Raw genomic sequence first — 51,302 nt, forward strand, 5'->3', positions numbered from 1 at the left:
CAGCGTTCATTATAGAACATATTGCTCCAGTCCTCGCTTCTTCCTCACAATAGAAGACTTTGTAAAATACCCAATAAAGTAACGAGTGGAGTAACGAAGATATTTCTGGAAAGAAAAGTAGTTGTTGAATTGTGCTCAAACACTGAAAAGGTAAGTTATTGATTGTTTAAGCACCACAAAATAAATTTGATTAGCCTACATTGGGGTGTGGGTGGCAGCAGAAATCTCTCTGTCATATAAAACCATAACTTTCTGGGTGGCCTGTTACTACTAAGACAAAATAGCAAAATATGTCCTTTAGTATTTGAGTAGTTTGAGTGAACTGATCCTTAAATTTAGCTCACTAACATCTTGTTTATTCATCTGATTCATCTTATATCATTGCTATTAGCTAACGAATGCTCGCTAATAGCAATAAAAACACACATTTATAGATTTGTTAGCCATGTAATCAATGTGACGATTAACCATACATAGTGCTTATTCTCTCTATGATAGTTCCCAACATTTCTAATCAGCCTCCTGGATCTAAGACTTGATTTGAAAAGAAGTTGGCAGGTTACAGCAATAAACTGTCAAAGTAATTCATACAACTGTGTTATACAGCCCAAAAGTCATAGAGCCATCCTCAATTAAAATCTTCTTTCCACTGGGTCTTTAGTCGTGGTTGTAAATTTAACTTGGCATTCCTTTGTGCAGCAGGTGTGAGGGATTAGGCTGGGGGGGATGGAAGAGGGGGAGGGGAGGGGGGGGGGGTGTTGAGTATTCACAAACTGTACATGTTGTGAGACATCTGAACTTGAACTCTTCCACACACACAGATTGATTCACACACTTGATGTGTGTGAACAGCAGAAGAGGCTATACATACATTGCTTCATGCAGACATTAAAAGACATTTACAGAGTAATCGACAGTCGGGGAGCAAGAAGACGAAAGGAGTTGTTTTTTCTGCAGAAGAAGAGTGGGAATGATAGACAGAAGTCATGCATACAAATGGTTAGATACTCAAAAGATGTGTATCGAAATGTATTCAACTTGCTCCCTCACCAGCTGTTGTCTATAATGAGAAGTGCTGCTGGTGAAGACCTCCTGCCTGTTGAAACCTTTACAGTTTCCTTTAAAAGTCCTATGACCATGAGGGGAAAACTGCAGATGGATGCTGGGCACCCGCCCGTCTGAGCATCCACATAATGAACACCTGAAAAGCAGGGATCACAGCTGGGTTGGCTCTATAATGTCAGCTTTGACTTCCATTAATTGTCCATAAGAACTGACTACATCCGTATGGTCGACATGGTGGGAGAGTCTCGCAAAACCAGGCCAGCTGTGTAGGAAGAAACGGTTGAAAATGCTTGAGATTATGCAAATAATTAGATAATAATGTTTTCATAGTCGTGGTGTGAATGTGCTTTATCGAATTAAGTACTCATAAAAGATAGAGAATTGTTAAAATATAGAGAATTCTTTGGATAAGCTGCACACCATTCATCCTCCATAACCTCTACTGTCTCTTTTAAATAGTGATTGGTGCAGCAATGAAATGTGAGTCAGCAGAGATTTGCTAATAGCATGATTAATATATACACGAATACAGTTTATTATTAATAAGGACAAAAGAAGTAACTTTGGAAAGCAATGCAAGTGAGAGATCATCGGTCCTGTGACAGAAGTTGCTACTACACCTGCTCTCCGGTCAGCTTGCAACAATAAACTTGCAGACATGTGCGTTTTTATTTTATTTTTAGGCCAAATGAATTCAAGACTATGAATGTGAAAGTATCCATAAGTATATACTGACCCCAGGAAAAACTCCCAGGAAACACCCACAAGAAATAAATCCTGATCAAGTAAGTGAAGAGGCCCTCTTGATTTACACTCTGCTACACACATTCAACTCCTATGATTCACTCTTACTATGTTACTATGTTCTGTTTCTGTTTGTCTACTGAAGCGTTGTAACTCACACTCACATCAGCAGCCTGCCTTTGTCTTCCAGCTGTGCATTTCAGGGACTTAAAAGAGGTTTTTGGCAGAGTTCAAGCAGTTGGTCAGTGTGTGTTTTGACACAGGTTTTAGGAGCTTGCTGAACATGTGCAGCCACTACAAATTCCACCAGGGGAAAGACAGAGGAGCTCGGCTTCCTGTTTTCCCCTCTCAGCGCACGTCGCAATGCGACCCCAGCCAAGCTGCTGGGCAGCACAATGAGCGCGGGTGTGATTCAGCTTTCACCAGGCCTGTTACCGGGGATTACCCCAATGTTGTTTAATAGTGTTATCCGGACCACAATAGAATGTTGTTTTATCAGAGTAGTAAGTCAGATACTTCGCTCACTGACGGCTTCAGAAATGTCACCGTGAAATTTGTTCGAAATCTGTCCCTGGCCTCTGCCCAGCCAGTGCAGGTGAGGTCCATGGGAGAATGCAGCTGCCACTCTCAAACTTGCATTCAGACACGCACCAGCAGGCATGTATGGCCCCCATAGATAGATTGATGGAGGCGGGAGGGGGGACCGAGGGGCTGCGTGGCTGTCCTGAAATCGGGCCAACTTTAACACAGTGGACACGCTCTCAAGCCCACAGTCGTAGTAACATTTTATGTGACAAGCATTATAAAAGGTGATTTATAGAACGCATGTGTGTTGGACTGAATATTTTCCAGAATATTTAGTCGGGGGTATTAGGTCTGCATTTTCAAATCTGTCTGGTTGTTCGCATCGTCCCTACATTGACCGTTAAACAAACTTCCTGTGAACGTAATGACCGTAGCAAATGGAAAACTCTGAATCTCCCTCTCAGAAGGCCTGGCAAGGACGAGGGAAGCACACTGTTGGAAGCACACACTTAGTAGCATTGTTACCTTTTTATGTATGGCACCGACCTCTGGCTTGTTCTCGTTTGTACCCTTTCATTTAGAGCAGACCTGGACTACATAGTGCCTGCAAACAGTTGATAGCCTTGATGCCTGGAGAACCAGTGAGCGGAGATGGCCTGAGCTGTCATTCAAAGTGATGTTTACTCAAATAACCCTAACCCAGACACTTTCTGTCATTTCTCATGTCAGACTGTGAATAAAGTACATTTTCTAGGTACAAACTCCAATTCTACACCATTACATTACTTTTACACAGTGAAAGTTCAGCTTGGTAGATCCTTTTGAGGAATATTTAGAAAGGACACCACTTGAATTAAAACTGCAGCGCTTATAAACTTATTGTAAATGATTGTAAAGTGACAACCTGTACCTGTGTGTCAAGGTACATATTAAGTTCTTAAACCTATACATCAATCAGATTACAAAGTGGTACTAAAATTGTTCCTTCTACAAAATGATATAAAATGTTGCTACGTACTGTATAGATGCAGTGTAACAGGATAGCTTCCTACTCAACAATGCATCAACAATGTCCATTTCATTTTACTATTTGTTTTCTTCCCAAATATTCAAAGTCCAGGATTCAAACCAGCAGCCATCAAAAGCAGTGGTGGAAGAAGAATACAGTAAAAGTACACAAGCATTATGAGCTCGATGTAGTCAAAGTATTACAGTAAAAGTACTGCAGTATTATGAGCGATGTAGTATGCAGTATTACAGTAAAAGTACTGCAGTATTATGAGCGATGTAGTATGCAGTATTACAGTAAAAGTACTGCAGTATTATGAGTGATGTAGTATGCAGTATTACAGTAAAAGTACTGCAGTATTATGAGCGATGTAGTATGCAGTATTACAGTAAAAGTACTGCAGTATTATGAGCGATGTAGTATGCAGTATTACAGTAAAAGTACTGCAGTATTATGAGCGATGTAGTATGCAGTATTACAGTAAAAGTACTGCAGTATTATGAGCGATGTAGTATGCAGTATTACAGTAAAAGTACTGCAGTATCATGAGCGATGTAGTATGTAGTATTACAGTAAAAGTACTGCAGTATTATGAGCGATGTAGTATGCAGTATTACAGTAAAAGTACTGCAGTATTATGAGTGAAGTAGTATGCAGTATTACAGTAAAAGTACTGCAGTATTATGAGTGATGTAGTATGCAGTATTACGGTAAAAGTACTGCAGTATTATGAGCGATGTAGTATGCAGTATTATAGTAAAAGTACTGCAGTATTATGAGCGATGTAGTATGCAGTATTACAGTAAAAGTGCTGCAGTATTATGAGTGATGTAGTATGCAGTATTACAGTAAAAGTACTGCAGTATTATGAGTGATGTAGTATGCAGTAAAAGTAGTGGTTTGGTTCCTCTGACTGATATATTATTATTATGACATCATTAGATTATTAATAGTGAAGCATCAGTGTTAGAGCAGCATGTTACTGTTGTAGCTGCTGGAGGTGGAGCTAGTTTACACTACTTTATATACAGTTAGCTAGTTTAGTCCAGTGGTTCCCAACCTAGGGGTGGGGCCCCTCCAAAGGATCAGCAGATAAATGTGAGGGGTGGTGAGATGATTAATGGGAGAGGGAAGAAGAAAAAACTAAGTTCTGATACACAAATGTGTTTTCAGTTTTTAGACTTTTTCTCTAATCTTTGATTTTTGGTCAACATTTGAACATTTATTGAAATGAAACCATGTGAGAAGTTTAGAGGGAAAAATCAGTATTTGGTGGAGCTGTTAACAACTCATAGACATCTGAAATGTGAGCCTAACTACACACTGCTTTTAGATGGATAAATGGACTGCATTTGTATAGCCCTTTTCTCATCTTCCAACCACTCAAAGTGCTTTTACGCTACAAACCGCATTCATCCTTTCACACACACATTCATACACTGATGGCAGGCTGCCATGCAAGGTTCCTGCTCATCAAGAGGAGCTAATCATTCACACACCGATGGCACAGCCTTCAAGAGCAATTTGGGGGTTCAGTATCTTGCCCAAGGAAACTTCGACATGTGGACCGGAGGAGCCGGGAATCAAACGCTTGATCTTCCAATTAGTGGACGATCCACTCTATCTCCTGAGCCAACAGACTTTTTGGCTTTTGGAAGACGTCAATAGCCAAAAAAGTTTGGCTATTGCGTCTTCAAAAGCTTGTTATATTATCCATTGTGTCAAGTCTCCATCTAAAAATTAACCAAAGCTGTCAAATGAATGTAGTGGAGTAGAAAGTACAATATTTTCCAACATAGTAACATCAAATCTAAATACTCAAGTAAAGTACAAGTACCTCAAAACTGTACTTAAGTGCGGTACTTGAGTAAATGTACATAGTAACTTTCCACCACTGACCACCATTTATCGAGGTCCCTGGATCTGAGAAATGGCATGTAATCTCTAGCTGTAACTGTAACTAGTTTCAGTGTTGGTAAAGCTTTTTTTTCAGTGACTGGAACTGATCATGCTAACTAGTGAGCTCTTTTAATTATTACAGACCAGAACAAATAAAACATGACTTCCTGTGAAACGGCTGATTGGAACAAAGAGTCAAGAGTTTTCCCTCACTACAACTTTTCAAAGGTTGTCAGAAAACTACAACAAAATAAGTAACAGCGTATATCACACATATAGACTCAGAGTTAGACGTCACGTTGAAGAAGTGGGAAATCCAAAGCTCTCATATTTTATTACTACCAGTCATCAGAGTCAGATAAAGTCAGACTGGAGAAAACGAGCCGCCGTTCCTAATTTTCATTCCTCCTGCTCGAGGCCTGCGTGAGGACACCTGTTTCACTGTATCTGAGCCCACAACCCGACCAGCTCTCTCTCTCTCTCTCTCTCTTCCCCCATCTCCCCACCACAGCCACCCACCCAGCACACCACATCTGTGTGCTGTTCCACCTCCTCTCCTTCCATTCCCTGCCAGCACGCACCCCCTCCTCCTGATGTCGGTCTCACTCCCAACTTCGGGCCCCCCTGATACTCAAGTGCAGGTTTCCTCAAAGCCAATCACGCAAACGTACTCAACAAAAGGAATGGTGTGTTTACGTGTCATATTATAGAAGATAACGTGATGTAATACCAGTCACAGCTGTGTTTTCGATGATGGAGAGCAGGGAGACCGATGTTTATTTGCATTAAAATGTCTTACACTTTACATCATTAGCTTTTACTCTACCCACAGTAAAACTAGTCTATTAGAAAGGGGAAAAAAGACAACTTAATGTCCTTTAAGATGCTCTTGATGATGAAAAAACTGGTTACAGAAAAGAAAAGGGTGTAAGGCAAAGCGTAGAGAGGACTTTAAAAATCTTTATTTACCTTTATTTAGTCAGGCATCTTGGTTAAAACGCAGACCGGTTTGGTGCTCGGTTAGGGTTAGGGTTAGGGTTAGAGTTAGGGTTAGCGTTAGGGTTAGCATTAGGGTTAGGATTAGGGTTAGGGTTAGCGTTAGGGTTAGCGTTAGGGTTAGGGTTAGGGTTAGCGTTATGGTTAGGGTTAGCGTTAGGGTTAGCATTAGGGTTAGCGTTATGGTTAGGGTTAGGGTTAGCGTTAGGGTTATCAGGACTCATCAGGGCTGAAAAAGGGTTAGGGTTAGGGTTAGGGTTAGCGTTAGGGTTAGGGTTATCAGGACTCATCATTGCTGAAAAAGGGTTAGCGTTAGGGTTAGGGTTAGGGTTAGGATTAGGGTTAGCGTTAGGGTTAGGGTTAGGGTTAGCGTTATGTTTAGGGTTAGCGTTAGGGTTAGCATTAGGGTTAGGGTTAGCGTTATGGTTAGGGTTAGGGTTAGCGTTAGGGTTAGGATTATCAGGACTCATCAGGGCTGAAAAAGTAACAATTAAAAACTGATTGTTATGTGATGCAATAAACGATATTGCATCACATAACTAAGTAACCAACTGATACAGATAACATGGCTTTCACAATTACATCAAGGTAGCACTATAAGCAGTATATAAACAGTTTTTTCAATAAATGTTTTATAACACACTATAATTCACTTGTAAGCAGATGTAGTTGTCAACAACTACACCTCCTCCTGTGGGCACCCATTAGTGGTGGGTGGTGTGTAAACAGATAATGAATTGCAATGTAGTAAAACTCAGTTGCAACAATATAAAATACCACAATTATTAATTCTTCATGGAGAAGTTATTATAACTGTTGACAAATATTGTACATTAATAAGCATGTAAATATATGCTTATATCTGCATTATAGTGTTATTATATGTTTTTTTTTTACAGTGCTTGAATAGGGAGACTTGAGGTCAATTATAAGACATGTAATATTAATAAAAAATTAAAAAAACTAAAACAACTAATTACTATAAAAATCCCATCACTCAAAATGATGCAGCCTCATCAATAAGAGCAATTAAGATGATTGTTTATCGAAAAGGATTTAAAGGATTGTTGCCTCTATTTTAAGGATGCAACTAACAATTCTTCTTATTATCCAGTTTTGTTTTCTATGTCTTTCTGTTAAATTTCATAACATAATAAACAATTGCTGTAATTGTATTAATTGCTAAGTTTATATGAAGTTTAGATGGAAGCTGAATGTTTTAGATGTGTAGGTTAACTTATTACCATTGTTCCAACAGCATTAATATTATACTATTGTATTACTATTTTTTCATGTGTCATATGTAACTTAGACGCCTCATAAACTTTCTGCTAATTCAGCTTAGTTTTAATCAGACAATTAAGTATATTTTGATATGCAGATAACTAAATTAAAGCTTACTGTAATGTTCTTTACAGTTTGGCAAAGCCCAAGTTATGGTTTTCAAATTGCTGAATTCAAAATATTTTTCAGTTTTTAATCGTATAAAAAGAAAAATAGAAATGGAACTAGTAAATGTTTGTGCATCAAAAATCCCTTCAACAATGAATCCAGTATTAAAATGCTTGCTGATTCATTTTATGTCAATCCAGTAATAATTTCAGCACTGCTCCACTCAGCCTACCTTTACAACTGCACACCCTTCTCACATGCCACCACTCCAGTTCTCACACTTTAAAATCAACCCTCGACGGGGGTTTCAATATCCGGGTCACCTTCCCCGGTCAGTCACACTATCCGCTGGATCTCTGAGGACCTGACTGCAAACTGCCATACAGCACCGGACCTCTCTCATTTAGACACGGCGGCTTCCCAGCGGGGCGTCTTTGTACTCAGCAGGCACGGCTCCATGGGACAGCCTGGGCCGGGTCTGTCTCCATCTGGGCCCGGGGTTTTATCAGAACCACCTGCCTGTTGGGGGTTGACCATATCTCTAACATCTCTTTTCCCTCCTGAGGAAGAAGAAAAATCATTTAGACTGTTTCCTGTTGACCTGCATGCCATTACTGAGGCCGTTCTCTGAGTGTGAGAATATGTGTGTTTTATTACTCCTGGTGTGTGTGTGTGTGTGTGAGTGTGAGTGACTGTGTATACGTGTCTCTAAAGTAAAGGAAAATTGTACCCCAGCAGGCATTGTAGCCAGTCATTTGTTCTTAGATCTGTTTTAGGTTTTGGTTTGGTGTTAGTTTAAATTTAGGCTTGAGGTCGGTTTAAAGTTTGACTTCAGGGTTAAATCTAGATTTAAACTGAGCATACAGGTTGAGGTTTACCGTGTACAAGGTAAAATTATGGTCAGGTGTAAATGAAAAAAACATGTCTCTGGAGCCAGTGATACAGGAGGCTATATAGCCTGAAAATGCATCTATTTATTAGCTTTTGTTAAATACACTTATAGCTCCAATATTACAAATGCATGCACTGAGACCAAACACCGCTTTAAGTCAAGTTAGGATTTTAAATTCTACTCAAAATAGAGAGAAAAGTAGATAATATGTAACATGCGTAAAATGATGCAAAGACATTCAGAATATTTACATTTAAGGTAATGTTGCAGCATAAGAAACATCTCAGTCTATGGAGTTTGAATATTTGAATCAGCATCAGCATCATATAGCTTTTTTCATTTGATCTCATTTCATTTACTATTTTATTGTCACTAGATAAATTGTAAATTAATTTTTTTTAAAGCATTTTCAATCCTTAGGTTAAACTAATATACACATAACACATTATATCATGATCAATCAGTCTCGATTAGGTCATAGCTACCTACAGTAATGACACACCTGTAACTATAACTGTAGGGGCAGAAAAACGTCCACACACTGTCACACCCAATGCAGGTATGTTTTAAGTCTGAAGAAAAGCAAGAAGCTCAAATTGTCACTCTTGATATCCCCTTAAATGATACCTGCATTGGGAGCTACAGTGTGCAGATGTTTTTGGGGTCCAGCGCCTGTTTTTTTTTTTTCATTCCAGATGTGCACGTCTACCACACAACTTTTTCACACCTTTAACTATAAAGAATAATATTTCACAGCTTGTTCATCTTGTAGCTCAGAATTGTGTTATTTTGTTTTTGTAAGGATAAGAATGAATGTATATTGAAACTGATGTTATAACCATATTCATAAGCAAGTGATTCTCTTCTTTATTTTTCATGTGTACATGTGTTTTACACAGTTTATCACAGACTGATAAGATTGTGTATATCCTGGAATCTGTTCATCTCTTTCCAGATCTCCCAATCTGTCCACTTCATATCTGTTCTACATCTACTGTCCATATTTCTTCCATCCCGAGAGGGAAGAAAAATAATGTACGAAGAGATGAACTAAAGTTTTACTCTTGGCAACGGTTTGATTTTTCTTTTTTTTTTTATGGTTTCAAATGTTTTGATCTGCAGGGAGAATATCTGACTTGGACTGGAACGTATTTTTAACTTCTTCTTGCTCTAAGTGTAAATAAAGTGTGTCAGGGAGGATGTAGAGGTTCACTGGTTAATGCTTTGTTTGCTGACAACATCAACAGCAGCTCAGTAGTTTATTGGTTCATTCAAAGTGGGGGAAATGCAACATGATCTCTGACATATCATTGCAGACATCACTATGGAGCAAAATGCATTCTTGTATTTTAAGTCAATGCATCTATATTTTAAAATGTGCCAAAATCTCTGACACTTCTGTGATGGTTATTAGATTTCAATGCAAAACAGGACGCAGGATGTTACTAACAGTGGTCCTGCTCCAACTCATAGTGCACTGAAGTAAAGATCTTGTCTTTCTTAAGTTGTCTTCATTGCTTTAGACATATTTAGACTTTAAGACTGCAATTAAAAGCCAAGTTTCTAGAGGATTTGTGAAAAGCTGGAGACCGTGAGTGTGATTTTTCTCCTAATCGCAGAATAATACAACTTTTTTCTTGTCTTGTGACCATGAAATATTTATGTAATGACCAAAAAAAATAGTTATTTTGTGATCTTTTTGGGATCATACGATTAAAACAACATGATTCTGATGTTGAAATGTTGTCTATAATCAGCAGGCAGAGAACAGTCACTGACAGACTCCCTCATGAAATCCGCTTTTCACTCACAAAAACATTGTTGTCATGTCATTGTGAGACATTTTCAACTTGTATTTCATCAAAAATAAAAAAAATAAAGTTATGATATTGGGAGTTGTAATCTTGACTGCAGGCATGAATATGTACTGCGCTGTAGCACATCAGAGCGGGTCATAAACTTTTTACTTTCTGAGTCATTACGATGAACCGACACAACCTTGTTTTAGACATCCGTCGTCTGTGACTGTAAAAACATTGGCCACATCAACAGAGCCTGCATGTTTCTTTTTTTAAGCTTGACATCTGTATCATGACTTTATCAATCCTAAAATAGTTTCAAGATGTTCCTTGAGGGAGAGGAGCACTGGCGTAAGGCGGCTGAAGGTATGCAAAAGCCCTTTGTGAAAGAGCAATGATTTAGTGGTTCAATACACATGTCAGGCGCACTGTAACACCTCAAAGAAGTGGATCCACGTCTCCTGTCAGCAGTGATTTACATTGGAGATGAGTCAAGCTGAGGAATCTCAAGCATAAGAGTGGAATAAACACAAGAGGGCAACAGTTTACCAGGAATTTCTGATTGTGATGCACTCTGTATCAAAACCAGACCCACACAGCTCCCAGAAATTAAAGAGATGTTTTTTTTCCCTCTCTTCTGCATATGGCCGCTGACCCCCCCCCCCCTCGGCCGGACTCGCATCCAGTAGAATTCCCCGGAGAGCAATTCTGACCCTGTTAAAACGTCTGAAACGTGGTTGGAGGGAAAGATCAATGGCTGCAACGGTGGGGATTATGGGATACCCTCCAGTCAGCGTGCTGTCACTCAAGATTGGCTCAAAGCAGCAGATTAGGCACCAGATCCCTCTCATCTCTGTCAGTGGACCTCGTTAAAATACCCCCGGTCCCGTATCTACAGTTGTTGCAGTTTTATGTTTTACGGCTAGCTTGGCTAGCACTCTGCCATCAATCAATCAATGAGATCATTTGCATATTTCGTTCCTAATGAAAGACGGCACGATGAAAGGCTGAGAGTGGCTGTTACTCAAGCCCGGCCATTCTTTTCCACTTAAAGACCTGATGGATATTTTACAGTATAAAAACAGACCTGCTGCGCATTATGTCATGCCGCTGCTTTTTAGGCCCATGTGCACTACCCCTCTTTACAAATGCATCTCCTAATTTAAGAGGCCCTGAGGTAAATTTGCGGTGAAGGCGGTTGGGAGCATAAGTGAGTGGAGGGGTTATATATATATATATTTATATATCAGACAAATAATGTGCATAATTATTGGAAATAATGTCCAGATAGATGGAGCGGAGCCAAATTATGAAATCATGCGCTTCTCTCCAGTACATCACTCTGCTCATTATTTGAAGTCATGCTTTGGAAAAACAGGTGTTTCCAATACTGGCTCGCTGTCTCCACGGTCCTGCAACCCCTTCATTTTCTGATGATGGTTCAGATATGATATTTCATGGCCGGAGCCGTACACTTGATAGGAAGTGATTGGGGAGAGCCGTTCTGAAGACATCCGTGTAATGGATGCTGATTGGCCTCGTCTAACTCCCCGGGGTCTGTGCCTGCATGTGTAACGAGAGGGGTGGGGGGGGGGCACAAAGCTAGAGTAGGAATTATCCTAAATGCTGCATGTTTTCCCCCCCCTGTCTTGGAGGTTCGAATGATTACAAGGGGATTTCTCTGTCTCTTTAAACAGGTGCCATATTTATGTGCATCAAGCACAACAGCAGTGCAGCTGAGTGCAGTTGGCACAACAGCTTTTATTCTTCATTCTCGTAATAAACAGAACCAGCAGGGAGAAAATTTGTCTCTTTTTTTTTTTGGGGTCTTTTTCTTCCAGTTCGGTTTATGATCGATGCATTGCGTCAGCGTTTGAAGCCCGCGCCTGTGATGTGGAGGAGAGCAGATGTGTGTTTTTATAAGCAGAGAACACTCTCTTGTGTGATTAATATTCATGTCATTCGTAGTTATTGTAGCCTAGAGGATGTGACTGACTCCACTCCCACAGTTATAAGCTCCAACTCTGCTCCAAAAGACCACATCATTTGTCAATAAATAAGCGAATCTGTAAATAGTTGTGTAATGTGGACCATCAAGCGTGTGAAAGCATCACTCTTTTGTTGATTATCTTCTGTAAACACCATAATCCGCTTTTTGTGCATATGCTGCAAATTATTTTCTGTGTCCAACTCCTGTTTCATAGTGTTTTTTTTTGGGGGGGGGATAATTCCTCCGTGGCGTATCACCAATAACAAAACATATTTTCCTGGTGATCTGAGTTGGAAAACGCAGTATGTCGTTACCTTTTCTAGAATAACTGCTCTTTAATATCAAATTTATTTTTTTTAAAAATCACGTAACAAAGAGAAAAAAATCAAAACCATGTACATGAATTAAAACGTTTATTGAGCTTTTTTATGTGCTTGGCACCTGTATTTACATTTTTTTTTTTTTTAAATGCCTCCAAAAAAAAAAGAAGAATTATTTTGCTATTTCCCTTTTTTTCCACACATTTTTTAATAACAGATTGGCCTGTAAAATTGTTATATTGCTCAGCACTTAAATACACATCTCTACAACACACCAAAACTTACTTTAATTACTCTGTTTTGCTATTGCTTCTTTTATAACTTTTCACACAACAACTTTTAAGCTTATGTTATTGAATTGCATTCTCCATCTTATATATATATGCTTAAAAACATAATCCACTCAAAAATAGTGAAGCCATTCCAGTCTATGAGGAAAAAACGGATGATGATGATGGTGATGATGATGATGATGATGATGATGATGAACGTTGTGTGGTGGTTTCCTGAATTCTCCAGGAAGCGTGTAAGCCTGCCGGGATTTTTCAGGATGAAGAGTTTCTCAGTTAACCTGACCTCCAAATGATTTAAGCTTTACTGCATTGGTGTGTTGTGTTCACCCTGTTTGACACATCCGCCGGCCACTGCAGCATCCAGATACTTCATCTCCTGCATGTATGTGGAGCAGTGAGTCATTCAGTGCTCTTGTCCAGTTGTCCCTTTCATTCCAGCCAGAAAAAAACTTCAGACCCTGATGGCGAACCGCTGACCCCCCCACCCCCACCCCCCCTCGACATTTCTAAAATGACACGGCACAAGTGCTTTGTGAAGTTTTAAAAAAAACAACTTCTGGCTCAAAGTGAAGATTCTTTGGTTACATGATGTCATGTCCGGACGGCCTTTGAGTCCCGAAAAAAATCAAGAATGAGTCACTCAAAGAGGGCTGTTGCTACTATTGCACCATAACAGATTCTCAGGTTGATAAGCCCTTTTGAACCAGAGCATGTGGACTCCTTAACCTTCTTACACTGATCTGAGAGTCAGTTAGAGAATCAGGTTGCTTTATTAATAAAAGAAAATTAAATAATAGTTTTGACTCCTTCTATAATGCTTTTTTAAGTGGAGGAGTGTCTTGAAAAACTAAAACATGAGATGATATCCTTTTTCTGAAAGGGTTTGCTTTGTACCTCAGTTCTGTAACACTTCATGTAAAAACTCCGGTTCAACATCAACACTGTAAAACATTGTTGTCTTCGCACCGGGCTCGTCGTTTTTTTTTTTTTTAGATTTGCTTTTCAGCTGAAAGACTTTGGACATGGAGAACTGTGAGGGCTCGCTCCCTGTTTTTTTTACACCATGTGCATTGACATCTGAGAGGTGGAACTATACTGACGGCCGTCGCAGGAGCCGCCGCCTTGCTGACCGCCGCTGGTGTTGCCGATCATGTGCATAGTGTCCATGCCTCCGTTGGACAGGTACTGGCGTTCGGCGAAAGCCCCCGCGGGAGAGGAGGAGCACAGCAACCCTCCCTGGGGCTTCTCGGGGCTGGCGGCCAGGCGAGGAGAGGTGGGGAAGTTGTATCCGTACAGGTTGTAAGGGTTGTGCAGGGAGAAAGCATTATAGGAGCCCTGCTGCACGTGGTGGTGGCTCCCGCTGAACATGTGAGCGGAGGAAGGTGAGGATCCAGATGAAGAGGATGAAGCGGTGCCGGAGCTGCCCCCCGCCTGCATCACATACTGAAGCTGCGAGGCTGGGAAGGAGCCCAGCTGACCGCTGTAGGCATCCATCTTGCCTCCGGCGCTGCCGCCGCCACCGCCGCCGCCGGTCAGTGAGGCGTGCGGGCCACCCTGCATGCCGGCGGCAATCAAGGAGGAAGTCCTCTGTGGTAGGAAGGATTCAGAGGGTTGAGAAGAAGCCACAGCACCCCCTGCAGCCTGGAGGCGTCCGTAGGAACTGTCGGCCAGGCCGCCGTAACCCTGCAGGGCCGCCATGTTGCTGCGGGCGCAGGCTGGGTACTCAGACAGCCCCAGGTTGCAGAGCTGGCTCTCCCTGCAGCCTACATTAAAGGTGTTGGGGGCAAGGTGGAAGGTTGGAGGGGAGCAGGAGGGGGACAGGAGGTGTGCCGCACCAGATGGGGACGGGGTTCCTGTGCTGGAGGTCGTGGGAGAAGTTCCTGTGCTTCCACCTGGAAAACACACAAACAAAGACAGTGACAAATAGAGTTCTATTTGACAGGTGCTTTTATCTTCTTATCACTCTCACTCTCTGTTGGTTGACAGAGAAGTTGGTCTGGAAGTTGGTCACCTGTTCCATGTATCACAATTCTTTAATCTGTTAAAAATGATTCTTTGCTTAAGCAGTGATGAGCAGGGCTGTGGTGCTCAGGTCATAATCTTATTTAAACAATATGTAAGCATCCAAATGTTCATAATGAAAGTTCATACATTGAATTGTACTAAATGTTCTTCAATTTTTGTTCTTGTTTTCCCCTCAAATTGCTAAGAAGAGTCATTTGCCATGTTTGTTTTGGTGTTTTTTTTTCTAAAATTTGATATGATGGGAAAGTGACATGAATCCCTGAATGCCCACCTCTGACCTCTGATCTTTGACATTTCTGTGGAGGGCTGCAAGAAACAGAAACAGTTTCCTGTGGGGAACTATTAATCTGTCAGTGCTAGACCTCCACATCCTCTCTACACAGTGACAGTGTGGGTGAAAACAGTTTAAACATATTCTCGTATGTTTCACCATCAGCATGTTGTAGCTCCAGAAGGAGGCAGAACACTATTTCCCAGCGGTCCACATGCACTGAGTAGTAGCAAAATTAGGGAATTCACCTGTCACCGAATTTAATATACAACGACTCCCACCCTCAGACTAATTGGCACTCTTTGAAACCGTGCTGGAATACGAGATTATGAACCGTATCGTAAAATACGACCATGTCTGGTCAACAGAGCTGCCCCCACATCCGCAGTTCTTCCTTCAATAAAAAGCCACCAGCTCTGAGTTTAGACATGTAGTGTAATGATTCAGATGAAGAGGGAAGGGGAAGGAAAGGAAATATATATACTATATGACCAAAAAAAAAAAAAAGGATGTTGGCACCGAGTGTGTCCACTAAGCCAAACCTTTCAGAGTGAAATGATAGCTGTGGGATATCAATCGCATATTTCTCTATTAATGAGAATTTGGCGTGGGTTCATCTTGCTGCTGGAGAAATTCGGTTTGAAATCAGAATGAGGAGGAGGCATAACTAAATGATCCAGGACTCGCTTGGCTGGGGTTCTGATTTTGCACCATATGCCTTCGATAATATCACTACAGCGCTGTGCTCAAGGAGACGAGGAAAAGGGGGTTGGGGGGGGGGCTTGCAGGGAGGGAAATAAAGAAAAGGGGGGGAAAGAGAAGAGAAAGCAAGGTAAAGTAGAGAAGAGAAAAAAGAAAAGAAAAGAAAAGAAGAGAGGAGGATAGTTTGGTGATGTCATGTTTTCCTTTAGTTGGAAGGGCTCGAGGTGCTTCAATGCCGAGGGGGAATAGCTGATTACTTGAAGGGGAAAAGGGGTGTCTGGTGCCTTAAGGGCAAGTCCACACACACATACACACACACACACACACACACACACACACACACACACACACACACACACACACACACACACACACACATAGCCGTGTCCTCTCAGGGTGACACAGGGTTCATTGGCGGCGCAAGGACTTTAATTAAATCCTAATCACTTTGGAGGAGTTTAATGATAACAAACACATGTCCACCGGCTCAGACAAAATACGGAGCGTCACGTCATGCCGACCTCCAGAGGTAACAGAGATAGGGGTCAGGGAGGAAAAAAATGGCACGTTGCTTTATAACAGCGGCGAGGCCCTTGATAAGAGCCATGACTAAGATCTTGTGCCGACGCTGGAGCGGAGACAAAGGGAGGTGGCCCGACCGACGCTGACTCATGTCGTGAAGTCGTCCAAGAGCCACAGGGATTGTTTAACGATTTTTTTTTTATATTTTCGAGGGGCTGTGCGCGATGTGAAAAGTTCAACAGACACAAAGCCGACCTGCCAGGAGCAGCGTATGGCCAAGCTCAAATGAAGGACAACCATAGCGGATGCTAGTGCGTGGTGATATATGCAGGGAAAATATGCATCAGGAGAGTTCAGGTTGGGACAGCACATGCACCAGGGTCATCTAATTAACTCTGTACAATGGAGAAAGTCCATTGTAGAGTTTTGTACTGATAACAATTGTTACTTAACTTTTTTTTCTTCAATCACTATTTATGATGTAAAGTCAGTCCTTTCTGAGAATTAGCAGGGATATTGGATTAGAAATGTTCTTAAAGCAGATTGACTCAAAGAGATGTAATAATAACTTAGAATAATTACCATAATTTAAGCACAAACCTATGATCTGAGTATTAAGTGTTAAAAAAGGACATTAATACCAAAATGGTTCTTGAAGTGGTCTCTGATTCACAGTGTGTGTAAAAAAAGAGGAATAGTCTAATCTCACTATTATCCAATTTAGTGGAAGAGATCCTGATCGGTGACTATTCTAATCATGGGTTTCAGTTTCATTTCTTCGTGTTGAGAGCAGACAGTGCTACAACTCACGCACAAAGATTTTTATCATGTGAGGCTTATTTGGAATGATAAAGATCAGAGGGGTTCAATGAGCTCTAATGTGTCTGTTTGAGGTCTGAAAAGTCTTCTGACGTCAGGTGACTGACTGTAACACTGAGGATTGTGCACAAATAATTCTAGTATGATCAATATTTATAATATAATAAATAACAAGTACTTCAAGATGTTGTATAGGAGTCATGTGGTAGCCTATAGACTGGAATTGCAATGCTCCCTGAATATCTGGGATTTTTTTTTTTTTTTTGGTTTGCTGGTGGATTTAATGTTTTTCCTCCAATGGGTAAAAACCTGAAGGCATGTGGTCATGTGGTCAAACAGCGGTGTTGTCAGGTTCAACCTTTAAATACTGTTCAGGGTCAAATTTGACCCATTTTTACATTTGGGAGCTGTAAAAACACCATAAAAACATTTATTTTAGCTGGACTTTTCCTAACCCTAACCCTAACCCTAATCCTAACCCTAATCCTAACCCTAACCCTAATCCTAACCTTAACCCTAACCATTACCGTAACACTAATCCTAACCCTAACCCTAACCCTAACCCTAACCCTAATCCTAACCTTAACCCTAATCCTAACCCTAATCCTAACCCTAACCCTAACCCTTACCCTAACCCTTACCCTAACCCTTATCCTAACCCTAACCCTAACCCTTACCCTAACCCTAACCCTAACTCTTACCCTAACCCTTATCCTAACCCTAACACTAACCCATGGACACACAGTATACAAACATGGAAATAATTGTTTTTTTTTTGTGTGCAGCTGATACACATGTTTATATCTGAAAATGTACAAATGTGACAAAATTAAAAATCAACATTCAAACATGTTGCTGTATTCTTCATATTCTATAATACGTTCACCTGGACCATAAAATAGTCATAGTGTTTTAATCAAACATGGAATAATGACTGATGGGGAATTAATGAATGTGAATTGGTGTAGAGACTAATTATGAGTCAGAATATGATCAGTATGTAAGGATTAAGCTGTCAGTCCTCCATGTAGACATACATCACACATGACACACACAGATGAATTTCTACTTTCAGAACTACTGGATGTTTTTTCACCTTAACTATCCTGCTCTAAATCTCTATATCCACAAATAAAGTCTTATAGAAAAATGAGCATATCATCAGAGATAATATGCATTTTACACACCTTGCTGTTTCTGCATATTGGTGAAATCTTCAAACGTGAGCGTCCTCACAGGAGGTCTCCAGAAAGCATAGGTCTCCATGATCGCCTCCAGGCCGGTCCTAGTCGAGGGGGGAAAAAAGGCAGAGAGACAGAGAGAAGAGAGAGAGAGAGAGATTTATTTTAACATAAGCAATACAGAACAGAAACAGAAACAGCAGGAGAGAAGAAGAAAGAAAAGAGACAGATGACATGAACAGAGACAAGAGCGGGACCGAGACCGATCCATTTTATTTGTCTTAAAATTGATTTTAAGATTGTATTGCATGTTGGCGTTGTCATGCTCCTACTTTTATATATGTGATAAGCTTATTCATTGTGAGCTTGAGATCTCCTGGCAGGGATCTACTACTGCTTCCCTCAACCCGCCTGTCAACAATCCAGCCTCAAAACACATCTTAATCTCATGGCTACGTAAATAAAAGTTAAAAATAAAAATCTCGAGAATTTCAACAATGACTACAGATTGTATATCGGTGTGTGTGTGTGTGTGTGTGGAGATGTGTGTGTGTGGAGATGTGGAGAAAGAGGGATGCTGGTGTGACACTAACAGAGAATATAAGTGAGAAAAAGCACACGATATATAGGCTGCAGAAAAAAAAAGGAAGTGTGCTGCTTTATATTTTTTTGGTGTGTATTGAGAGAGGTTAACGGTGAATGAGCCAGACTGAGAGAGAGAGAGAGAGACGGAGAGACACAGAGAGAGAGAGAGAGAGAGAGGGAGAGGGGGAGAAACTGGAGTCCTGCTCAGAGGAAACTGGAGCCATTAAAAAGGGGCAGGTTTTTACTGTGCACATAAATCTGGGTGACGTTTCATCTTGAATCTGTACATGGCTCTCCTTCCTGCTTGATTTACTTCCCCATGCGGCACTCTCAGCCCCCCGTCCCATGAAACCCCCCCCCCCAAGCCTCCACCCTCCACCCACCATCACCGCCGCTTCTCGCCATGTTATTTTAGGGCCACTAATTCCCTGGCCGTGGCAGCTCGTTAGTGCACCACGCTAATCGGGGACCCGGCCCCTCGCCATCACTGCATTCATTCATACTCTTTCGACACTGCCGCGGGACCAAAACCCAACAAATGAGCTGTATCCCTCCGCTACAGGCCATAAAGACAGGTCACCAGACACAAGTGACGACACCACCGCAAACTTAAAAACTTGGGAGGGTTTTTTTATATTAAGAGGGCCACTATAAAAAAATCTGAAAAAGGAAAACACGTCGGTGCTTAATTTGAGAATTAGCAGCGCAGACTTGCCCTTTCTGTTAATTTTAAATTTCCTCTTTATGTGGAACTAGCTGGTCAGGTCATACAGCAAACAGGCTGCAGTCACTTTACGGCTAAAATCCAAACCATACTGCAAGTGGGTTTTTTTTATTATTTTTATGGTTGTTAATGTCACTCAAATACAGCAGTAATATAAAAGACATGATTGACAGAGTAATGATAACAAAAGATGTCACACCTGTTCTTTTAGTCGCACTACGTGAAGTAAAAAGTCACTTATTAAAGGATTCTTACGTCAAATATTTCCTTTAGATTACTAAACTTCTTCATTTTTGTTTTTTTTGGTGTATTCAGATTTTTTTGTTTCTGCAACAGGCGACAAGAAATAAGTCTTAAACTTTGACTCAATGGTTGTCACACACACACACATATCTCTCATATCTTATATATCTACTAAGAGAAAACAACTTTTTCTTATTTCAAGACTTGGACCAAACCTATAACTAATACAAACTAAATAAAAACTGCAAATATCTTCTTTCTTTTTCTTTTTTTACATCAAATTATTTAAAGGTGCAGTTCATTTGCTGTGGAAACTAAATCTAAATAAGTGGTATAATCTCATAATGTGGTGTGCTGGTGTTAAAAATTGCAAAAGTACAGTATTAATATATATTACACACTTTTTCCCATTGTGTAAAAAAGGGATGTTTTACCGTTTTGAGTCATTTACCAAAACTTAAATGGCACCAAAGTGTTAACAGGTGTTAAATAATAAGATGTATTTGTTGTCATGGCGACAGGACATTAATAAGGGAAGGGGTTACAAGCTGCTTATCTCTTACTTTATTTAATTTCTTTTAACTGATAATTTACTTTATTTATTCATGTGTATTTGAGTTGTATACATTTAATGACCTGAATTAAACTAAACTAAACGACCTGTGCTCTCTCTTATTACGTGATATGCATCTTGTGTGTGTTTCTTTGTAATGTGGTGCTTTAATGAGACTAAAGCAGCAGAAAGAAGAGGATACAGAACGATGCGGTCTGACAGGGTGGAACACTTTTATTCAGCTCACTTTTTAACCTCACTTAAAGGAAAAGTGAAGGAAATAGTTAAAAATAGCCGGTGTGTGTGTGTTGGTGTGTGTGTGTGTGTGTGTGTGATTAAAACCAAAGTGGTTGGAGCACAGACAGCACAGATCATAAACGGAGCTCAGAGAGAGTTGAGTCACACGAAGATGACATTCTTTCTCCGTCATTCATTCGCTCGCTCTCAGCCACAGCTCTTGGCTCCACCGTCCATCACATATCTTCATGTTTCACACAATAACCCTACGAGGTTAGAATCGGTCGGATTCGTAATATTGACGCGCACCAAAACTCACCAGGGTAGCTGGAGCGAGCTCAACGCGTTAAAAAAAAAAACAGCACTCGACCAGGTGAGACCTCGCTGCCAAAAAAACAGCACAGACTCAAGAAGAAGAAAAAAAAAAGGAAGCAAATAAAAGCAGAAGCAAAGACACCACTCTGTCATGTCTCTCACATGAACATTTGGTGCAAAATTAAGGTTTTCATTTTCATTTCCCCCCCCCCCCCCCCCCCCCCCAACTTTTCTACTCTATCTGTTCAAGTGTGGCAGTCATCCATGTGAGTGACAGTTATCCAGTAAGCAACCAGGACCCCCGAAACTGAAGCAGCCGTCATTCATTTGATTGTTTACATCTGGGTTTTTCTTTTTGTGACATGTCAGAATGTCTTCTGTGGAGAAGGGCGTACGAGAAGAAAAAAGGGGGGAGCGAGCGAATGGATGGCTTTGGAAGCCAATCACAAAACACACAGATCCCCCCCTTTATTAAAGCAGCTGCACCTGGATACCAACAACAATGAGATGGAGGCATCCACATCAATGATTATAGTAGTTTTTGAATTGTCTCTTTTATTCGTTAGTTATCTTTGTTTTAATCTGTTTTTATTCTTTCCGCCTGTTTTTATTAACTGTAAAACATCTTATATTGCATTTTTTTTGCATGCAATGTGTGATGTAATTACATTATGATTGTGCTTGAATGTATTATGATTATTATTATTGCCAAATGTAATTGTCATTTATATCCACAAAATTGTTTTTTTCTGAGTAAATATGTGAAAATATGAGAGAGAAATAAGATAAATTCCAGCTGTGGTGTTAAAAACAAATAAATTGGGAGAAAGAACTTAAAAAACAATCTGTCTTTATATTTGATGTTTAACAGACACTCAGTGGTCACTTCCAGTGTGCGAGCGATTAAACTCCTAAATCACTAAAATTATGCAAATGCAGCAGTACAGAGGTCAAGGGTCAGAGCTGCAGCTCATTAGCAATATTCATGACTGACTGAAGTTAAAAAAGCAGCTCTAGACATGAAAGTGTGAATCTGGGAATAACTCGAAAAGGGTTTTTTAAGGTGACAGAAGCCAATTTAGAAATGATCCGAGGCCTCCCCGCTCGAAATCCGAACAAAACAAACCCCACAAGGGAAGAGGAGTAGGAATCAACGAGCGGTACGTGAGGATAAATTCATTGTCTCTCTCTCTCCCTGGACAAATATCTCATTCGCCGTTATCTTTTCATCTGTAGCTTTTCTGCAATGAAATTCTAATGCCAGTTCATAAATCAAACAGTCTATTGTTTGAAAAACGAAAAAAGATGTCTCAAATATCTGTGTGCCAAGAAATGCGGACCAGATGAGGGGGCTGCTTTCATGTGCGGAGGGGTCTGGTGGTTCAGTGCAACCGCCCCCCCCTCCCCCTCCTCCCACACCCACCTCCCCACCCATCCCCTCCTCCACAAATGTTATATATGATAATTCAAAGACTGGGAGAGACAGAGAGAGAGTGAGAGCGCGAGTGAGACGGCGCAGAAAGAGGAAGGAAAAGGAAGAAGAAGGAGAAGGAAACTTAAGGAAAGGAAGAGAAGGCGAGGGAGCGTCATTACTCACAGAACCTAACTTGTTTAATAAGATTTAGCCGCGTCACAAAAAAAAAAAAGGTGTGTGACGATCGGTAAAATGATTCATGATCCTACAGCGGCAGTGACCAATAGGAGCCCTCTGTCTGGCTGACATCACAGCACGCGATGACAACACAGCTGATGCAACAGCTGAAAGAGCAAGCAGGAGGATCAGACCGGTCGGGTGTAGTTTTTAAAAAAAATCTGTGTCACACATTTTGACCGTCACAGAAAATAGCTTTACACCCTTTATTTCTCTCTCTCTCTCTGTCTTCATACATGTTGTGTTTCCGTGCTGTGTGTATGTTGCTTCCTGTCTTTGTGATCTTTTCAAATCCCCCCCCCACCCCCCCTAAAAAAAACCTTTTATAGTCCTATAATGATTGATGATGCATGACTCGCAGTCCTCACTGAATCTCATGCTGTGTTGGAGTGAGGAATGAAAGAATGCGTGTTAATAATCCAGTAAGAATTCATATGGTGATTTTCAGGTCCGAAGATGCGTTGACGTCTAGACTGATGTTGACTTTAGATGTTTTTTGAAAGACCATATAACCATTGTTTCAACCGCATTTTAATATATGTATAATAATATAGAGAAGGTGCAATAATGGCGCTCGCTGAGGCTGAGGTGCACACCCTTAAAGAAGCAACTAGAAGCTGTGGCTACAGTAGCTATGGAGATACCGTGTGGAGAAGGCAAAGGACTGTGATTGGTTAGTTTTCTCCTAAAAGTCTGGTTAAAAAAAAAAAAACTGTTAACGGTGAAAACAACATCAAGCAAGCTGACTGTAAACCTGCTGCCTGCCTGCCACTATCATCCTATTACAGCATAGTAAATGCAAGAATGTACACACTGTTACTCTGCGGTGATCTAATTAGAGCACAAAATAGCCTGATAATGTACAACACATCTGTAACACATCTGTCCGGTGCTGTAAACAACAGATCAACAGGTGAAATCTGACACTGATTCCTACGGTGAAGGCATCTCAAAGCAGGATCACCGTACGACTTGTAGCATGAATCCATTTGTAAAGCAGCTAAGACACTGAGGTACTGAGGTTAAATAGTGAAACTGAGCTGAGATGAACTCTTTTTATCTTTCTTTCCCCCGCTTCTACGTTTTCACGCTCGAGTGAATTTCGAGACCTCACGAGCATTTCTATTTCTCGAGATGAACGAGACAATGATAGAGATAGGACAGATAGGTGGGGCGTACAAGTGACCACATCTACCAATGACTCCCTCTTTGTGCCTCAGATCTGAAGTGTTCCTCTTGGCAGCAGATATAGCAGCTGTTTTTATATGGAGCAACATATGGTACTAAGTGTTATCTACAGAGGATTATTTCCATATTAAAGGCCACAGATTTAGGAAAAAAAAAAAAAAAAAAGACAATGGGTTTTTTGTGGGGCGCATTACCAACACCCCAACGGACTGGACTGTGCGGCTGAACACTCAATGAGTAAACAGATGTTGTGCTGTCGTACCTGTTTCTGCCTGAGTCTCGGAAACCTTTGGCAAACGGGTTTCGGTCGATCTTTAGTCTGGTGATCTGCAAAGAAGAAAAGAGAAAAAATTGCAACTATTTCTGAGCCATTTTTTAAATAAAGAGTAGTAATATTTAAAAAACTGTTTGTTTTTTCACCCCTAAACTAATTGATAAAGAAACTTTACAGTGTTTACCACGCTATAAAAAATTGCCAAGTTAAGTCATCAAAAAGGTTTGCTCTAAGAATTCAATTAGAAACTGCCCACTTTTTTAAATTTTAATAAATAGTGATGCTCTGTCAGAGTCACACACAGCCTGGAGACAAACACCAATACACTCAAAACTGTAGTTATAAGCAAATAAACGTATAATGAAGTTTTGGATTTTCTAAAAAAAATACAGGTGTTCTTTCCATTTTACTATTTCTTGCAAAAACAATTGGGAAAAAAATGAGAGATGCCCAAAATGTTTAAAAGAATGGTTGAATTTGTGAAAGGATGTGAACTCAAAATGAATGCATGAATGTGATGATGTAGTAGAATAATCATACCTGCTGGTTCTGGTAAGCGGTGACAGTAGTGAAGACTGTCTCAGGGAAGCTGAAGGTCTTGACTCCCTCCCCGCTGGGCACCGGCTTGTTGGGCGACAGTTCGCTGCTGAAGTCCTTCCTGATGACATGAACGCGAGGCTGGTACTTGTGCATGGAGTGGAGGATGATCTGAAAATGTGGAGGGGAAAGAAAGAAGATGAGATGCAGCCAATAGCGGTAGAATTTTTATTAAAAAACAAAAAAAAAACGTAGAAGCTTACATGCTGCATATATACTGCAGTGACTATACAGCTTGTGTGCACGCCTGTGACTAAGTGTGTTAGTCATTGTTTTCTGTCTTTGTGAGAACATTTGGAAAATAAAAAGGGAAAAATTTGAGGGAAATCGTCCAAATTGAAAACATTTTACAAGTCCAGTTGTCGTTACTGGAGGCAAAACCAAACACCCCATTTTCAATTTATATGATTCTCCTTTTTGTTTTCTAATGCATCATTTTCTGTGAGGTTTATGCGAGTAGCTGTGAAAGATTAAGAAGTGAACTTGGTGACTGACGGCCCTCACAAGTTTAGTAGGATATCACAAACCTGTGTGTGTGTGTGTGTGTGTGTGCGTGTGCAAAAAAATGTGAACTCTCAGCCTTTATTTGTCCTCTCCACAAGCTCACAACACACACACGCGCCTCCTTCCATAACAGCAATTAGCTCGGCCGAATCTCTATCGCAGCGACACGACGCCGAGCGGAAACCGAGCTCACACTGCAGTGACGCTTGCGGGAGGGCCGAGGATTATTTCACAGCAGAGCGGAGGCGTCAGACGGTGTCGGCCCCAGCCTAGCCTCAGGGCCTCAGTCTGCTCTTGATTAATCTGAGGGTGAGAAAACCTCCCCAGAGCCAAACAGCCCCAGCGCCCCTCCTCTACACTACAACAGAGGGGGTCATTTCAAACCAGGGCCGTGGGGGGAAACCGGCACAGTTTCAGAAACACTAGATTCAATATCCCAGGCATCAAATCTCAAACACAGACACACACACACACACACACACACACACAAATTAGGACTGGGTTTCTGCATATACACACACACACATACACACACACGCACATGAATGATCTAATCTGCAATCCTCATTTCTAAAATTTTGTCTCCATCTGTGTCGCTCAGCGTTTATTTCTGTGGTTTTTTTCCCGGCACGCTCAGCCCAGAGAACACCTGTCAATCAAACGGCGTGGGCGGTGCTGTGGTGTCTATTTCCTCTGGTGCTCAGTAGATGTTGCGCAAAGTTGTGTTTTTGCAATGAAAGACTTAAAAAAATATATACATATATCTCTCGACTCGTCTGTATGAGTTTCACATTAGAAAAGAAGTACTTTAAAAAATATAAGTGGGTTGTTTGTCAAATGGTTAAAAGAGCATTTGGAAAAATTGAAAGCAGCCAATCAAATGTAAGAGTTTTGTTAGTTTTCAGTTTGGAAAGTATGAGGATAGTGTATTTTTTTTTTAAAAGGATAGAGATCTTGACAACACATTTGTATTATCTGGTCAGCCAAGGTAGCTAAACTTCAATTTATTTAAATCTTTTCACACACACAGGTACACACACACAGGTACACACACACACACACACACACACACACACACACACACACACACACACACACACACACACACACACACACACATTCTCTCACAGCTGCCTTACTGCCCAGAGGAGTCATGCTTCTAGTCCCCAGCCAGCCTGAGGTGATGTAAAGTCAGAGCGGATCACACATCGACACGCTGAACTCAGAACAAACGACAGAGGGAGCAGCCAGAGGACATCAGCTGACAGTTGTTCACGCTCAAATACAATTAAGCTAAATAAGTAATGTTTTCAGTTTCACGGTAGATAATGACGTCCTTTGAAAAAATCCTCCTGGAAATTCACACCAGGAAAAAAACACAGGCGACACATCTTTCACATAACAGATGTTTCGAAAAAAGTCGATTACATTTTGTTTATGAAGCTTTTTTTTACACAACATCGTGGCCTAAATTGATTTTTTTAAACATAGCTGATTGAAAGAGTGTGATCCAACTGATGATTTAGTCTTTAGATCGGTGTCAATGCTTCATCTGTGGAATCACAAGCACAAGTCCAATAGGAGTGTCCTGCTTTATGTCATCAGTAGTAACAGTGTTGAAGGTATATAAGCAGAGCTACAACGCATCACATATAAAACCGCTGTTCTGTTCTGTTCTATGAAAAACTCGCAGCTCTGAAAGATCCGCTTCATCGGATTGAATAAAAAACAGACGGGTTTTCCGAAGCACGCTGTGAAGTCACAAGATGTCTTCAGTGGAGTTTTAAAAGTTACGGACTCACACAACAGCATTGATACATTATAGTGCGATGGATCATTAACAACAAAGCAACTATAAAACAAAAGAAAAAGTTAAAGAAAGAAAGAAAAAAAAAAAAAAAAAAAAAGCTTTTGGCCAGTCCAGGCCAGCTTCAGCATTTTTATTAGCTTTTCCCATAGACCGGAGAGGACAGACAGGAAATAGACGACAGGCGAGAGTGACAGCATGAGGCGGATCTGAGGATGAAGCCCGAGGCTAACGAGTCCAGCCGGGCACCGAGGAGTCCCAGAGACAGAAACGGGTTTTGAAAAAAAAAAAAAAAAAAAAAAAAGCTCTTACTGTATAACTTATGGTACAGTAATGTCCTCTCTGTACTGGCCTGTGTGCAGGCTGGAAAAGCTTTGGCCATGATGCGATGATAACTTCAAATCCCTGACAGAAAAAAGTTTGGTGTTGCTGAAGTGCGGTGCTGCTGATTGTTTTTCTGTAGAACAAAAGGTCATACTGTAAATGTTGTAGGAAGCCAAAAAAAAAAAAGTCCTATTTTCCATCTGCTTGTGAACTTTTTCCCCGTTTTTTATACTGAATTCATACTGTGTCTGCTATATGTTAAACTCATCTACATGTCAGAGGTAAACACTGTACTATATATATAGTAGTTAGTTATATATAAAGCTATTTTGCAGATAAAGATTTACTTAATATTATTATGAATAATTCATATTAGCTCCAGCTTAACCAGCTACAATATTAAAATGAAACTTACAAAGTTAAGCATCAGTAATAACAACCCATGTATTATAATAGAAGATATAAACAGCTACAGGGAGCATTTGTCTGCATAATGGATACTTTAATTTTGATACTTGAAGTACATTTGTTGATAATACTTCCATCCTTCTTCTGTAAAATATTAAAATAACTTGTTGCAATGCTACTTAAACGTAAGTGATTCTGATACTTATTTCAAAAATGACTACAATGGAAATAAGAGATTAGACATGATAGTGTATTATAATGAATCAGTAATGAAATAAGTTAAGAATAAGTATAAATAAATATAAATAAAGCTTTTTTACCTAGAGTTAAATATACAATATGTCTCTCTGAAATGTAGCAGAATGGGAGCATAAAGTAGCATTAGTTAGAGTACAGTAGTAGTAGTAGTAGTAGTAAATGTATCTCTCCACTTTTATTCGTTTTTTTTAAATAGGAGAGAGTAAAAAAAACAATTATCCTCTTGTAGAGAAATGCGTCATTAGACCTGCTGTTCAACTAGTAAAATTGTCACTCTTGTCTTTGTTGGCTTTTTTAAGGTTTTATTATAGTATAAATGCAACTATCAGTCAAACCTGCAAATCTCATCTCAAATGACAAAGTCATAGGAGCACTGTTTGTCTGCGTGAGACATAATAAATGTGTTTTTTTTTTTTTTTTTTCACAGACTCTGCTTCTGTTGTGCTCTGTGACGTCTGGTGATTCATGACGGTGTCTGTTTCTGATGAGGCAGACGTTTCGCGACACCGCAAGTCGATAGGATGAGCGAGAAGCGGTGAGGTTTTCCCACACAGGAAGCTCCGAAAATGAATTTCCTTTGGCCTCTAAACTCCTTCAGGGGAAACAAAGCCCTTAAACTAAGCAGCGGGAGAGGAAAGACAAGCTCTCCTCGCTCTGAGACGGCGCTTGCATGTGAATCCTCGCCCACTATCACCCATATGTTATTACATTTGTCACCACGGAGATGATGTGATCATCTGCGGAGCGTTTGACAGAGCGGGAAACCTGCCGGCGACGGGCCGCTTTCTAAAAACGTGCAAACCGGAACGCCGCCATTTTGTCGTAGCGCTCGGAAAAGCTCTCGCGGTCGCGGCGGTGTATCCGTGCTGCTTTTCTAATCATCGTATCACCTGGCATCTCAGCGCCCAACGCTAAGCCGAAGCAGAAATTGATTTATAGCAGCTCCTCACCCCGTTTTCAACAGTATATCAGAGCGCAGCAGTCGTAGCCGTCTGCTAGATCGTCACTACGGGAGTCGCTTCATGCAAACTTCACGCACTCTTTTCACATTGAGGTCGGGTTAGAGCACAGAGAGCAGATCCTCTCCTGTTTGCACCATTCTCCATCATTTACTAACTACACAAACAGCTGAATCCCTCCTGGATGTGCTATTAATTAAACCCACCTTTGTTTCCACAGACGAGTATGACACTGGAATTGATGCTCTAGAGTAGTTATGCACCTTTTGCAGAAAAGATTATATATAAAGTCGGACTTCAAGTTTCCATTATTCAGATTTTTATGATCTTAAAGCGTTTTTTTTTCTTCTTCTTCTCTTTTAAGGGCCATTCAGGATTCATTATTTAGAGACACTTGCAGCCTCTTACTTTCCAGTTGTATTTTCTTTGCATTCCTTTCAGATTGAAACATAAGGGGCCAATCAAAGCTAATAATGAGAAGCTAACCTAGTTTCCTTTCACCTTATATTTGTCCCTTTCCAAGGAAACCCCTTTCCTAACTACGGTGCAAATAAGGGACTCACTTTAGCCGGCTGCCCCACTTGCTCATACACATAAGGAAAGGCAGTAAATCCAACAAATTGTGGTCTAACTTGTTGCATTACAGTTAAATATGTCACCTCTGAATTCTACATTTCATATTTAAAGCAGCCAAGAACCAATAAGAGACTTACTTTAGCTCACCACCTCTGTTAATGACCGGATACGAGCGAGGCAGTAAATCAGACAGATTGCGGTCAGGCTTAAATTTTGGGGCTCAATGCGGCTGCTGGAGTGTACTACAAATCAAATCCAATCATTAAGTGCCTTTAACGAAACCGTTTCAGTACAAAAAAATGCTTCACAGAGCCATGGAGGAAATGAATATTATATATTTAAACAAGGGCAACCGTTCAAATCCCAGACCTCTAATATCGCTCCACGCTAATCCACAAAAAGCTAATAATAATCGGTCGGGGGGTTGGAACATCTTCAAAAAGAGCAGCGCGTTAGCGTGGGAGGGCAGTGTGTGGCAGAGCAGACCGTCACGTATCGCAGAAAATCAATTCTGAAGTCTCATGGCTCCGCGAGTCATGAAATTCACCCAGCGCATGAAGAGCCGTGTCAACTTTCCTTTCAAGCGAACGCATCAAAAACATTTCTTATCCAAAAAAGTGCCTCACGGCTCCCAAGAAGTGCATCCACTTTTACCATGAAATAAGATGAAACTTAAAGCACAAATGAAACTAATGGATCACAGCTTCAACATTTTAAAACCCCAAAAGTGTTTCAGCTGCAAAAGCCATCATCTTTGTTGCAGGACTGTGTTCATTGCCAGCGATTAAAAAAAAACAAAAAAAACATTCACATCTGATTGGTGTGTGAGTTGAGAGGGGTTTTCCCATGATGCAGCTTATTGAATACTTCTGATGAGTTACAGCTTAATCAGTTTATTAAGTGAAAAGTAATATAAGTGATGCGTAATTTATTATTTCTGCTCCCTCTGTCAGGGGAAGCATGGACATATTTTACATCAATTATTCCGTCTTTTTATAGCGACACGTGCTTTAAATATGTGACGCAAAAAATAAAAACTAACCATTGCAACGTGTAAAAAACGCACAGTTAGAGAGTTTCTTACATGTCCCTGGTCGTCCAGCTCGTTGTTGGTGAGTTTTAACTTGTCGAAGCTGACCACCTGCCTCATCCAGGTGTCTCCTGAGGCCAGAGAGTCCGGGTGGATGTAAACCCGCGGTGGCACCGGGGAGTCGGCGTTTCCCGCCACCATCCACTTAGAGCTGTGGTACACGTACCTGAAGGGGAACAAAGAGGGAAAGTGACTTGTCTGCAGACACACACACACACACACACAGGGTTAGGGTTAGGGTTTAAGACTCAGGAAATGGAGATCAATATAAGCAGCTGAATTATGCTGTAATAAGGAGGATAGATCCATCATAAATGAATGAAAAGAAGAACATGAGCGCTCACAGTGGATCACATGATACAACATGAAAAGTTATGCAGTTTTTTTGTGTGATGCAAAGATTACAGATGACTTTACATCCAAACTTAAAAATGTGGTAATTCACAAATCTTTAATATCTATTTTAGTGATGTTATCGGTCAGTTTTTGTAACTTGGGAAAAGTTTAAACCAACTTTGAAAACAAATCTTTTTCTATAAAATGTTGGTAATTGTAATAAAAACATTTTAAAAAGCTCATTAACCCTGTCACACACAGTGATTACTACAGTGGACAGCTAATTAAAAGCTGTTTTCTTATATATCTACATGGATTTTGATGGCATAGTTGCACTCCAGCCACCACGGTGGACACTAGTGCGTCATCCCATACACTACCACTTCATCTGCAGCAACTTTTTGGGTTGTAAATGAGTTGATTTATATTATAATGTCATGTAAAAAAAAAAAAAAAAAAAAGACATTCAAATATGTTTTTTCATACCTAAACAGAAATAAAAACACATAATTCATGCATGAAAGGGTTAAAAACCATTTGAGTACACACATAATTCAAGTTCAGGCCCAACTATCCTCTGCATCCCCAAAATATGTCAGTTCAGTTACTTCATATGTTAATGCAAACCTGAAAATGAAAATGTAGTCAGTGTTTACAACACTTTCTTGTACTTTGCTGCATGCGTCCTCATGGACCTGACGCTCTTTCAAACACGTTCGCCAATCACATCTTTGTTCCTCACAAAAGTTTGGAGGGATCTCCCGCATTCGTATTCCCTCGTCGCTTTCGCTGTTTTGAAAACTCAATCGGAGCGGCGAGGTTACTTCGGGGTTATTATAAAAGCTTGTTTTGGATTTCTACGAGGCTGGAGCGCACCCTGCTTTTTTTTTCACTGGCTGGAAAACAAACTCCAAACACTTGGCCACGTTGCCACAACACCGGCTTTTTAAAAACTCATCTGCTGTTTCTTCATTGTGCTTGAAATTTTCTAACAAGAGCGACATAAAATATTCCATATGAAGTCACACACACACACACACACACACACACACACACATTCGGCGGTATAGTTTCAATTAAAGCTCGGCCACAATATTTGATGATGTATGTGACTGGGTACAATGGGTTGTATCGCCCATTAAACAGCAGGGAGAGAAAGAGAGAGAGAGAGAGAGAGAGAGGGATGGAGAAAGAGAGAGAGAGAGAGAAAGAACTTTACTGTTTTTCTTTAAAACAAGTCCACCAACCGACAGTCAAAATGATATATTCCACGCTGTTTAAGAAAAAAAAGAAAAGGAAAGTAAAGACCACAGAGAGTGTAGCAACACACACACTCACAGAGAGAGAGAGAGAGAGAGAGAGAGAGAGAGAGAGAGAGAGAGAGAGAGAGAGAGAGAGAGTGTGTGTGTGTGTGTGTATATAGAAGAGGGGAAAAAGCATATGAGAGAAATAAATATAAGTAGAGTGATAGAGGAAGAAGAGGAGGAAAGCAAGAAACACAGAATGGGCGAGCGAGGTACAGTGTAAGTGGTGGGTGGGGGGGGGAGAGAGAGAGAGAGAGAGAGAGAGAGAGAGAGAGAGAGTGGAACAGCTGTTTGCCTTTAGTTCTGGCCCGGCGCTCAGTTGAAAGTGTTTTATCTGAAGTGTCTCTGCCAAAGTCATCACTCACTCCTGAAACATGGACAAAACGCTCATTTGGTCCTTTTGTTATTGCCTCCAAGAGCTGCACCACCCCGTCACAAGCACACACACACACACACACATAAAGCCTATTTATATGAGGTCAATTAAAAAGAATTTTGTAGGAATCTGTGTCCGTGTCACTACTTCATTCACTCACTTCCTATATAAAAGACACTCTGTACTTTATAGTGAGCAGTATAGAGATATTAGAGGCTTATGGGTCATTTTGCTTCATCCCTGCAGGTGTAGCGTCACGCTACTAGCTTTTGCGTTTATAAAATATGACGCATTGCATTGTGGGGCTTGTAGTGTGTCGCTCAGGTTGACGTCTTGATTCAAATCTGTGTAATTTGTATGCATGTCGTTGCCATAGAAATAACAATTATAATCTCAATTGAAGTAAGGCCAGTTAACACCAACTTTTTTTTTTTTTTTTTTTTTTTTTTTTTACTGATTATTGGTTCTTCCAGCTATAGTTTGGAGTTGGAGAACACACTATCACACAGCCATCACAGAGATCCAGTTATATTCTCCACCTCCATCATTGAGCTAAATGAGGTTTCTGTGAGTTCTTAAGCTCCCCTGTTGGAAGTATGTTCACATTCAGTGATCTTAATTAAGCCTTCACTGGATGATGATGATGATGATGGTGATGTCTCAGCACCTCCCATAAATCAGTCAGCCAAATGATGCGGTCTTCTTCTTTTTTATTTGAAATTGCTGCAGAATCTCGTTTTTATTTGTCTTTTTTTTCAGCCGTGGAAGCTGCTCGTGCTTTCTTTTAAACAACGTGGAAATGAGAAACACACACTTAAGTTTAGTTTTAAGAGCTGGCCCGGCTAATTCCTGTTACCGCGGCGGCGTATCAGTTCAAATAAGAAGTGACATTTATTTACGCGAAAATGACATTTCTTACTGTTAAAAAGTGAAATACGGACGTAATGAACTACAGAGAAGGATCATTTTAACTACCTGTTTGGCATTTTTTACTATATGTAATACCGAACGCACACCTCCACGTACAGCTCTGACTTTTGACCTTAACACTCACACACACACTCATACACACACGCATGAAAAAGGGTGCCAGGCGTTTCTGTAATTTCCTGTTTGGAGTGCTGTTTAGGGTTACGCTCAGCGTAGCAGGGAAAGTGTTAAGGAACGAGGAAACTTTAGCCCCAAACACAACTGGAAATCTGATTAGTCCCCCCGCTTTCATCTTCCATAAATCTGCCATCTGGCACCGGCACGATCAATAAAGACTGGACTTTATGTGACACTCTTACTGGACAGATGGGGGTGAAGGGGAGAAAGGAGGAGTCTTTTCCCATTCTCAGCCAACACCAAACCATACAGCTGACAAAACCCAACTACAACACACACTCTGAAATATACTCTCTGTCTCTCTCACACACACGCACACAAAATTACACCCGCTGTGATAAACACACACACGCATGTTACGACTTAAAACACACACAGAGAAAGACACAAACCGGACAGAAAGTAAATACATGCTGTCAGTGTGTGTGTGTGTGTGTCTCACTCTCTCTCTGTGTGTGTGTGTGTGTGTGTGTGTGTGTGTGTGTGTGTGTGTGTGTGTGTGTGTGTGTGTGTGTGTGTGTGTGTGTGTGTGTGTGTGTGTGTGGGTGTGTGCATTCCCAGCTCATCACGAATATATTCAACACAGGCAGGCATGCATATAAACACACAGACACACACACACACACACACACACACACACACACACACACACACACACACACACACACACACACACACACACACACGCCAAACCCAGGCTGTATATTGGGTTACTGTACTGACAGAGTAAATATTGCTATTGAATTATCATTCAGGGTTGACTTGTGTGTGTGTGTGTGTGTGTGTGTGTGTGTGTGTGTGTGTGTGCGTATGTGTTCTGAATTTGTACGAGAGGACCAACAGCTCTGTGCGAGCGTGTGTGTGTGTGTGTGTGTGTCCTTGAATTTCAATACTAACGACAGCCAAATGTCCTCACAAAGACAGATACATGATGGGATGTTGTTAGTCCTCATTTCTACACAGAGACATTTCAGATAAGAATGAGTGTTTAAAGGATAGAGGTTAGAAATTGTTATTATTATTTTTTTTTATTTAGGGTTAATTGTAGTGTGTAGAGTAGAGTAAAACTGTAAAAACTGATTTTTAGTGTGTTTCATACATTGTTTATGCTGTGCAGAGTGATTTTACAGTGATTTTCTCATTTAAACTGTATAAATAGAGTGAAATAAAACTTTGACTTTGCTGTTGTGTGTGTTCTTTTAAAAATGTATAATTCATGTATTTCTATTGAATGAGGTCAGTTTGAAATTAGATTAAAGTTAGAGCCTAAATCAGATAAATAGGATATAAGTTAAATTAGGGTTAGAGATTGAGGGGATGTATTGTGTTCAATGTGTGTCCTCACATGTATAGTAAAACATAAATCCGTGTGTGTGTGTGTGTTATCATTTTCGAATAAGTGTCAACTTCAGAGTGAGTGAATGTTTTCCATTTCTATACATTTTTTTTATCTTTGTGAGGAACAAACAAAAATTAATTGTTCCACCTATACCAGCTCTATTAGATTATAACTTGAGTTTATTGGATTATAGTTTATAGGATTATGTTTAAGTGTAGGTTGAGTTTGTGTTGGGGGGGTAACAACTTTTGGGTGTGGGGTTAAAGTCAGGTTAGGGTTACCCCTCCAGAACCATTGGATTTAGTGATTGTTCTCACATGTGTGGCGACATAAACGTCTGCAGATATGTTAGTGTGTGTTTGATTCCTTTTGAATGTGTTTCTGATTGCATGTGGGCACCTATATGAGTATGAGTGTGTTTGTGTGTGTGTGTGTGTATGTGTGAAGAACATGCTCTGACACAGTCGAAGGAACGAGGTACGTTCGAGGAGCCAGACGGCCCCCGCGTTCAGCAGCTCGAGCTCAGCACAAACCGACCGACCGTCCACATAAAAGAGCCGTAATATATGGAGATTTAATGAGCGTGGTACCAATGAGACGTTCCTAAAGAGGGGCAGGGAGCCCAAGTAAAGTAAGTTGATTCCAATAAAGATCGGATTTCCAGACCCCAACCTCTCCACGACTCTTGAGACACACCAGTGACAGCTCCCAGCTCAGTTTGCAAAGCCCTGTGGTAAATTCCCCAGCCAGGAAGAAAATCCTATTTAATTTTACAAGATATCCTGGCCTCTAAAAAAAAAATCCTCCACGATGTCTTGGTACGGCTGGTGGGAGAGCGCAGAGAGAGAGGCGGCAGGGTGGAACGTCCGCTGCGCTTTAATGGAAAACTTTACATTAATAAACAACGATATAAAACGAAGTAAAGGAAATCAAATCGGATCACAGAGGTCGCTTTGTTTTTTTTTAATTCACGGCTGCGACTTGTTTGACCTGTTTAAATGAATCCGACATAACTCGACACGAGGGATCTGAACCCACCCTCCGGTTCCGTTTGAGATGACATGGTTTTGTTTTGCAGAGAGGGAGAAGGGGAATATATCAGCAGCACGCTCAGCCTTTAATCAAATATTCACCCTCGCATAGCAACGCACGAAAACAAAACTGACTCCCTATAAACATGTTTTATGCTGTTGAACTCTCTGCTTTAAAATATGCTCAGCAGCTGCAAAGAGAGCTATGAAGGCTTCTAAAACACTGTTGATTCACTTTATACAACAAGCTGAACTTGTATCATTAATGTCTCTATTACTTCTTTAAGTTTAAAACTATTAACTATTCATTTCATTAAAACACATGTCAAGAGATACGGAGATAATTTGACCCAGAACAGCCTCAATGGTCAAATATTTGTAGCACCTATACAAAAGTATAACATTTTAAAATATTTTCATTTTTGTGCATTTTGGGCCACTTTAGAAAAAGTCGTCAAATTTCAGAGTAAAAGAACATTTGTGGTGTTTTTACAGCTGTCAAACATCAAAAAGGGTCAAATTCAACCCGAACAGTAATGTAAGGGTTAATATACTGGATCAGGTGCTAATGGGCTTCCTGGTTGGATTCAGCTATTTATTTTATTTTGACATTTATAGAATTTAAATGAACATTTTGTAAAAGTATTATTCATAAAAAGTTTTTAATTATTCCAAAGTTGAAATATCTTTATAGAACTGCCACCAAAAGACTTTGAAAAAAACGATGTACATAAATAATAATACTATGGGGGTGGGGGGGGGGGGGGGGGGGGAACCTGCATTGAAATATACTTAAAGCTGCTGTAAGTTATATCTTGATTATATGAATTTGAGGTATTTTCACGAATATACTTTTAGTTAGAAGTAATAATTTTGTGTATTTTAATTCATTCACAATATAAAATATGAACTTATTCTACTATTTTGTTAATCTACATCACATATGTGATATGAATTTGGATTATGGGGTTAATGCTTTTGTTTGGATAAAGTAAGACTATCTGGATATATTCCATTTTTATACATTTTTCTATGCCATAACACCCCAGTGTTGTCCAAAACCATTCAAACACATCAGTGAGCCACAGCTTCCAATTACATAAACATGCACACTGTAGTTTACTTTCAATCAATCGCACCTACACCATCCTGCTGCAGCAAATATGAGCTAGTGTCCCAAATGTGTATTATTCCCCAGCAGAAAATAGTCCCCCAAAAAGGCACTATTTACTCCTGATTGAGTAATGTTTGCAAAAATTGAGTCTTAAAAAATAAATAAATTAAAATATATATTTGTGAGCTGTTTTCTAAGATTGTACATGTCTATTAGGAACCAATTGTTTCGAGGCTTTGGAAATGGGAACGTATACAGACAAACGCAGTGTTGTTTTTGCTATTTACATGGGATTTGTTGTCAGTAACAAAAACATAGACTGCATCAGTTACTTTCCACCTGTGCTAAATGAAGTTCATCAATCTGTCTAAGTGTCTGATGATTGCCTAAATGCTGTTCTGAGAGCAGTTTTGGTTGAATCCCGGTCTACTGGCAGCTTTGGCAGCTTTTTAGGATCCCATAATGGTAACACTCTCATTTAAATATACACATCTCTAGGTTTATTGCTACGTTATCAGTTTGTAACACAGCAACTAGTATTAGAGTCAGCATGTATAAAACCAATAAGTAAGCTTCACGAATTTCTCTTATCATCCTCATCTTTCTTCCTCGTTTCTGTCATAATACCTGAAAAATGATACCGAGCCATTAAAGTAACCCTCTACAATCCAGCAGCAGGTATATACCACATCACAAATTTTCTTTCCATCTTTACCTCGTTCCCCCCCCCCCCCTATTTCCATCATTAGACCTGAATGTTGAGCGTTATCCTATTTGCAGGCGGCCTCTGGCTCCGGCTGCTCAGCCAGTGGGATGATGAATACATTTCAATCTCCTCTCCCTGGCTCGGACTTCAGGGACTAGTACCGTGGGCCAGGATATCAGTCTTATTGCATATCCAGAGAAATCCATCATGTACAAGCCTTCCCCTCCAGCACATGCACACTTTAATCACTTTCGCTTCACTTCACCGATGTAAATGATTCGAGTAAATACTTTTTTTTCTCTCTCTCCGCGTTGTCGAGCAGATGACAGGAACACCTCTCGTAGAAAGTTATAAGTAATTAGAAAAATGGGGGGGAGAAAAAGGATGGAATATCTTCATCCAGCCCACATCCTGTTACGTACCAGTCTAACATGAGAAATGACATTAAAGATTAGAACAATCCAACTAGGACCAAAGGTTTACGCTCGGTCTGACTTTTGAGAAGCGTCCAGGAAAATAGAGTTTGGTGTCCAGCTCGCGGGGGCGCAGGACTGCAGGCTCGCTCATGCATTTGCACACGCAGATACGGCTGTGTGTGCGCATATTATGTACAGCTGTGCATTTATTAAATCGTTTTTTTGTTTCTTGAAGGGCCGGTCCCGCTGTTTTCGGAGCTGTTCTTTTGTGCTAATGTATGTGCTCGACATTGTTTCAGGCCTATTGAAGACAAAATAGCATTATTCAGCGTTTCCTCAGCAGTTTTCATTCTTGTCATGGTTGAAAAGCAACTGAAGCAGCATTTTAGATTCCCCACTGAAACCCAAAAGAATTAAAACATTTGGGTTTAGCAGCAGATGTTGAGAGAAACGTTGGGTTTCTGCATTTGGATGGAGAGGAAAATGATAGGGTACATAAATAAAATGTGCAAAGATAATTACATTTCATAAAGGTTTTACACTGTTTTCTGTGCGTCCAAGAGAAGAACCTTAGCTCTGGACCACACTGACTAGCTGATGTCTGATAGGTCATGTATTTCTGAGCTTTTCCTCCCACGAAAAACAATCCCCAAAGATCGTAAATTCAGTCGGCAAACACGACCTACAGTTATGTTAGAGTGACAGACGCCATCTAGTGCCCATATTAATTATGACACGCACATGTGACGCAGTTCGGATGACGTCAACAGGGTTGGGTAGATGTCCAGATAGTTACTTAGATGGCAAAAAGTGGATTTAGCAGCAGGAGACCACTGTTCACATCCCATTTCCAACCACGAAAAAAAGAACTGTACTGTGGTTTCTTACTGCTGCCATGATGACGAAAAGTTGCATAACTTTCAAGGAAGTAGTAACCATGTCTCAAGTGACCATTAAATCCAAACCATGATCTTCCGCTAACCCTAACCAAGGGTTTTTTGTGCCTAAATCTAACCAATCCTGAACCACAGCAGTGCCACATCATAAAATGTCATTTGTTTTTAACAGTGATTGGGAATGGTTTTGGAAAGCAGCGTATTAACCCCCCCCAGTGGGTCACTCTAGAGGTTAGGTACTAATGAGGACTTGTTAGTATGTATACATGTCAGGATGGTACCTGTATCTCTTGTTGTCCACAGGTACGATGTCCATGGCGATGTAATACTGCTGATGAGGGTCCAGGCCTGCTATCTTTACTCTCATGGCAGGAAACATCCTCCTAGAGTGGAAAAAACAACACACGCTCGTAAATCTGATGGAGTCGTAGTAAATAAATAAAAAACTAAACTAAAAAAAAAACCTTCAACACTGTGATATTTGTGCATGTTCAGAGTAAACATGAGGCGGCAAGCAGAAACACTTATAGACTATTCACTATGTTCATTAAAGCTGTTCTATGAAAATCCCCCCAAAAATGTGTTTAAAACAGCCAAATATGTTACTATTTAATTCTGTTGAAATTAAATTTTATTTTCAAAGATTGCTACTTTTTTCAGGATAAACTGAAGGAAACTTCATAAATTAGCTTGATAATGATTGGCTCCTTTAACTGAAAAATGACTTAACTCCATCCATCAGGCCAGTTTGCAGCTTGTAAAGTAAGCAGCACATTTATCTCATTTAAAAAAAACACGTTTATTTAATAAAAATCTAATTTTGAAAACATCTTGAACATAATTATCATGAATATGAATCTTGATCAGATGTCAGTCATCACTCTGACTCCTCAAATTTAAAAAATACATTTAAACAAATTGCTGTTGTTGTCTCTATTTGACTCATTTCTTCACCTTGCACATTTTTACCATTTTAATTTAAAAGGAAATCATTTGTTCTAAAGTGTCACACCAGTCTGACCTCTGACCTTTGCACCTCTTTCCTATTGTTTCCTGTAATATTATGAAATATAATAGTATTCTTAAACTGTCCTTTTTTTTTTTTTTTTTTTTTTTTTTGTAGGAGAACATTTTATAATCTGAGTAAAAATCTGGGATATAATTTGAATGCAAGTCTAAATGTATTTCCATGTTTTAAAATATTTTTAGCATCCAGCTTCTTCTTCCATTTTGCAGCTGCGGTCTAAAGCTGGAGGCTGACACTGATGCAAACCTCATGAAAATTAAAATTAATAAAAAAGGGGGTAAAAAAATGAACTTTAAATAACAGTCTGTATATAGAAGGAGGGGGGGGGGGCACATTTGAACTTAATTCCTCGTTCTGCACTTCAAACGCTGCATTTTTCCCTTTTCATTTAAAGGTCGTAAATCCGGGCCTGACTAATGAGAAAAGAGGGCTGTTTTTTCTTGCTTCCCTTCTCTACTGGATTTATGAGCTTATTATGAGCAGGCCGTGAAATACACACGGCGACGGTCGTGTGCGCCTTCACCCTGCCTGAGCGCAAACTGATTGCTGCTCTATTTATGAGCTGATTACCAGTTTAGACCCAATTCGTAAAAAAAAAAAAAAAAAAAAAAAAAGGCAGGCTCGTTGTAGTGTGTGAGGAGGAGAGGAGGGAGACATACGTGTTAATTTCAAAAGGACTCAAAAGTTTAGAAGCAAACAGCTGCTTTCAGAATGAGGACAGAAAATTGTCCAAATCTACAATAGCTCATTTATATATTAGGAAAAATAGAAATAAGCTTCAACTGAATTTATTTATTAATATTTATTTAGATCCCAGATTGACTTTAGGTAATTTTCCACCTTAATTAATACATTTGAATAAGACTGACCATTCAATCATGTCTCCAACTTTTATTTTTAGCCATTGCGCAAGAAAAATATTATATGTAGACTACATTATGATTCATCATGTAAAACGCAGTAAAATCCCTCCATTATTGTCCAACCACAAAAATGTATTTGATTAAGTCATCAAACCACATTATAGTGTTTATTTTAAATTTAAAAAATAACAAAATAGACGCCATAGAAAAGTCTATATTAATAATGATGATGTGGAAATCTCCGCCAGAATGCAGAAAAGTTTAGAATAAATATTTTTCGTATCAGCACATTTTCTCAGGAAATGATGTGACCTCACTGACTGAACAATCAACAGCTTTAAATACTTAACACCATAATAAAGATCTTGTTAAGTGAGACGTTATGTGAAGCTGAAGCAATAATAAGCGCAGTTATCAGTCATGCCGATTGATCTGAACACATGTGGGAAATGTAGGTGGAAATGTGCGGCGCCCCGGGCTCGTGGAGGGGAGAGTTGGAGGGCGGTGGGGGGGGGATAAGAGGGGAGGGGGGGGGGGGGGGGCAGGACCTCCCTGAGGATCCGCACAGGTCAACTTCTGCTCTTGCTCTGAGTTTGGACTGTTGACCCGACCAGAGCGAGAAAAGCCGGAACATGTTATAGAGAAATGAATTAGAAGCAGCTTCACCTTCTAATCCCACATCAGGAATAACCTGCCGCGTCATCAAGGCCTCAACCCAGCGGAGCAGCCTGCACGTGCAACACATTAACACCCCTCCAAACAGAGCTTTGAGAGGTAGGTGTGTGTGTGTGTGTGTGTGTGTGTGTGTGTGTGTGTGTGTGTGTGTGTGTGTGTGTGTGTGTGTGTGTGTGTGTGTGTGTGTGTGTGTGTGTGTGTGTCATAGAGTCTGCAGATTTAAGGGCCTGAGCATTTGATAAACGTCTGTATTTGTGTGTGTGTGGCGACTCGAGCCTGAGTTGTAATAATCTTACCTCATAATAAATAATTTCCTCTCCAAAATATGACTCATAACAGACCTAAGTAGAGACTCACTGAGCCAAATAATTGAGAAATATTTTTGTGTGTGTGTGTAAAATTTCGCAAATGTTTTTTACGCACGTTTGGGCAACAATCTATCTGCGCCATGGGTGTGTGTGTGTGTGTGTGTGTGTGTGTGTGTGCGGCCTATACCTTCCCGCCTTGGTGATGATCATTTCAGTGCCGATGTCATGGAAGCGCTTCCACAGGTCCGCGCACTGCAGCTCCACCTGGATCTCCTCCATGGAGGCCGGGGGAGACGGGTCGCAGGGCCCGGGGGCAAGTTCGGCGGGTGAGCCGAAGGAGCACGACGTCCTCTCGGCCAGACCCTCTCCGTCTGAGCCGGGACTCGCCTCCGAGTCTGAGGGGGGGATAGGAAGAAGAGGAGGAGGAAGAGGGGAAATGAATGAGATGAATGAGAAAGCAGCTCTGAAACAGTTGAATTAATACGATTTTAGGCTTTACGCAGGAAACTTGGCACGCTGATAGAGTAACAGCGGCTCACTCTCTCCTTTTCCTTCTCTCTCTCTCTCTCTCTCTCTCTCTCTCTCTCTCTCTCTTTCTCTCTCTCTCTCTCTCTCTCTCTCTCTCTCTCTCTCTCTCTCTCTCTCTCTCTCTCTCTCTCTCTCTCTGCTGTATCCAAATCACCTGCCGTCTGCAGCTTGGAGAGAAGCGGCAGTGTTTGGCTCGATGGCTCAACCCGTCATGGAGTTCTGGGTTGATGTCAAAAGCAGAATAAATGCTGCGTAAAGCCTTTGAAATGCGATGTGGAAAATATTAAATCTTAAATTGGGGCCACACAATGAAGAATTCCAATGGGAAGGGTTCAGCAAATGAAGTCCCCCCCCACACACACACAGACACCCCACCTCCCCCTTTCACCCCCCCCACCAGTTCTTCCTCTGGACTGCCCATTAAAAGTCATCAACAGGGTCACAATGTTAGAGCGGGATAAAAAAAACAAAAAAAAACACACATTCCCTCATCCTGACAGAGATCCAGACCTACAGGAGAGGTTTCCATCGGTCTGAGCCTCCCCGACAGGGACCAGGGTGACCTCAGTATCCTTTTAACATTCATCTTCCCCCATTATTTTCAACCCAAATCCTGTATGTCCTATTCACAACGGGTTGGACAAAATAACAGGAACACCTAGACAATCACGTACATTTATCTCATAGCTCCTACACTGAGTTATATCTTTAAGATTAAAAAAAGGAAATCACAAATACAGCGAGAAAGCAGGAAAGAATAACTGCGTCTTGACTCCAACCTTTAAATCCTACCTAATGCCTGCTGTCTTTAAAACAAATTAAAATACAATCTTTCGGGGTTAAATATCAAAATTCATCATCGATTTTCCAGCCGGGATGCAAACTTTTAACTTGCAAAACACCTTTTAGAAGTTCACTTTATCCAGATACAGAAAAGAATCCTCCATAAGATCAAAACATGCAAGCTCTTATTTCACTTTTCTCAGAAATAGTTTACAGCTGAATATCCTACACCCCTCCAACACCACCACCTCCCCACCTACCCCTAAAAAAAAAAAAAAATCTAATAATGTATTATTTATTGAGGCCCGACACGAGGAGGTTGACTTGGCAGACTAAGGGCACACAAATATGGTTATGCAAATGCAGAGCTGCTGAGAGACTGGACCGCGTCCCAGGCGAAAACCACCACAGCGCAGGCCGAGCCAACCCCGCTGGAAACAAGAGCAGCAGGGGAGGGAGGGACGGAGATAGGGAAGAGCAGAGGGGAGGTAAAAGAGGAGGGGGGAGGGGGGGGTGTAATGAGACAGAGAGATACTTTCCATCATCTCCTTGGGGGATCCTTACAGTGTCAACTGTCGCACATGACGCTCTCTCTCTCTCTCCCTCCCTTACTTGCTTTTCCTTTTGACTGCTCTCTCTCTCTCTCTCCTCTCTCTCTCTCTCTCTCTCTCTCTCTCTCTCTCTCTCTCTCTCTCTCTCTCTCTCTCTCTCTCTCTCTCTCTCTCTCTCTCTCTCTCTCTCTCTCTCTCTCTCTCTCTCTCATCTCTCTCTCTCTCTCTGTCTCACACACACACGCACACACGCAGATATATACTCCCAGCCAGTCAATCACTCTTTATGAACAAGCTCGTGACGCCTACTGTTAGAATTAAAGGGATAGTTCAAATTCCCACACAAAAAAAAAAAAACAATTAAACGTCCTCTCTGTTGTAATGAGTCTTCAGATGAGAGATCATGCCATGCAAACTGAGTAACTACCAGAGGGAAACCAGTGATATATAGTGATGTTGCTAATACACTGATCTACTGTATATAGGCTATACAGGATTGGAGTATAACCACTGCAAACCCGGGGTTACCGCTCTGTTTTGGTCATTTGTCTCCATGTTGCCAATTTTTTACAGAACATTTGATGCTTTCCATGAATTGTTATATTCATGTTGCAGCACTGACACGGCAGCAAGGCTCTGAGTATTTCACCTTCGAGTTGCTTTGCACGAACTGACTCCCAGTCAAGTCTTACTGCATAAATGTTGCGCATCATGAGGTTTTAATGAAATATCAGCTGTTTCCCCCCTGATCTAATCACCAAAATAAAAGTTGTGATCTTCAGTGGGGCTGAATTTTTATGATTGTATGCTCTCCCGTGTTTTGCGTGGAATTATCTGTCAATTTAAGTACTTCCTCTAGTACCACTGAATATGATGATACGTGTAGATTAATGTCATTAGTCTGCTTTATTTTAAAAAGTTACTTTCAATCATAAAAAAACTAAGAGTTCATTGAATGTTTGCAACCAACACAGCCTGAAAAGCCACATTCAGCGCCCCCATATCTGCTAGAAGCATCTCAGACTGGATGTTAGTGTGTGAAACGGAGGCGTCTAGAGGAAAGAGAAGCATTCCAGAGAGCGAGAGGCCGCCCGATCAAAAACGAGATCATTTGGCAGGAGCTTCCCTACGAGATGCGGGGGAGAAAAAAAAAACTCCGGGCCAAGCGGGAGCCTGTCGACTCCACCCGGCCGCCCTGTCATCAGGCTCGAAGACCTGTCCTCCCTCCACTCACCATCACACACACACACAAACACACACACACACACACAGGATTCCAAACCAAAAGCTGGATTTGTGCAGACAGACAAACACACCACCTAGTAGCAGCTTATATGTGTTTGTTTGTGTGTAACATCAAACATCAGGCCTGGAGCCAGTTCATTTCTAAAAAATCAAACGCTGAGAGTCAAAAATGAGGGGGGGAAAAAAAAAACAAAAATATACAGCATAACAGCTTTGGTCCAGTATGACACAGCATCAGCTGCATATAAAGCTTTCATTTTCAGCTTCGGAGCTTCAGTTGAGGGTTAGTTGCGAGCAAAATAAAAAAAAAGTGACATTTACTGATGAACAAAAATTTGTCCACTCAGCAGAACGTTGGCCTGACATCTGCTGTGGTTAGCTTCACACACACACACACACACACACACACACACACAAACACACACACACACACACACACACACACACACACAAACACACACACACGCGGGCCTGTATTTTGCGGTCCAAAGGCTCCCAATCAGCTCACGCCAGGCCTCCTTAAAATGAAGCTGACATCCATTGCAGCCCACTAATTGGTCCCAATTCAATCAAGTCAGTGCTGTACATCACAACTGATGTCCTCAGTGTCACACCGTACACGTACACGTACACACACACACACACACACACACACACACACACACACACACACACACACACACACACACACACACACACACACACACACACACACACACACACACACACACACACAAACAGAAGAAAGGTTGACTTACTGAAAAATGGATGTAATGCATATATAAAAGTACGTAAAGCAAAAAGAGTATGCATTTAATTTGGAAGTACGTAGAAATGTTTATTGCTGGCACGCATGTGTGAGTTATACTAATATTTAAATATACATTTTACACGTTTGGGTTCACAGTGAACAGTTGTTAATGCTTACATTAGATGCCTCCGCTGTGTAGATGGTTTTAATGATGCAACAGAGCTTTTGTTTTTTTGTTGTTTTTTTTAAACTGGTAGCCAGCAGAAATTTGTGCTATCTGTTAGTGAGTCTGACATGCAGCCGTGACCATTTTTGTTTTGGTAGCGAGCAGAAATTCCACATCTGTTTTGGAATATTTAATTTTCTTTACAGATGCCTTTTTAATAAAGAGAAATAACCTCTCAAACGTTCCGGTGGCTTTCCAACTGTGCTGTACGGCCAAGTGCTGTTCACTTGATTTTTTTACTTCTAGTTAGGATACTAAATACATCAGGCCACATTTTTATTTCATACAAATTTAGCCAAAATAATTTGGAGGAAGTGTGTTTAAAATGATGCTCTTGTCATAAATGATGCAGGGATGCAGCAATAAAAAAGTGAATATTTGAGTCAGCATCATGTACATTCAGTTGGAATAAGCTGAACCAGAGCGTACAGTACATGAGATACAGTATCCTTAACTTTAAGGGTAAAATCAAGAGTTAATAGACTAAGAAATAAGAGGTTTAAGTCATAGTTTGAATTAGAAGTTTGGCGTTTGTAGTGAAATATTTCTCTAATGAATGGAGTTGATGTATTTAATGAAGCTGCAACACATTTTCTGAAGGGAACAGTAGCAACCTGCCAACCATGACATCACAGAGTGGTTCAATCCACTGAGTGGGAGCACCTGTTCCCTCTGCACTGATGGAGGCTCGGGCACGAAGGAAGCAATAAAAGCTTCAGTCCCGCTCACATTTCATATCTCTGTTATCATCCTGCATGCTCCAAATGGACTGAGTAATGACTTTTTACACTTTAGTGCAAGAATCAGCTTTTTGGTTGAATTTAAATTAATAGTGTAAAAAAAAAATCTTAGCAGGTTTTAATTAGCAGCTGCCTTGTGAAACGTCAGGTGTTTGTAGTGAATTAGTTCTGTGCGTAATCTGTGCGTAACAGCGAAAAAACGTCACCTTGTAAAGGGGTACGGCCTTTTATTAATGACATTAAATATAAAGTTATATTGGATGTAGTTTAACTTGTTCATTGTTGTCTTTAAGGATAAATACTATGGAAATGTGGTTGTAGTAGTTTTGTGAGGTCTAACAAAACTACTTCATTTTCTGTGCTAACTCGACTGTTGAGCTCTTACTGCAGACTGTTAAATGCGAACTCAGTTCAGAGCCTGTGCATGTCTCAGTCCTGCCCTTGTCTTTGAGGCTAATAAACGTGTTATACGACCAGCCGGCTTCCAACCTTGCCTGGAGTTGAGTAAAAATAAAATCACCCTGTTAAGGATTCCTCTAAACCACACGATCTGACCACAGAGACTCGCTGTTCTCGGTCACCCGCCGCCCGACGCGCCAAAGCGGAGGCTTTAGGACCCGAGTAGGACCCTCTGAACCTGCCAAGAACCCGCCTGCTAATGAGTGGGACCAGAGGTGGAGGTGGGGGGTCGAGGAACCGGGAATTGGGTTATTAATTCAGCCGAAAGCCCCGAGACTACCCGGGGCAAATCCCGGGAGAGGATGAATAGAACGACTTTTCTGCCTAACAGGACCAAAAAAATGAAATGACTGAATGGTTGTTTAATGATGTCTAAGCTTTAATTACTGCAAATTATTTTGACCTTTTAAAATAAGCACAAACAAGCTGTTTTGCCACTGGCAACATTATAATCAAGGTTTGGTCTCATCTCCCCCATTTAACTACAGCAGAGACAGTTCAGCACTTTAATATCAACAACAACAATCTTCCCATGGGAGTCCCTGCTGAAAAATTCCCCTTCTTTAAATACTTTACCTAATGATTTATTCCTCTTTTTGCATGTTTTACAGTTTGACTTTTAAGTCTGGCTGAGGCTGACTCAGGCCGGAGTGGAGCCGTGCGTAAAGGCGCTGCGCCCCTGAGGTCAGACTGCAGCAGGCAGCGGGAAGGAGCGTCAGGCTGAGACTGTCTGAGCAGCACACAGAGGTAGGAAGACTTCACCTCTGCCTTTTTCTACCATCTCTATAAATATCTGATGACCTATGATGTACAAGATAATATGATAAGTATATTTCAAGATAAATATATTTAATACATGAGAACTAATCTAATTTGGATACATTATCCCCTCGATGATCATTTAAGTGTGTAAATCAAACACTAAGACGACCAAACTCAGATCGTCCTCCAATACTGTTTGGACTGAATTATGCTGAATGTTTTACAAACAGAATCATATTCAAAATGCTCAAAACTGTGTGTCCAGCAGGACGCGCAGCTGTGTATCCGTCAGTTTCAAAAACAGCCAAAGTGTATGTGCTCAAAGCATTGAGGTTAAAAGTCAGGTCAGGTCTGATGTTACTGCTCAGCAGCGCAGCAGGTTTTTCTGTGGAGCTCAACGTGATCAGTTCATCTCTAAACACTCAAATCAAAGAAGAGTGTGATGCTTGAATATTGGATTACACCTGCAGATGATTAACTCACAAATGTCAGTAATACTGTACTTCATATGCGAACATTTGATTACGCTCATGTTGGTGTAAACAAGCCGGGAATTCTAAAACTGCTACAAAATATTAATGAAAGGCTGACATAAAAATTACAATTTGGGTCGAAAATGACCAGTTTTCATATATCGCATACTTGTTATAGTTTAAATGAATTTTAAAAAATTTCATATAATTGTACCATTTATTTTGTCTTTCACGATTCGTCATTTCTTTTACACGAATCCAGTCAACAAATCCCCTGAAATTCCTATTTTTGTCTACTAAATTATTTGACTTTATTTGACTTTATGTGATTTCCTGTAATTCCTCTTTTTTACGCACACTGTGTATTTAAAGTATTAAAGTGTCCAATCTAAACACATTTTACGCACAGGCCTGTTTGGTTAATTTGGATAATTGGAGACTAGTTTTCCTTTGTTTTATATCTTTCAAAGTATGATTAGATATTTTTCACGAGTAGAGACTTAAATTCTACCTCAAAGTTCTTTGAGCGCTTTCATACCTGGAAAATATTTGAGATTCTGTGGAGCAAGATGCACGTTTTTACTGCGCAGTTAATCCCGAGGCCGCGTAAAGCCTGAGGTTTATTATCTATAGAAGTATGACAGGATATATATTCTAAATATTATCTAAGGTATACTTCTCTTTTAGGATGAATCGCCTTAGATTAGATCGTTTATTTGACTCTGTGCCTCGGTGCAACAAGATGAGGCCTCTCTGCAGGCCTGCAGCCAAACTCTCGCTGAAAAAGCGAACAGCAGCACAACTTTACCCCCTGACTCATTAAAGTGTTTTCATCATGTCATTTAGATCATATTTCTTTTATCTCATTAGAATCCACCAGTCCTGAGTCAAAACTTGGAGAAGCCAACCCACCATGACAAAAAAGACACGTTTACGTCATCTGGTTTAATGTGGAGCCTCAAAATATTTTTGAAAGCTGTTTTTGATGCTTGGATTTAGTTTAGAAGCAAACTTCCTCCTTTTAATTTTCTTGATTCATATTCAGTATCATATTGCTACAGCTGAGCAGCATGACTGACTTTCCCTACAGGCCTGCATGCATCAGGTTTATAAGCGTTATCTACAACAGTAAAAGGCTTTCCTCTTGATTCACTGAACAGAATCTCTCAGTCGGTTTTAAAAGAATAAAAGACTCCACATACACATGTAGTCTACATGAACCGTCGGGGTTGGGTCACTGAACGTGGAGCCATGTTTTGACTCAGGACTCGTGGGTTTTGCTGTGCGCAGCAGCGATATAACGGAGATCCGGACATTTGAGCGATGTGGTGCATGTCTGCGCACTGACCCGGGTCCATATCCAGACAGTGCGCCGGGTCCTCTCCGTCCGTGGCGAGGCTCTCCATGGACAACTCCAGCTCCTTCTCCTCCCAGCCCCGGAGCTTCCTCTTCTTGTTGGAGCCGATCAGGGCTTCCACGGAAAAAGCGTGGGCTCTAGAGCTCAGAGCTGCAGCAGATCGCCTCCTCTCACTCATTTCTCTCAAATCCACCCGAAGGGGAGGGGGGCGCGGCGAAAAACCCGCTCCGTCCGTCCAACGCAGCGAAGCAAAACAATAAATAAGGCACACGTCAGTGTTTACAGCGGGGCACAAACTCACCGAGTGTCCAAAGTAATCCCAACTGTGACTAGAAACGCCGAGTCAAACTTTGGAAGGCAGACTGTGCCATCCTGGCTGCGCATGAGATCTAGTGATTTTGATGCGTCCTTCCACTCCGCGACTTTCTTTTTCTCTTTCTGTCCCTCAACTTCTCTCTGATTGATACTCACTTCTGGAGGAGTATTTTTCCAGGCGCAGAGGGCGGCCCTCCTGCTCCCCGTCAAACCTGCGCGTCCAATGAGAAGGAAGAAAAGACAGGGAGACAAAGTGTTTGGACCAATGGCAGAGAAGGGAGACGCGCGTCCTGGAAGAGGAACCGTCACCCGGATTGCAGACTAAAAGAAGTGAGTCTATAATGTAGGCTAGCATATAGATAAATACATTACCTTATGATTTTATTCTCATTAACCATGTGCTTTAAATGCAGAATGCCTTTAAACGTCAAACATTAATACATTAATATCATTTAAAGTGTAATTAGGCCATAAACGCATAATTGACCACCTCACCAATCCTGCTGTATCTCCTCTATACACTCAGATCCTGTAAACTCGCTTCTCTTCTTTACTGAAGGTGGATCACTCAGGTTTGGGACCATCATCCAGCCATGCCGGCTCGTGCACGCTATAGGCCCCGCACTTCACCCCCAAAGTCATTTTAATATGTCTTTTCTCCAAAGTATGCCTGAGCCGCTGATTCCATCATTACCAGGGATTGGAGGAAAAGTCCCATTACAGCTTCATTGTGTGTGCACTCCACCGACAGCTGAGGAGGCCACAGCAGAGCCGCAGCAGGACAGGTGGGCTGATCTGAGAGCTGCATGGTGGGACACAGAAAGGAACGAGAAGATTATCAAGTGGAATGGTTTGGCTTTGGTCGGCTTTGTTGAGC

The 51,302-nt window shown here is 40.8% G+C and overlaps 1 protein-coding gene across 1 annotated transcript; it reads right to left on the reverse strand.

Annotated features, from left to right (window-relative positions):
* Nucleotides 1-13,900: 13,900 nt before the first annotated feature.
* On the reverse strand, nucleotides 13,901-50,288 carry tbx15 (T-box transcription factor 15). The gene is made up of 8 exons (XM_062431368.1): nucleotides 50,102-50,288; nucleotides 42,423-42,630; nucleotides 39,644-39,745; nucleotides 30,732-30,903; nucleotides 24,755-24,922; nucleotides 24,203-24,267; nucleotides 18,451-18,548; nucleotides 13,901-14,816 (listed from the first exon to the last, which is right to left on the reverse strand). Exons 1-8 carry the CDS (start codon nucleotides 50,286-50,288, stop codon nucleotides 13,981-13,983), a joined length of 1,836 nt encoding a protein of 611 aa, XP_062287352.1. The 3' UTR covers nucleotides 13,901-13,980.
* Between the last annotated feature and the right edge of the window lie 1,014 nt (nucleotides 50,289-51,302).

This window comes from Scomber scombrus, chromosome 13 (assembly GCF_963691925.1).
Source record: "Scomber scombrus chromosome 13, fScoSco1.1, whole genome shotgun sequence".
In the NCBI taxonomy this organism is placed as follows: Eukaryota; Metazoa; Chordata; class Actinopteri; order Scombriformes; family Scombridae; genus Scomber; species Scomber scombrus.

Coding starts and splice junctions, on each gene's coding strand:
- tbx15 (XM_062431368.1), bottom strand. CDS start 50,288: ATGAGTGAGAGGAGGCGATCTGCTGCAGCTCTGAGCTCTAGAGCCCAC. Junction 30,904..39,643: donor GTGGACAACAAGAGATACAG/GTACCATCCTGA, acceptor GTTCCCCTTCAG/GTACGTGTACCACAGCTCTA. Junction 18,549..24,202: donor CGAGACTCAGGCAGAAACAG/GTACGACAGCAC, acceptor CCCCTCGACTAG/GACCGGCCTGGAGGCGATCA.